Genomic DNA, 72,089 nt, shown 5'->3' with positions numbered 1-72,089 from the left:
AATTCCATGATCTAAAAACTCTCCAAAAGGAGAACTTGCTACTTAAGGACACCTTGAAGAAATTCGAGGTTGGTAGCAAGTCTTTGAACATGATCATTACAAATAAGGGTCACGTTCTTAAAAGAAGTAGAATCGGATTTGTGAGAAGTCCTCACCAAAATCTAACCACCTTCATTAAAGGTCCTATCTTACATGTTCGGCACCAAAGCAATTGTAACTTTTGTTGTAAATATAGACATAAAACTTATAAATGTCCATTCAAGAAAATTAGTCTGAACAAACTAATTTGGGTTCCTAAAGGAACCATGATCAATTCTATGCAATATGATGAACAAGTTAAATCAGTTTTTAAGACACCCAAAAGAAAATGGGTACCTAAAAATAATCCCTTCTTGTAGAAACATACACCATCACAAGCTAGGAGCAAGAGATGGTATCTAGATAGTGGATGATCAAGACATATGACTGGAGATCCATCTCATTTCTCTATGCTCACTAGCAAAGAAGAAGGGTACGTCACCTTCGGAGACAACAACCAAGGCAAAATCATTGGCAAGGGAACCATAGGTAACAAATTAAAATTTTCTATTGATGATGTCTTACTAGTTGATGGATTGAAACATAATCTCTTGAGTGTTAGTCAATTATGCGATAAAGGTTATATCATTAGATTTGAATCAAATGTGTGTATTATTGAAAAATCAAACCATAACATAACTATGATTGCATTAAAACAAAATAATATCTACACCATCAACCTTAATGAACTAAGTAATGAAATGTGCTTCTCCGATTTAAATGATGATGCTTGGCTTTGGCATATGAGACTAGGCCATGCAAGTATGAAACTAATATCTAAGATCTCATCTAGAGAATTAGTGCGAGGAATTCCAAATATAAAGTTTATTAAGGACAAAGTATACGATGCATGTCAACTAGGTAAACAAATAAAAACTAGTTTCAAACCAAAAACTCAAATTAGCACCACTAAACCATTACAATTGATTCATTTGGACTTATTTGGACCAATTGACACGACAAGTTTAGGAGGAAGAAAATATGCGTTTGTAATTGTGGATGACTATACTAGATACACTTGGACCTATTTCTTAGCTCACAAAAGTGATTGTTTCAAGTGTTTCTCTAAATTTTGTAAACTCACTCAAAATGAAAAGGGTTTCATGATTTCATCAATTCGGAGTGATCACGGTGGCGAATTTCAAAACCGTGACTTTTAAAATTTTTGTGAAGTTAATGGAACAATCACAACTTCTCCACTCCGAGGAATCCCCAACAAAATGGAGTAGTTGAAAGAAAAAATAGAAACCTACAAGAAATGGCAAGAACGATGTTAAATGAACATAGTCTACCCAAGTATGATATTTCAAATATGAAAGATGACAAAGATATCAATTCATCATTCTATGGCAAGATATCAATTGTAAAATAGCAAGTTAAGCTCTAGATATCTTATCATAATGAAAGAAATTTATCAAGCAAAAATTTCAAGTATATATGATGAAATACATTGCATACATTTGTCATCAATTTACCACATTTTACTATTATTTCTCCCCCTTTGTCATTAACAAAAAGGAGAACAATTCAACAATGTAAGTACGGTAAAAAAAAAATTTAAGTAAATTTCACACTCAAAAGTTCTCATCATTAAATGCTATCAAAATTAAAGCAATAGATTCTATCAACTTCTCCCCCTTTGTCATCAAAACTTTGCGTGAAAAGAGGAAGGAAGGTAAGGAGGGAATCTATTAAGAACTAAATTTATGAAATGATTTGAATCAAGTAAAAAATGATAAATAAATTTTCGTTAAAACATGCTTTTATTTTGACAAAGAGAAGGGATTCATGAAAAAGGATCAAGATATCCATACGAAATCAAATGCCCAATCTTGTAAATAATTATCACACACGAAAATTCATCTTTTAAGGATTAAGATATCCATTGGAATTCATAAAATTCATCTTTTATAAGAAGAATAAGGAAGAATTCATGGGAGAGGAGCATCACATGAATGAGACTTCATAAATCATGAATTCGTTTTTCAAAAAAATCATTAAGTGATAGAGCAAGGATATGAAGTAAACTTGATATTAAGGAAGATAGAAACAAAATAAATTCATGAAAGCTCCATTCATAAAATACATTAACAGAAAGATAATTCATGCATTCGGACAAATTAACATTCCTAATTCTATTCTAATAAAATCAAATTGTTCTTCACTTAAAGGCTTTATAAAAATATTAGCTAATTGATGTTTCGTATCAATAAACTCTAAGATTACATCATGATTGTTAACATGATCTCATATAAAGTGATGCCTAATATCAATATATTTAGTTCTAGAGTGTTGAATGAGATTTTTTGTTAAACATATTGCATTTGTGTTATCACATTTTATTGGAATGTTTTTAAGATGAATCTTATAATCATCTAAAGTATTTTTCATACACACAACTTGTGCACCACATGCACTAACTGCAATGTACTCAGCTACAGTTATAGATAGTGCAACCGAGTTTTATTTCTTGGAAGACCAAGAAATAAGTGCGTGTCCTAAAAATTGACATGTTCCGGATGTGCTTTTTCTATCTAATCTACATCCAACAAAATCCGCATCAGCATAAGCAATTAGTTCAAAGTTCTCAGATTTTGTATACTATAATCCTATATTAGTGGTACCTTTAAGATATCTAAGAATTCTCTTAACTTCTTTAAGATGAGATATCTTAGGATTAGATTGAAACCTAGAATAAAGTCCTACACTAAACATGATATCTGATCTAGTTGCGGTGAGGTATAGTAAACTTCCTATCATACCCCTTTAAGCTTTTTGATCAAAGCTTTCTCCACTTTCATCAATGTCTAACTTAGTGAAGGTACTCATAAGAGTATTGATAGCCTTTGAGCTATCCATATTAAACCTTTTTAGCAAATCTAAAGCATATTTTATTTTATTAAGAAAAATATCATTACTTAATTATTTGATTTGTAAGCCTAAAAAGAAAGTTAATTCCCTCATCAAACTCATTTAAAATTCAAGACTTATACTTTTAGCAAATGATTCACATAGAGATTCATTCGTAGAACCGAAAATAATATCATCAACATAAATTTGAATAATAAAAAATTATTTTTAAAATTTTTGATAAACAATGTAGTATCGACCTTACCTTTAGAGAAATTATTTTCGAAAAGAAATGAGCTAAGTCTCTCATACTAAGCCCTTGGGACTTGTTTCATTCTATAGAGAGCTTTAGTTAATTTAAACACATGATTAGGGAGATTATCATTCTCAAATCTGGTAGGTTGTTCAACATAAACTTCTTTGGAAATAAAGCCATTAAGAAAAGCACTTTTAATATCTATTTGAAATAACTTAAAATTGTTACAACTAGCATAGGAAAGGGCATCCTTATGACTTCTAATCGTGCTATGGGAGTGAAGATTTCTTCATAATCAATACTTTCTTCTTGGTTGAAACCCTTGGCCACTAATCTAGCCTTGTTTCGAACCACGATACCAAATTCATCTTGCTTGTTTCTAAAGACACATTTAGTACCAATAACTAAATGGTCATTTGATATAGGAACAAGCTTTTACACCTCATTTCTCTCAAATTGATTTAAATCTTCTTGCATTGCGATGACCTATGAATCATCTTTCAAGTCCTCATCAATGCATTTAGGTTTAATTTGGGGGAGAAAAGCGATATTGGCACAAAAATTCTTAAGAGAAGAATGAGTTTGAACCCCTTTTGATGTGTCTCCTATGATTAGCTCCTTAGGATGAGCATCTATATACTTTCATTCCTTAGGTAAGGATATTTCGGAAGAAGATGCATCCAAGTTGCTAGATGGAGAAGGGGTTTCATTTAAATTTAAAGCATCAAAATTAACATCATCATCAAAATCATTTTTCTTGACTTTAGAAACTTCATTGAAAACAATATGAATAGACTCTTCTATAATCAAAGTTCTTTTGTTAAAGATACGAAATGCTTTAAAAATATAAGAATAGCCAAGAAAAATCCCTTTATCAGATTTTACATCAAATTTTCCTAAGGCATCTTTTTCATTGAAGATAAAACACTTACACCTAAAAACTTTAAAATATGAAACATTGGGTTTTTTGTTGTTTCACAACTCATAAGGAGTTTTGGAGAGTAATGGTCTTACTAGAACTCTATTCATGACATAGCATGTCGTATTTATGGCTTCGGCCCAAAAATATTTGGGTAGGTTGTGTTCGTTTAACATGGTTCTAGCCATTTCTTGTATGTTTTTATTTTTTCTTTCTACTACTCCATTTTGTTGAGGATTTCTTAGAGTAGAGAAATTATGGTTGTATCCATTAGATTCACAAAATTATTGGAAATCACGATTTTGAAATTTACCAAGATCACTTCGAATTGATGAAATCATAAAACCCTTTTCATTTTCAATAAGTTTACAAAACTTAGAGAAATACCTATGTTAGGATCAAGAGCACTAAGAGGAGGGGGGGGGGGGGGGGTGGTTTGAATTAGTGCAGCGGAAAACTTTTGACGATTAAAACTGCGTTCGTATGTTGAAATCCGATTCCGACCTAAAAGTAGTTTCGTGCAGATAATAACTTTGAAAGCTTACGGAAACACATTTGAAGTAAAGTAAGGAAGGTAGTTTGCAGTTAAGATAGAAATCAGAATGTAAGCGCAAACGGAAATATGATGTTCGTACGATAAAACCGATTTTCGTCTTAACACCGATTCGAAAAATACTTAACTATGAAACATGTTCGTAAATGAGCAGAAGGTAGTAGGCTATTGAGGAGGTTTGTAGTAAAGATAAGATGCTCAAAGTAAATGCAAACCGAGATTTAGAGTGGTTCGATCAATCTTGACCTACATCCACTTTTGGCTTCCTCCACCAATGGGGTCACCGACGTCCACTAGAGGCCTTCCTTCAATAGGCGAAGGCCAACCACCCTTTTACAGTTTCACTCCTTTTGATGGGCTTAGGAGACAACCCTTATAAACTTTTCTCTCCTCTCTTGAAAGATCAAAACTTGGAAAAAGAGGGAGGAGAACTTCTAGCCTTTACAACACTTTTGAGCTCTAAAAATCATAGAGTAAGATTGGATTTTCGGTGACCTTTCATGCAGGAAAGGGTGGGGTATATATAGGCCCCAAACTGGTTTGAATTTGGAGCTCAAAAATGTCATCTCCCGGATTTTTTGGGTCCTGACGGTACTACCGTTGGACTAGGGCGGTACAACCACCTGGCAGCTCGGAGACTGAGCCTCTGTGCAATGCCACCACCTGACAGGGGCGGTTGTGTTAGGATCAAGAGCACTAAGAGGGGGGGGGGGGTGAATTAGTGCAGCGGAAATCTTTCGACGATAAAAAACGTTCGAACGATAAAAACAATTTCGGAGTGAAAGTCGATTATAAGATTACTTTAACTTAAGATCAAGCGAGATGACGTTAAAGTCAATCTATGAAGGCAGTTTGCAGTTATGATGAAAACCAGAATATAAGCACAAACTGAAATATGACGTTCGTACGAAGAAACTGATTTACGTCTAAATATTGATTCGTAAATCACTTGACTAGGTGAGATGCAACTTAAGCAAGGATATAAAGGTAGTTTGCAGTTAAGATAGAAATCAAAATGTAAACGCAAACTGAAATATGATGATCGTACGAAAAAATAGATTTACGTCTAAATGCTGATTCGGAAAGTGCAAAGCTTGAAACCCGATCGTATATGCGCAGAAAGCAGTAAGCTTTAGAGGGGGTTTGCAGTAAAGATAATATGCTCAAAGTAAATGCAAACCGAGATTTAGAGTGGTTCGGTCAATCTTGACCTACTCCACTTTTGGCTTCCTCCAACGACGAGGTCACCGACGTCAACTAGAGGCCTTCCTTTAATAGTCGAAGGCCAACCACCCTTTTACAGTTTCACTCCTTTTGACGGGCTTAGGAGACAACCCTTACGGAATTTTCTCTCCTCTCTTTACAGCTCATAACTTGGAAGAAAAGAGGGAGAAGAACTTTTGGCCTTTACAATAATTTTGAGCTCTAAAAATCACAGAACAAGATCAAGATTTCGGTGTGTATTATGTATCCTTTCAGTGATGAATGGGTGGGGTATTTATAGGCCCCAACCTAGTTCAAATTTGGAGCTCAAAACTATCAATTCCCGGATTTCTGGGATCAGGCGGTTGCACCTCCTGCCAGGGCTCGAAGACTGAGCTCAGGTGGTGCAACCTCTTGACTGAGGTGGTTGCACCACTCAGCCAGTGCTCGGAGACCGAGCCCAGGCGGTGCCACCTCCTGTCAGGGGAGATTGCACTGCAAGCATGACATTAATACTCATATATTTCTCCCCCTTTGTCATCAACAAAAAGCATGGTAATTGTGATACCAGGAGAACAATATAAGTAAATTTTGAGATTAAGTGTGATAGTCGTTCATGCCTTTACTCGGTTTATGTTATTTTCAATAGTCAGTGATAGGAAATCAATTGTACAAGAATGATATGTAGATCACTTTGAATACTTCTTTCTTTTTATTTGTTATAATCTTTTTGCATGAATGAGGAAGGCCATTTGTGATACCAGCTATTTGTGAGTTTACTTTGAGTGAAGTTAAAACCGATGAGAGATTAAATCATGCTTCAGGTATCAAGATATGTGTGAGAAACAACTCTTTGCAAGTAAAACACAATCATCCATAATTCAAGATGGAATTCATAAGCAGGAATCATTTCATCAAATCCATTTCAGAAAAATATTTTTCACATATAAGTGTTTGAGAAAATTTGATTTTTATGATACCAATTGTTAAGCGAATCTAAACATGAAATGAACACTTTTATGCATTCGAACAAGACTATGCTACAGATTTTCAAATACAATCATGAAGACAAAACATGCTAATTGTTATGGAAATTTTTATATTCAGCACATAATTTCCAACATGTTATTTTGGCATGTAATGGCAATCAAGTGATTTGATCAGTCCGAAAAATAATTTTAACTAGTTTATGTATTCGGACACATCAACATTCCTAATTCTCTTCTTATGAAATCAAATTGTTCTTCACTTAGAGGTTTTGTAAAAATGTTAGCTAATTGATGTTTAGTATCAATGAACTCTATGATTACATCATGATTAGTAACATGATCTCGTATAAAGTGATGTCTAATATCAATATATTTTGTTCTTGAGTGTTGTATAGGATTCTTTGTTAAACATATTGCACTTGTGTTATCACATTTAATAGGAATATTTTTAAGATGAATTTTATAATTTTCTAAGGTGTTTTTCATCCATACAACTTGTGCACAGCATGCACTTGCTCCAATATATTCAGTTTCAGTTGTTGATAGTGCAACCGAGTTTTGTTTCTTAGATGACCAGGAAACAAGGGCATGTCCTAAAAATTGACATGTTCCTGATGTGCTCTTTCTATCTAGTCTACAGCCAGCAAAATCCGCATTAGCATAAGCAATTAACTCAAGATTCTTTGATTTTGGGTACCATAATCCTAGATTTGTGGTACCATTAAGATATCTAAGTATTCTTTTAACTGCTTTGAGATGAGATATCTTAGGGTTTGATTGAAATCTGGTAGAAAGTCCTACACTGAACATGATATCTGGTCTAGCTGTAGTGAGGTGAAGTAAACTTCCTATCATACCGCTATAAGTTTTTTGATCGAAACTTTCTCCACTTTCATCAATTTCAAACTTAGTGGAGGTGCTCATAGAAGTGTTAATAGCTTTTGAGTTATTCATATTAAACTTATTCAGCAAATTCATAGCATATTTAGTTTGACTAATAAAGATGCCATTACTTAGTTGTTTGATTTGAAAGCCTAAGAAGAATGTTAATTCTCCCATTAAACTCATTTCGAATTCAAGACTCATAGTTTTAGCAAAAGATTCACAAAGAGATTCATTCGTAGAACCAAAGATAATATCATCAACATAAATCTGAACAATGAGAAAATTATTTTCAAAATTCTTGATGAATAATGTAGTATCAACCTTGCCTTTTGTGAAATTATTTTCAATAAGAAAAGAACTAAGTCTCTCATACCAAGCCCTCAGAGCTTGTTTTAAACCATAGAGAGCTTTAGTTAATCTAAACACATGATTAGGGAGGCTATTATTTTCAAATCCAGGAGGTTGTTCAACATACACTTCTTCGAAAATAAAGCCATTAAGAAAAGCACTTTTAACATCCTTTTGAAACAACTTAAAATTATTACTACTAGCGTAGGCAAGGAGCATCCTTATGGCTTCTAATCGAGCCACAGGAGTGAAGGTTTCTTCGTAATCGATACCTTCTTCTTGGTTGAAACCTTTAGCCACTAATCTAGTCTTGTTTCTAACCACGATACCATATTCATCTTGCTTGTTTCTAAAAACCCATTCAGTACCTATAACTAAATGGTCATTTGGCCTAGGAACAAGCTTCCACACCTCATTTCTCTCAAATTGATTTAATTCATCTTGCATTGCGATAATCCATGAATCATCTTTCATGGCTTCGTCAACACATTTGGGTTCAATTTGGGAGAGAAAAGCGGCATTAGAACAAAAATTTTTAAGAGAAGAACGTGTTTGAACCCCCTTTGATGTGTCTCCTAAGATTAGCTCCTTAGGATGAGCATCTACATACTTCCAATCCTTGGGTAAGGATGTTTCGTAAGTGGATGCAACCAAGTTGCTAGTTGGAGACGGGGTTTCATTTAAATTCAAGGAATCAAAATTAACATCATCATCAAAATCGTTTTTCCTGATTTCGGAAATCTCATTGAAGACAACATGAATGGATTCTTCAATAATTAAAGTTCTTTTATTGAAGATACGAAAAGCTTTAGAAACCAAAGAATAAGCAAGAAAGATTCCTTCATCGGATTTAGCATCAAATTTTCCTAAGTTATCTTTTTCATTCAAGATAAAACACTCACACCCAAAGACTTTAAAATATGAAACATTGGGTTTTTTGTTGTTCCATAACTCATAGGGAGTTTTGGTGAGTAAGGGTCTTACTAGAACTCTATTCAAAATATAGCATGCAGTATTTACGGCTTCGGCCCAAAAATATTTGGGTAGGTTATGTTCATTCAACATGGTTCTTGCCATTTCTTGTAGATTTCGATTTTTTCTTTCTACTACTCCATTTTGTTGAGGATTTCTAGGAGTAGAGAAATTATGGTTGTATCCATTGAGTTCACAAAATTCTTGGAAATCATGGTTTTGAAATTCACCACCATGATCACTTCTAATTGACGAAATCATAGAACCCTTCTCATTCTGAACAAGTTTACAAAACTTGGTAAAATATCTAAAGCATTCATTTTTCTGTTTTAAGAAGTAAGTCCATGTGTATCTGCTATAGTCATCCACAATGACGAAGGCGTATTTGCTACCTCCTAGGCTTGATGTAAAGATTGGTCCGAACAAGTCCATATGGATCAATTGTAAGGGCCTAGAGGTGCTTATTTGATTCTTAGATTTGAAACTACCCTTAATTTATTTACCTAATTGGCAAGCATCACATACATTATCTTTCATGAACTTGATATGAGGAATACCTCTTACAAGTTCTTTAGATGATATTTGAGTGATTAGTTTCATGCTAGCATGACCTAATCTTCTATGCCATAGCCAAGCATCCTCAATTAAAACCGAAAAACACATTTCATTACACAAATCATTGATATCAATAGTGTATATGTTATTTTGTTTTAGTGCAATCATAGACGTGTTTTTGTGTGGTTTTTCAATGATGCAAGCATTAGACTCGAATTTGACAATATATCATTCATCACATAATTGACTAATGCTCAAGAGGTTATGTTTTAAACCATCAACTAACAAAACATCTTCGATAAAGAAGTTGGATTTGTTACCTATAGTTCCTTTGCCAATGATTTTACCCTTATTGTTGTCTCCAAAGGTGACATAGCCTTCGTCTATGCTAGTGATCTTAGAGAATTGAGATGGATCTCCATTTATATGCCTTGAGCATCCACTATCAAGGTACCATTTCTTGCTCCTAGCTTGCGATGGTATAGGTTTCTACAAGAAAGGATGATTTTTAGGTACCCATTTGCTTTTGGGTGCCTCAAAACTAGATCTACATTGTTTATCATGTTGCATAGAATTTATCATAGTTCCTTTAGGAACCCAAATTAATTTGTTTGGACTAATTTTCTTGAATGGACAATAATGCGTTTTGTGTCCAAGTTTGCAACAAAAGTTGCATTTGCTTTGGTGTCAAACATGTAAGATGGGGCCTTTTATGAAGGTGGTTGGATTTTGGTAAGGACTTCTCACAAATCCGATTCCACTTCTTTTGGGAATGTGACCCTTGTTTGCAAGGATCATGTTCAATGACTTGCTACTAACCTCGAATTTCTTTAAGGTGTCCTTAAGTAGCAAGTTTTCCTTTTGAAGAGTTTCTAGATCATGGCATTTTATGCATGAACTTAAACTATCATGATATTCAGTTTTTAACTTATCAAAATTACAAGTAAGACTATCATGCTCCTTTTTTAGCAATTTATATTTTCTACTAATAATCTTGCATTCATCAAATAAGTCATGGAAGGCATTTAATAATTCATCAAATGATAAATCTGCATCTATTAAATTTGTTACCTCCTCTCTGATGGCCATTAAGGCGTAATGAGCAACTTGCTCGGTGTTGGACTCCTCTTCTTCGGACGCGCTCGAGTCATCCCATGTGACTTTGAGCGCCTTCTTCTTTGATGTTCTCTTTTTGACTTGGGGACAATCACTCTTGTAGTGTCCCAATTTTTTGCACTCATAGCAAATAACTTGGTCCTTCTTGGGTTCAATTTTATTTTCTGTTCCATTCTTAAACTTGTTTCTTTTAATGAATTTTTTTAATTTTCTTGTTAGAAGTGCCAAGTCATCATTACAGTCCTCATTACTTGAGCTTTCTCTCAAGTGGTCTTCTGAAGTTCTAAGTGCCATATCCTTCCTGTTCTTTGGAAGGATGTCTTTTTGCTCTTCATGAGCTTTGCAAGTCATCTCGTAGGTCATTAATGACCCGATTAGTTTTTCAAGAGGGAAGTTGTTTAGATCTTTCGCCTCTTGAATAGCAGTGACTTTCGGATCCCAACTCTTAGGAAGGGATCTTAGAATCTTATTTACGAGCTCAAAATCTGAAAAACTTTTTCCGAGTCCTTTTAGACCGTTGACGACATCTGTGAAACGGGTAAACATATCACCAATAGTCTCACTCGGTTTCATTCTGAAAAGTTTGAAAGAATATAACAAAAGATTGATTTTTGACTCTTTCACTCTACTTGTGCCTTCGTGAGTCACTTCGAGTGTGTGCCAAATATCAAATGCGGTTTCACAAACCGAAACACGGTTGAACTCGTTTTTAGCAAGCGCACAAAATAAGGCATTCATAGCCTTTGCATTAAGAGCTAAAGCCTTCTTCTCCAATTCATTCCAATCGATCATTGGAAGAGAAGACTTCGAAAATCCATTTTCGACAAGATTCCAAAGTTCAAAATCTATAGAAATAAGAAAGATCCTCATTCGGGTCTTCCAATAGGTGTAGTCCGTCCCATTGAATATGGGTGGACATGTAATAGAGTGGCCCTCTTGGTTTTTGGCGTATGCCATCTCTCTTGGGTTTTAATCCATTTGAGAGTTAACCCTGCTCTGATACCAATTGTTAGGATCAAGAGCACTAAGAGGGGGGAGGGGGGGGTGAATTAGTGCAGTGGAAATCTTTCGACGATAAAAAACGTTCGAACGATAAAAACAATTTCGGTGTGAAAGCCGATTCTAAGATTACTTTAACTTCAGATCAAGCGAGATGACGTTAAAGTCAATCTATGAAGGTAGTTTGCAGTTATGATGAAAACCATAATATAAGCGCAAACTGAAATATGACGTTCGTACGAAGAAACTGATTTACGTCTAAATGCTAATTCGTAAATCACTTGATTAGGCGAGATGCAGCTTAAGCAAGGATATAAAGGCAGTTTGTAGTTAAGATAGAAATCAAAACGTAAACGCAAACTGATATATGATGATCGTACGAAAAAACAGATTTACGTCTAAACGCTGATTCAGAAAGTGCAAAGCTTGAAACTCGATCGTATATGCGCAGAAAGTAGTAAGGTTTAGAGGAGGTTTACAATAAAGATAATATGCTCAAAGTAAATGCAAACCAAGATTTAGAGTGGTTCGGTCAATCTTGACCTACTCCACTTTTGGCTTCCTCCACCGACGAGGTCACCGACGTCAACTAGAGGCCTTTCTTCAATAGGCGAAGGCCAACCACCCTTTTACAGTTTCACTCCTTTTGACGGGCTTAGGAGACAACCCTTACAGAATTTTCTCTCCTCTCTTTATAGCTCAGAACTTGGAAGAAAAGAGGGAGAAGAACTTTTGGCCTTTACAATAATTTTGAGCTCTAAAAATCACAGAACAAGATCAAGATTTCGGTGTGTATTATGTATCCTTTCAGTGATGAATGGGTGGGGTATTTATAGGCCCCAACCCAGTTCAAATTTGGAGCTCAAAACTATCAATTCCCAAAATTCTGGGATCAGGCGGTTGCACCTCCTGACTGGAGCGGTTGCACCGCTTGGCAGAGCTCGAAGACTGAGCCTCTAGGCAGTGCTACCTCCTGTCAGGGGTGGTTGCACCTCCTGCCAGAGCTCGAAGACTGAGCTCAGGCGGTGCAACCTCCTGACTGAGGTGGTTGCACCGCTCAACCAGTGCTCGGAGACCGAGCCCAAGCGATGCCACCTCCTGTCATGGGAGGTTGCACCGCCCAGTCTCGCTCGGAGACTAAGCCCAAGCGGTGCCACCGCCTGGCTGGAGCGGTTGCACCTCCTAGTCTCGCTCAGAGACTGAGCCCAGGCACTGCAACCTCCTGCCTTGGGCGGTTCAACCGCCTGGCAGAAACCAGGGTCCGAATGGGTTGATCCATTCGGCCCAAATTGGGTTTTTCAAGGGCCCAATTGCCCCAAGATTAAGTTAATGGGATCACCTCCCATTTCCAACTTAATCATTATGCTAACTACGATATTCCCTAAGACATTTACTGCAACTTGCTCCGGTGCGTCAATCGCTTCTTCCAGCGAGCTTCCGGCGAACTTCCGTCGATCATCCGATGAACCCTCGGTGATGCTCCTGCGGACTTCCGGCAAACTCCTAGACTTGAGACGATCCACTTGGCGAGTTCTGACGAGCTTCTTTGGCAAGCTCATGGACTTCTCGGATTTGTTCCTACAGAACCTCCGACGACTGTCCGAACTTCCGTCGAACTCTTGAACTCCCAACATGATCATTGTCTTGACTCCGTCACAACTCCTACTGCATGTCTTACTTTCATCGTAGTTAATCCTGCACACTTATCTCAACATATAGATTAGATAACAAATGACAATTGACTTCATCATCAAAATCTGAGATTCAATAGGTTGCACTACCCAGTCTCACTCGGAGACTGAGCCCTGACGGTGCCACCGCTTGGCAGAGCTCGGAGACTGAGCTCAGGCGCTTCCACCACCTGTTAGGGGTGGTTGCACCGCCCAGTCTCGCTTGGAGACTGAGCCCAAGTGGTGCCACCGCCTGCCTAGGGCGGTTGCACCGCCCAGCTTTCTTGGGAGACCCTCTCTTGGGCGGTGCCACCGCCGACCCTAGCGGTGCCACCGCCTAGCAGGAATTCTGGTCCGAATGGGTTGATCTATTCGGCCCAATTTGGGTCTGTCAAGGGCCTAATTGCCCCCAGATTAAGTTAATGGGATCACCTCCCATTTCTAACTTAATCTATATTCTAACTACAATAATTCTTAGGACATTTACTACAGCTTGCTACGGTGCGTCAATCGATTCTTTCGGGGAGCTTCCGACGAACATCCGACGAACCTCTGGCGATGCTCCGACAGACTTCCGGCAAACTCCTGGACTTGCGATGATTCACTTGGCGAGTTCCGACGAGCTTCTTTTGGCAAGCTCCTGGACTTCTCGGATTTGTTCCCGCAGAACCTCCGACGACCGTCCAAACTTCCGTCGAACTCTTGAACTCCCAACGTGATCATAGTCTTGACTCCGGCGCAACTTCTACTGCATGTCTTAATTTCATCGTAGTTAAATCTGCACACTTATCTCAACATATGAATTAGATAACAAATGACAAATGACTTCATCATCAAAATCCGAGATTTAACAATCTCCCCCTTTTTGATGATGACAATCAATTGATAACGGAGTTAACCTTAACACCCCCTATCTATATGCCACACTTGAGATAAGTCATTCTTGAATTCAAGGCCTTTGAATTCAATAGACTTATTGATAATTTAAGAACTCTTAACCTTATCAATTACTCCCATCATGATTCCTATCATGATGTATCTTACTGAAAAATGATGTCAAGACTTGACATCCATTCTCAAGTTTTACATTTCAAATATGAATGATGGTAGCAGTTCAACATAAGATATCAACATATAAATTTACAATTGAAGCTTTTGATATCTTAACATAAAGCAAACATTTCAAGTGTTTAGCAATCGTAGCATTTCATCACATGGTAAGATATCAACACGTAAAATTATGATGCAAACATGGCATAATGCAAATATGGCAATCATAGTTATCATCAATTCACATATTTTTGATGATGCAAGCATGACATAATCATAACATCAATACTCATAGCATCAATTCATATACCTCTTCCCCTTTGTCATCAACAAAAAGGAGAATAATATAAGCAAATTTTAAGCATAAGTGCGGTATTTATTCATGCCATAACTAGGTTCATGTCATTTTCCAACAATGAGTGATAGGATACCAATTATGCAAACATCTCAAGAAAAACATGACATGGAGATAGCTTTTAATACTTCTTCCTTTTCATTTGTTATTATCTTTTTGCATAAAGGAAGAAGGCTATTTGTGATACCAGCTATTTGTGAGTTTACTTAGAATGAAGTTAAAATCGATGAGAGATTAAATCATCCTCCATTTTTACAAGGATCAAGATATGTATGTGAAACAAATCCTTGCAAGTAAAAATACTAATATCCATATTTCAAGAAGGAATTTACAAGCAGGAATCATTTTATCAAATCCATTTCTCAAAAAAAATATTTTTCACATGATAAGTGTATGAGAGATGTTTTTGCTAGTTGATTCCATATGTCAAAAATCAATGATGAGAATCATACTCGATATAACATATGCTTATTAAGTTTGGAAAAGGATAATGTATCGAGAAAATCCGATTGTTAGGATACCACTAGTTAAGAGAATCCGAAAATGAAATTAACACTTTCATGCATTCGGACAAGACTATACTATAGATTTTCAAATACAATCATGAAGACAAAACATGCTCATTGTTATGGAAATTTTTGTATCCAAAAAACATAATTTCCAACATGTAATTTTAGGCATGTAATGGCAATCAAGTGATTTGATCATTCAATCGATAAAGTCCGAAAAATGATTTTAACAAGTTTATGCATTCGGACACATTAACATTCCTAATTCTCTTCTAATGAAATCAAATTATTCTTCGCTTAGAGGTTTTATAAAAATATCAGCTAGTTGATACTTAGTATCAATGAACTCTATGATTACATCATGATTAGTGACATAATCTCTTATGAAGTGATATCTAATATCAATATATTTTGTTCTTAAGTGTTGAATGAGATTCTTTGTTAAACATATTGCACTTGTGTTATCACATTTAATGGGAATGTTTTTAAGATGGACTTTATAATCTTCTAAGGTGTTTTTCATCCACACAACTTGTGCACAGCATACACTAGCTGCATTATACTCAGCTTTGGTTGTTGATAGTGCAACCGAGTTTTGTTTGTTAGATGACCGGGAAACAAGGGAATGTCCCAAAAATTGACATGATCTTGATATGCTTTTTCTATCTAATCTACACCCAGCAAAATCCGCATCAGCATACACAATTAACTCAAAATTCTTGGATTTTGGATACCATAATCCTAGATTTGTGGTACCTTTAAGATATCTAAGTATTCTTTTAATTGCTTTAAAATGAGATATCTTAGGGTTCGATTGAAACCTAGCACTAAGTCCTACACTGAACATTATATCTGGTCTAGTTGTAGTGAGGTAAAGTAAACTTCCTATCATACCCCTATAAGTTTTTTTATCGAAGCTTTCTTCACATTCATCAACTTCTAGCTTAGGGGAGGTGCTTATAGGAGTGTTAATAGCTTTTGAGCTATTCATATTAAATCTTTTTAGCAGATCTAAGGCATATTTAGTTTAACTAATAAAGATCTCATTGCTTAGTTGCTTAATTTGTAAACCTAAGAAAAAGGTTAATTCTTCTATCAAACTCATTTCAAATTCGAGACTTATGGTTTCAGCAAAAGATTCACAAAGAGATTCATTCGTAGAACCGAAGATAATATCATCAACATAAATCTGAACAATGAGAAAATTATTTTTAAAATTTTTGATAAACAATGTAGTATCGACCTTGCCTTTTGTGAAATTATTTTCAATAAGAAAAGTACTAAGTCTATCATACCAAGCCCTTGGGGCTTGTTTTAAACCATAGAGAGCTTTAGTTAATTTAAATACATGATTAGGGAGGCTATTATTTTCAAATCCGGGAGGTTGTTCAACATAAACTTCTTTAAAAATAAAGCCATTAAGAAAGGCGCTTTTAAAATCCATTTGAAACGACTTAAAATTATTATTACTAGCATAGGCAAGGATAATCCTTATGGCTTTTAATCTAGCCACAGGAGCGAAGGTTTCTTCGTAATCGATACCTTCTTCTTGGTTGAAACCTTTGGCCACTAATCTAGCCTTGTTTCTAACCACGATACCAGATTCATCTTGCTTGTTTCTAAAGACCCATTTAGTACCAATAACTAAATGGTCATTTGGCCTAAGAACAAGCTTCCACACCTCATTTCTCTCAAATTGATTTAACTCATCTTGCATTGCGATAATCCATGAATCATTTTTCATGACTTTGTTAATACATTTAGGTTCAATTTGGGAGAGAAAAGTGGCGTTGACACAAAAATTTTTAAGAGAAGAACGTGTTTGAACCCCCTTAGATGTGTCTCCTAGGATTAGCTTCTTAGGATGAGCATCTACATACTTCGAATCCTTGGGTATGGGTATTTTAGAAGTGGATGCATCCAAGTTGCTAGTTGGAAAAGGGGTTTCATTTAAATTCAAAGAATCGAAATTTACATCATCATTAAAATCATTTTTCTTGATTTTGGAAATCTCATTGAAAACAATATGAATGGATTCTTCTATAATTAAAGTTCTTTTATTGAAGATACGAAAAACTTTAGAAACCGAAGAATAACCAAGAAAAATTCCTTCATCGGATTTAGCATCAAATTTTTCTAAGGCATCTTTTTCATTCAAGATAAAACTCTTACACCCAAAAATTTTAAAATATAAAATATTGGGTTTTTTATTATTCCACAACTCATAGGGAGTTTTGGTGAGTAAGGGTCTTACTAGAACTCTAGTTAAAATATAGCATGCAGTGTTTACGGCTTCGGCCCAAAAGTATTTGGGTAGGCTATGTTCATTCAATATGGTTCTTGCCATTTCTTATAAATTTATATTCTTTCTTTCTACTACTCCATTTTGTTGAGGATTTCTCGGAGTAGAAAAGTTATGGTTGTATCTATTAGATTCACCGAATTCTTGAAAATCACGGTTTTGAAATTCACCACCATGATCTCTTTGAATTGATGAAATCATAAAACCCTTTTCATTTTGAACAAGTTTACAAAACTTGGTGAAATATCTAATGCATTCGTTTTTGTGTTTCAAGAAATAAGTCCATGTGTATCTACTATAGTCATCTACAATGACGAAGGCGTATTTGCTACCTCCTAGGCTTGATGTAGAGATTGGTCCAAACAAGTCCATATGGATCAATTGTAAGGGCCTAGAGGTGCTTATTTGATTCTTAGATTTGAAACTACCCTTAATTTGTTTTCTTAATTGATAAGTATTACACACATTATCTTTGATGAACTTGATACGAGGAATTCCTCGTACAAGTTCTTTGGATGATATTTGAGTGATTAGTTTCATGCTAGCATGACCTAATCTCTTTTGCCAAAGCCAAGCATCCTCATTCAAAACCGAGAAACATATTTTATTGCAAAGATCATTGATGTCAATGGTGTATACGTTATTCTGTTTTCATGCAATCATAGATGTGTTTTTGTGTTATTTTTCAATAATGCAAGCATTAGATTCGAATTTGACGATATATCCTTTATCACATAATTCACTAATGCTCAAGAGGTTATGTTTTATCACATAATTGACTAACAAAACATCTTCAATAAAGAAGTTGGATTTATTACCTATGGTTCCTTTGCCAATGATTTTACCCTTGTTGTTGTCTCCGAAGGTGACATAGCCTTCGTCTATGCTAGTAAACTTAGAGAATTAAGATGGATCCCCGGTCATATGCCTTGAGCATCCACTATCAAGGTACCATCTCTTGCTCCTAGCTTGTGATGGTGTATGTCTCTACAAGAAAGGATAATTTTTAGGTACCCATTTGCTTTTGGGTGCCTCAAAAAATGATCTACGTTATTTATCATGTTGCATAGAGTTTATCATGGTTCCTTTAGGAACCCAAATTAATTTGTTCGGACTAATTTTCTTGAATGGACACTGATGCGTTTTGTGTCCATATTTACAACAAAAGTTGTATTTGCTTTGGTGTCGAATATGTAAGATGAGGCCTTTTATAAAGGTGGTTGGATTTTGGTGAGGACTTCTCACAAATCCGATTCTACTTCTTTTGGGAACTTGACCCTTGTTTGTAAGGATCACATTCAAAGACTTGCTACCAACCTCGAATTTCTTTAAGGTGTCCTTAAGTAGCAAGTTTTCCGTTTGGAGAGTTTCTTGATCATGACATTTTTCACATTGAGCTAAACTATCATGATATTTAGTTTTTAATTTATCAAAATTGCTAACAAGACTATCTTGCTTTTTTTTTAACAATTTATATTTTCTAGTAATTATTTTATATTCATCAAATAAGTCATGGAAGGCATTTAATAATTCATCAAATGATAAATCTGCATCAATTAAATTTGTTACCTCTTCTCTGATAGCCAAGGCGTAATGAGCAATTTGCTCGATGTTGGACTCCTCTTCTTCGGACGCGCTTGAGTCATCCCACATTGCTTTGAGCGCCTTCTTCTTTGATGTTCTCTTCTTGGCTTGGGGACAATCACTTTTGTAATGTCCCAACTTTTTACATTCGTAGCAAATAACTTAGTCCTTTTGGGGTTCAAGTTTATTTTTTGTGTCACTTTTAAACTTGTTTCTCTTAATGAATTTTTTGAATTTTCTTGTTAGAAGTGCCAAGTCATCGTCACAATCCTCATCACTTGAGTTTTCTCTCAAGTGGTCATCTAAAGTTCTAAGTGCCATATCCTTCCTGTTCTTTGGAAGGATGTCTTCTTGCTCTTCATGAGCCTTGCAAGTCATTAAATAGGTCATTAATGATCCGATTAGTTCTTCAAGAGGGAAGTTGTTTAAATCTTTTGCCTCTTGAATAGCTGTGACTTTATGATCCCAACTATTAGGAAGGGATCTTAGAATCTTATTTCCGAGCTCAAAATCTGAAAAACTTTTGCCGAGTCCTTTTAGACCATTAACGACATCCGTGAAATGGGTGTACATATCGCCAATAGTCTCGCTCGGTTTCATTCGGAAAAGTTCAAAAGAATGTATCAAAAGATTGATTTTTGACTCTTTCACTCTACTTGTGCTTTCGTGAGTCACTTCGAGTGTATGCCAAATATCAAATGCGGTTTCACAAATCGAAACAAGATTGAACTCATTTTTATCAAGCACACAGAATAAGGCATTCATAGCCTTTGCATTAAGAGTGAAAGTCTTCTTCTCCAATTCATTCCAATCGATCATTGGAAGAGAAGACTTCGAAAATCCATTTTCGACAAGATTCCAAAGTTTCAAATCCATTGAAATAAGGAAGTTCCTCACTCGAGTCTTCCAATAGGTGTAGTCCATCCCATTAAACATGGGTGGACGTGAAATAGAGTGGCCCTCTTGGTTTCCGGCGTATGCCATCTCTCTTGGGTTTTAATCCATTTGAGAGTTAACCCCGCTCTGATACCAATTGTTAGGATAAAGAGCACTAAGAGGGGGGGGGGGATTGAATTAGTGCAGTGAAAAACTTTCGACGATTAAAATTGCGTTCGTATGTTGTAATCCGATTCCGACATAAAAGTCGTTTCATGCAGATAATATAAGGAAGGTAGTTTGCAGTTAAGATAGAAATCAGAATATAAGCGCAAACTGAAATATGATATTCGTATGATAAAACCGATTTCTGTCTTAACGCCGATTCAGAAAACACTTAACTATGAAACACGTTCGTAAATGAGCCGAAGGCAGTAAGCTATTGAGGAGGTTTATAGTAAAGATAACATGCTCAAAGTAAATGCAAATCGATTAGAGTGCTTCGGTCAATCTTGACCTGCATCCACTTTTGGCTTCCTCCACCAACGAGGTCACCGACGTCCACTAGAGGCCTTCCTTCAATAGGCGAAGGCCAACCACCCTTTTACAGTTTCACTCCTTTTGACGGGCTTAGGAGACAACCCTTACAAACTTTTCTCTCCTCTCTTGAAAGATCAAAACTTGGAAAAAGAGGGAGGAGAACTTCTAGCCTTTATAACACTTTTGAGCTATAAAAATCACATAGTAAGATTGGATTTTCGGTGCCCTTTCATGCAGGAAAGGGTGGGGTATATATAGGCCCCAAACTGGTTTGAATTTGGAGCTCAAAAATGTCATCTCCCGGATTTCCGGGGTCCTGGCAATACTACCGCCTGACTGGGGCGGTACAACCGCCTAGCAACTCGGAGACTGAGCCTCTAGGCGGTGCCACCGCTTGACAGGGGCGGTTGCACCGCCCAGTCTTGCTCGGAGACTGAGCCCTAGCAGTGCCACCACCTGACTAGGGCGGTTGCACCGCTTGGCAGAGCTCGGAGACCGAGCTCAAGCGGTTCCACCGCTTGTCAAGGGCGGTTGCACCGCCCAGTCTCGCTCGGAGACTAAGCCCAGGCGATGCCATCGCCTGCCTAGGGCGGTTGCACCGCCCAGCTTTCCTGGGAGACCCTCTCCTGGGCGGTGCCACCGTCGACCCTAGCGGTGCCACCGCTTAGTAGGAATTCTGGTCCGAATGTGTTGATCCATTCGGCCCAATTTGGGTTTGTCAAGGGCCCAATTGCCCCCAAATTAAGTTAATGGGATCACCTCTCATTCCTAACTTAATCTACATGCTAACTATGACAATTCTTAAGATATTTACTACACCTTGCTACGGTGCTTCAATCGCTTCTTCCGGCGAGCTTCCGGCGAACATCCGACAAACCTCCGGCGATGCTCCGACGGACTTCCGGCAAACTCCTAGACTTGCAACGATCCACTTGGCGAGTTACAACGAGCTTCTTTTGGCAAGCTCTTGGACTTCTCGGATTTGTTCCCGTAGAACCACCGACGACTGTCCGGACTTCCGACGAACTCTCAAACTCCCAATGTAATCATAGTCTTGACTCCAGCCCAACTCCTACTGCATGTCTTACTTTCATCGTAGTTAATCCTGCACACTTATCTCAACATATGAATTAGATAACAAATGACAATTGACTTCATTATCAAAATTCGAGATTCAACAACCTAAAGCAATTACTTTTGTGTGCCAAAAAGTAAGCCCATGTGTATCTACTATAATCATCCATGATGACAAATGTGTATTTGCTACCTCATAGGCTTGATGTAGGCAATTGGTCCGAATAAGTCCAGACGAATTAATTGCAATAGCCTAGAGGTGCTTATTTGGTTCTTTGGTTTGAAACTACTTTTTATTTGCTTTCCTAGTTGACATGCATCACACACATTGTCTTTAATGAACTTAATATGAGGAATTTCTCTTACAAGTACTTTAGATAAGATTTGAGATATTAGTTTCATGCTAGCATGACCTAATCTCCTATGCCAAAGCTAAGCAACATCATTCAAAACCGAAAACCATATTTCATTACAAAGATCATTAATGTTGATAGTATATACATTATTTTGTTTTAGGGCAATCATAGATGTGTTTTTATTTGATTTTTCTATGATACAAGTATTAGATTTAAATCTAACAATATATCATTTTGTTGAATCTCAGATTTTGATGATAAAATCAATTGATGGGTTAATTGATATAATCTATATTATTGAGTTAAGTGTGTAGGATTAACTACGATAACCAGAAAACACAAAGCAAGAATACCAGAGTCAAGTTCGATGGACATTTAAGAGACCAAAGAATCGTCGGAGATGCTGCCGGAACCAACCGAGAAGAAATCGGGGACCTGTGGGAATTTTCGGAAGTTCGCCGAAGAGACCATCGGAGGTTCACGAAGATCACCGAGAAGACTCGGCTACTCATTAAAGTCATCACAAGATCGGGAGCTTGCTAGGAGTCTGTCGGAAGAAGTTCGTCGGAAAGCTCGTCGGAACAAGACTCGACGTTCGCGGTTGAAAACTTGCTTAGGATATTTTTAGTTATGTAGTTCACATGTAATTAGGATTAGGATTAAGAGATAATCCTATATCCTGGTTAGGGGTCAACTGGGCCCAAAATTAGACTTGGTTTGGGCTAAATTTAAAGCCCAACCAATGAACCGAAGGGTCTGGCGGTGACACCGCCCAGCACCCGAGAGCCAGGTAGTGGCACCGCCTAGCACCCGAGAGCTGGGTGGTGGCACCGCTTGGCTGGGCGGTGGCACCGCCAGTCCACTATCAGTGTTAGACCTTGACAGGCGGTGGCACCGCCAGCATCGGGAACCAAAGAGAATTCAAATTTTGGAGCCCAAATTTGAATCCTCTTGAGGCCTATAAATACCCCTCTAATCCCAGCTCAGATTACAACTTTTTGAGAAGCAATTGATTGAGAGAAAGGTCTTAGAAAAGTCTTAGCAAGTCTTGTTTTCAATTTGCTAGTGTTCACCTCCTTCGTTCTTGCTGAAAATCTGTAAGAGAGTGAACCGCTTGTAAAAAGTTGTAAGAGGGGTATTTACCCTTCCCCTTCAAGAGATTTGCTAGTGGAAGGCGGGAGCCTCATCGAAGAGGGGCCTCGCAAGTGGATGTAGGTTATTTGACCGAACCACTTTAAAATCGACGTGATCTCTGTTTTGCATTTCATTATTGCTATTTACATTACTGCAAACCTTCTTACGTGCTTTATTTCCTCATTACCTTTGCTGCATACCTTTATGAACACGCGTTCAAGTTAAGCTTTTCAAGTTCGGCTTTTATCGTACGAAAGATTTGTCAAAACCGACGTTTTAATCCGCTGCACTAATTCACCCCCCCTCCCTCTTAGTGCCACTCCGATCCTAACAATTGGTATCAGAGCTAGGCTCACTCTCATATTTGGTTTGATACCCAAGAGAGATGGCTTACTCCGGCATACATGAGGGTCATTCTATCACACGTCCAACCCTTGTTTAATGGGTCGGATTATACTTATTGGAAGACTCGTATGAGGATCTTCCTCATTTCCATTGATTTCGAGCTTTGGACTGTTGTCGAAAACGGATTTCAAAAATCTTCTCTTCCGACGAGCGAATGGAATGAATCGGAGAAGAAGGTTTTTGCTTTAAAAGCAAAGGCTATGAATGCCTTGTTTTTGTTGAATCTCGTATTTTGATGATGAAACTACTTGATATATGTTTATGATTTAATATGCGTTTTGAGTGACGCAGGGTGCTTCGATCAGGATGAGACAATTAAAGCAGGAACATCATGTTGTGCCGGAGGAACATGTCAGAAGATTGGACGTCGGGCCGGTGGATCGGTCGACATATCGATAGAAGGCTTCGGGCCGTGGACTCGGGCATCGGGCCAAGAAGAGCGGGTATTATGCCAAGGATATCAGAGTTGCGGAGTCAACTGGCCGATTGGGCAATAGGCTGCAGGTAAGGACGATGCGCCGAAGAATCGAACGAAGCGTCGAGTGACCAATGACATGCCGGACAACTTGGTTAATTGCTTAGGATTAATTGTCTCGATCGAAGTTTTGTTTACATGTACAGGATTAACTACGATGAAAGTAAGACATGCAGCAGGAGTTGCGCTGGAGTCATGACAATGATCACGTTGGGAGTTCGAGAGTTCTACGGAAGTTCGGACGGTCATCGGAGGTTCTGCGGGAACAAATCCGAGAAGTCCAGGAGCTTGCCAAAGAAGCTCGTCGGAACTCGCCAAGTGGATCGTCGCAAGTCCAGGAGTTTGCCAAAAATCCGCAGGAAGATCACCGAGGGTTCGTCGGATGATCGACGGAAGTTCGCCGGAAACTCGCCGAAAGAAGCGATTGACGCACCGGAGCAAGCTGCAGAATATGTCTTAGGAAATAATCGTAGTTAGCACATTGATTAAGTTAGAAATGGGAGGTAATCCCATTAACTTAATCTTGGGGCAATCGGGCCCCTAAAAGACCCAAATTGGGCCGAATGAATCAACTCATTCGGACCTGAAATAGTGCTAGGAGGTAGCACCGCCCAGGCTATGTCTCCTAGCGAGACTGGGAGGTGCAACCGCCCTAGCCAAGAGGTGGCACCGCCCCGGGCTCAGTCTCCGAGCAAGACTGGGCGGTGCAACCTCTTCTGTCAAGAGGTAGCACCGCGAGAGCTCAAGTTTCGAGCTCTGCCAGGCGGTGCTACCTCCCCAGTCAGGCGGTGCAACCGCCTAAGCTCAATCTTTGAGCTCTGGCAGAGAGGTGCAACCGCCCCTGATAGAGGTGGCACCGCCCAGAGGCTCAGCCTTCAAGCTCTGCCAGGCAGTGCAACCTCTCCAGTCAGGAGGTGCAACCGCCTGATCTCGGAATTCCAGGATTTGATCGTTTTGAGCTCCAAATTTGAACTGGGTTGGGGCCTATAAATACCCCACCCATTCAGCACTGAAAAGATACAGACCTACACCGAATTCTTGATCTTTTCTGTGATTCTAAGAGCTCAAATTTGTGTAAAGTCCAAAAGTTCTCCTCTTTCTGTTCCTCAAGTCTTGAGTTGTAAAGAGAGGAGAGAAAGGTTCTATAAGGGTTGTCTCCTGAGCCCATCAAAAGGAGTGAAACTATAAAAGGGCAGTTGGCCTTCGCCTATTGAAGGAAGGCCTCTAGTTGATGTCGGTGACCTCGTCGGTGGAGGAAGCCAAAAGTGGAGTAGGTCAAGACTGACCGAACCACTCTAAATCTCTGGTTTGCTTTTATTTTGAGCACTTTATCATTACTGCAAACCTCCTACATAGCTACTGCTCTCTGCGCTTTTACGAACAAGTTTCTAAGTTCTAATCTTTCCGAATCTGCATTCAGACGTAAATCGGTGTTTTCGTACGATCTTTACATTGCAGTTTACATTTACGTTTTGATTATATTTATAACTGCAAACTGTCTTCTGCGCTTTTACGAACGAGTTTCTTTGCAGTTTATGTTTACGTTTTGATTCCATTTATAACTGCAAACTGCCTTCTGCACTTTTACGAACGAGTGTCTAAGTTCAGATCTTTCCAAATCTGCGTTTAGACGTAAACTACGTTTTGACGTAAAACTGTGTTTAGACGCAAACTGCACTTAGACACAAACTGCGCTTAGACGCAATCTGCGCTTAGACGCAAACTACACTTAGACGCAATCTGAGCTTAGACGCAAACTGCGCTTAGATGCAAACTGCGCTTAGATGCAATCTGCATTTAGACACAAACTGCATTTAGACGCAAACTGCGTAAACTGCGCTTAGACGCAAACTGTGTTTAGACATAAACTGCACTTAATCATAAGTAATCTTAGAATCGGCTTTTGCATCAAAATAGTTTTTATCGAACGAACGCAGCTTTCATTTTTAATCGCTGAAAGATTTCCGCTGCACTAATTCACCCCCCCCCCCCCCCCCCCTCTTAGTGCTCTCGATCCTAACAATTGGTATCAGAGCGGGGTATTTCTCATTTCGGATTTACACCCGAGAGAAATGGCTCTTCAAGAGGGCTTTTCGGTCTTTCGTCCATCGTTCTTTAACGGATTGGACTACACTTATTGGAAAACTCGAATGAGAGTTTTCTTGATTTCTCTAAATCTGGATTTATGGAATATCATTGAAAACGGTTTTCAACTTCCCTCTAAACCGATGAACGAATGGTCGGATTTAAAGAAGAAGTATTTTTTTTTAAACGCAAAGGCTATGAATGCCTTATTTTGCGCTTTGGACAAAAATGAGTTCAATCGGGTTTCTTTGTGCGAAACGGCTTTCGATATTTGGCGCACTCTTGAAATCACGCACGAGGGAACTAGTAGAGTCAAAGACTCGAAAGTTAATATTTTACTGCATGATTTCGAGCTTTTTCATATGAAACCAAGCGAAACCGTTGTTGACATGTACACCCGTTTTACGGATGTCGTCAATGGTTTAAAATCACTTGGTAAAAGCTTTTCGGATTTTGAACTCGTTAACAAAGTTTTGCGCTCACTTTCTAAAACTTGGGATTCAAAAGTAACTGCTATTCAAGAATCGAAAAACTTGAACCAATTTCCACTTGAAGAACTAATTGATTCATTGATTACATATGAAATGATGTGCAATGCACGTGAAGAACTTGAGAACCACCTTCCAAAGAACAGGAAGGATTTGGGACATAGAACATTTGAAGACCACTCGAGCATAAGCTTAAGTGATGGTGAACTTAAACTACAAATGAAACAAAAATTAAAATGTAAAAAGAACGAAACTACTTACTTTGAACGCAAGAAGAAGAACAAAAACTGGGATGAATCGAGCTCCTCCGAAGACGAGGAGAAAATCAACAAAGGCGAGGTGGCAAACTACGCCTTTACGCCTTTCGACGCTGAGGTAATCAAAATGCCTTTAATTTACTTTGAAATTACATGATGCTTTTCATAAAGCATTTCTCTTTTTTTAATTTTCTTGAAAATTGCATGTTTAATAATTTTATAATGAAAATACAAACAATTAGGAATCATGCTTATCATTCTAGTAATTTTGAAAATAATCATGAAAATTGCATGTTTATGATAAACAAAATGATTTTGATTAAAAATACCTTATGAAATCATGCTATATGTGGTTGAGAAGTAATAATGTATATCATGTTGATTTTCATTGTTATTTCTCGATTTTGAGTATATGAAATCATGTTTAATTTGAAGTTATGATTAATGAGTATATATTTTTGAAATTATGTATGATGATTCTTGATTATCGATTTTCATGTAATAACAGTGGCTTTAAAAAAATTGATGCATGTTTTCATAAATGAAAAGGCATGCTAACATGAAATCGACCACTTAAAATGAAACACTTAAAAAGGGAAAAATATATTATCAATGAAATCATGAATCTATTTATGTTATAAATTTTGTGAGCCATAAAAATGATTTTGATGATTCAAATTTGAAATGAGTTTTATTAAAATCATGATCTTGATTTTTCTCTTGAATGATTGTGACTTGTATTCCTTGATATGATTTTTATGCAATTCTTTGTATTTATGAAATATTTATCTCATCACCCAATTATTTATTTTTCAATATTCCTCAAGTGATGATATGAATGCATGAGATATTCATGAATTTATTTTGATGTATGCAAATGAGAAGCTTCGATCATGCATGGTAGAATGCAATGTGACAAATTAATACCATGATGATTTAAAATATTTATGATTTGGAATGATGCATATGCTTTTTTTATGATGTGTATCATGAATGCTTTAAATGATAAATGTTTGGAATCATGATTAAAATGAAGTGATAAATACTTAAAAAATATTGATTTAATGTTCGGTATCATGAATACTTCATTATCATACATTAAAATAGTGATAAATATTTTGAAAATAAATGATTGTATCATGTTAGATGATTTTATATATTCTGCATGATAAGCTATAAGTGGTGATTGAAACAATGATTAAAATAATATAAATAATGATTTGGAATCATGCATATAATAATGAGTTTATATGTTTTGAAAATGTGCATGTTTTAATTTGAAAATATAATGATGCACAAATGAGATTGATACTAACCTTTGTCATGATTTAAAAATTGATGTAAAGGGTTTTTTCCTTCTTTTTGACAATGACAAAAGGGGAGATAGCTAGCTTGCATAATTCAAGAAGAAAGCAAAAATTGCACTTCTCAAAAGAGAAGAAATTGCTATCTTGAACATCACCAAGAAGTGCTATCTTGCAAATCTCAAGACACACAAATGCAATCTTGCAAAATTTGTAATTTTGCACATCATTAAAATTTATGATGCTTTGGTGATTATGCATGTTCTAAAATGTTATAAAATTCACTAGCTTGCATGATGTAGAACTTAGCTATATTGAACATCACCAAGGAACGCTATCTTGCCTATCTCAAGAAGCAAAAAGTTAACTTGCACATCTAGCAAAACTTATATTTCAAGAAGCAAGAGTTGCTTTCTTGAACATCTCAAAATTGCTAGCTTGCGGGCCTTAAAATGTAGAAATTTTTTGCTAGCTTGTATATGGTAAACTTGCTATCATACTACCATGATGATGAGCATGCCTTATCTTCATGATTATATTTGAAAAACTATGGCAAAAATATGTCCGAATGATTAAACGTGTTAAAATTATTTTTCGGACTTTTTTGATTGAATGATCAAATCACTTGATTGCCATAATGATTTTACACAATTACTTGCAATGATAACATGTTGGAAATTATATGCTTGAATACAAATATTTCTATGATAATAAGCATGTTTTACCTTCATGATTGTAATTGAATATCTCTGGTAACAATAGATATTATGTTTTTCATGCAATGAGTTAAAACTTACATCACAAACACTTGATTGTGGTACTTCTCCTTTTTGTTGATGACAAAGGGGGAGAAGTATGTTGATGACATCACATGTTATGCATAAGTTTATGATGACATGTTGCTTGGATTTTTGAATCCAAGAGTTTCTATCAATATGGCATATTGATAGGGGGAGTTTGTTTAAACTCTGGGAGTTAAGGTTAACTCCATTTATGATGACATGTTGCTTAGATTTTTGAATCTAAGAGTTTCTATCAATATGGCATATTGATAGGGGGAGTTTGTTTAAACTCCGGGAGTTAAGATTAGCTCCGTCATCAAGTAGTTGTCATCATCAAAAAGGGGGAGATTGTTGAATCTCGTATTTTGATGATGAAACTACTTGATATATGTTTATGATTTAATCTGCGTTTTGAGTGACGTAGGGTGCGTCGATCAGGATGAGACAATTAAAGTAGGAACATCATGTTGTGCCGGAGGAACATGTTAGAAGATTGGACGTCGGGCCGGTGGATCGGTCGACGTATCGACAGAAGGCTTCGGGCCGTGGACTCAGGCATCGGGCCAAGAAGAGCGGGTATTGTGCCAAGGATATCGGAGTTGCGGAGTCAACTGGCCGATTGGGCAATAGGCTGTAGGAAAGGACGATGCACCGAAGAATCGGACGAAGCGTCGAGGGACCAATGACATGCCGGACAACTTGGTTAATTGCTTAGGAGTAATTGTCTCGATCAAAGTTTTATTTATATGTGCAAGATTAACTACGATGAAAGTAAGACATGCAGCAGGAGTTGCGCCGGAGTCATGACAATGATCACGTTGGGAGTTCGAGAGTTCTACGGAAGTTCGGACGGTTGTCGGAGGTTCAGCGGGAACAAATCCGAGAAGTCCAGGAGCTTGCCAAAGAAGCTCGTCGGAACTCGCCAAGTGGATCGTCGCAAGTCCAGGAGTTTGCCGGAAATCCGCAGGAGGATCACCGAGGGTTCGTCGGATGATCGACGGAAGTTCGTCGGAAACTCACCGAAAGAAGCGATTGACGCACCGGAGCAAGCTACAGAATATGTCTTAGGAAATAATCGTAGTTAGCACATTGATTAAGTTAGAAATGGGAGGTGATCCCATTAACTTAATCTTGGAGCAATCGGGCCCCTGAAAGACCCAAATTGGGCCGAATGAATCAACTCATTCGGACCTGAAATAGTGCTAAGAGGTAGCACCGCCAGGATAGGAGGTAGCACCGCCCAGGCTATGTCTCCTAGCAAGACTGGGAGGTGCAACCGCCCCAGCCAAGAGGTGGCACCACCCCGGGCTCAGTCTCCAAGCAAGACGGGGCGGTGCAACCTCTTCTGTCAAGAGGTAGCACCGCGAGAGCTCAAGTTTGGAGCTCTGCCAGGCGGTGCAACCTCCCCAGTCAGGCGGTGCAATCGCCTGAGCTCGGTCTTCGAGCTCTGGCAGAGAGGTGCAACCGCCCCTGACAGAGGTGGCACCGCCCAGAGGCTCAGTCTTCGAGCTCTGCCAGGCGGTGCAACCTCTCCAGTCAGGAGGTGCAACCGCCTGATCTCGGAATTCCGGGATTTGATCGTTTTGAGCTCCAAATTTGAACTGGGTTGGGGCCTATAAATACCCCACCCATTCAGCACTGAAAAGATACAGACCTACATCGAATTCTTGATCTTTTCTGTGATTCTAAGAGCTCAAATTTGTGTAAAGTCCAAAAGTTCTCCTCTTTCTGTTCTTCAAGTCTTGAGTTGTAAAGAGAGGAGAGAAAGGTTCTGTAAGGGTTGTCTCCTGAGCCCGTCAAAAGGAGTGAAACTGTAAAAGGGCAGTTGGCCTTCGCCTATTGAAGAAAGGCCTCTAGTTGACGTCGGTGACCTCGTCGGTGGAGGAAGCCAAAAGTGGAGTAGGTCAAGACTGACCGAACCACTCTAAATCTCTGGTTTGCTTTTATTTTGTGCACTTTATCATTACTGCAAACCTCCTACATAGCTACTACTCTCTGCGCTTTTACGAACAAGTTTCTAAGTTCTAATCTTTCTGAATCTGCATTCCGACGTAAATCGGTGTTTTCGTACGATCTTTACATTGCAGTTTACATTTACGTTTTGATTCTATTTATAATTGCAAACTGTCTTCTACGCTTTTACGAACGAGTTTCTTTGCAGTTTACGTTTACGTTTTGATTCCATTTATAACTGCAAACTGCCTTCTGCGCTTTTACGAACGAGTGTCTAAGTTCATATCTTTTCAAATCTGCGTTTTGACGTAAAACTGTGTTTAGACGCAAACTGCACTTAGACGCAAACTGCGCTTAGACGCAAACTGCGCTTAGACGCAATCTGAGCTTAGACGCAAACTGCGCTTAGATGCAAACTGCGCTTAGACGCAATATGCATTTAGACGCAAACTACATTTAGACGCAAACTGCGTAAACTGCGCTTAGACGCAAACTGTGTTTAGACATAAACTGCACTTAATCATAAGTAATCTTAGAATCGGCTTTTGCATCAAAATAGTTTTTATCGAACGAACGCAGCTTTCGTTTTTAATCGCTGAAAGATTTCCGCTGCACTAATTCACCCCCTCCCTCTTAGTGCTCTCGATCCTAACAGTTTTGTGCACTAGACAATAATGAATTTAATCGTGTTTCAATTTATGATTCGACTTTTGATATTTGGATAACTCTTGAGGTCACTCATGAAGGCACTAGCCGAGTGAAAGAGTCCAAAATCAACATCCTTGTGCACTCTTACGAACTCTTCCGAATGAAACCAAGTGAGTCCATCGGAGACATGTACACCCGATTCACGGATGTCATCGATGGACTCAAAGCTCTTGGTAAAGATTTTACTAACTTTGAACTAGTAACTAAAATCTTAAGATCCCTCCCTAAAAGTCGGGATCCAAAAGTTACGACCATTCAAGAGGCCAAAGACCTTAAAACATTCCCTCTTGAAGAACTTATTGGGTCTCTAATAACCTACGAAATGACATGTCAAGCTCATGACGAGCTCGAGAACCCCCTTCCAAAGAACAGGAAGGATATGGCACTCACATCACAAGAAGACCACTTGAAAGGAACATCAAGTGATGAGGACAGTGACAATGACATTGCACTTTTGACTCAAAATTTTAAAAAATATTTAAGAAAGAACAAATTTAAAAATAATATAAAAAATAAATTCGAACACAAGAAGGACCAAGTGATTTGCTATGAGTACAAAAAACTGGGACACTACAAGAACGATTATCCTCAAGCCAAAAAGAGAACATCAAAGAAGAATGCGTTCAAGGCAACGTGGGATGATTCAAGCGCGTCCGAAGAAGAGGAGTCCAACACTGAGCAAGTTGCTCATTACGCCCTAATGGCCATCGGAGAAGAGGTAACGGATTTAATTGATGCAGATTTACCTTATCATGAATTATTAAATGCCTTCCATGAGTTATTTGATGAATGTAAGACAATTAGTAGAAAATACAAATTGCTAAAAAAGGAGCATGATAGTCTCACTTGTGATATCGATAAATTAAAAACTGAATATCATGATAGTTTAGCTCCATATATAAAATGCCATGATCTAGAATCTCTCCAAAAGGAGAACTTGCTACTTAAGGACACCTTGAAGAAATTCGTGGTTGGTAGTATCTCTTTGAACATGATCCTTACAAATAAGGGTCACGTTCCTAAAAGAAGTGGAATCGGATTCGTGAGAAGTCCTCACCAAAATCCAACCACCTTCATTAAAAGCCCCGTCTTACATGTTCGGCACCAAAGCAATTGCAACTTTTGTTGCAAATATGGACATAAAACTTACAAATGTCCATTCAAGAAAATTAGTCCGAACGAACTAATTTGGGTTCCTAAAGGAACTATGATCAATTCTATGCAATATGATGAACAAGTTAAATCAATTTTTAAGGCACCCAAAAGAAAATGGGTACCTAAAAATAATCCCTTCTTGTAGAAACATACACCATCATAAGCTAGGAGCAAAAGATGGTATCTAGATAGTGGATGCTCAAGACATATGACTGGAGATCCATCTCATTTCTCTATGCTCACTAGCAGAGAAGAAGGGTACGTCACCTTCGGAGACAACAACCAAGGCAAAATCATTGGCAAGGGAACCATAGGTAACAAATTAAAATTTTCTATTAATGATGTCTTACTAGTTGATGGATTGAAACATAATCTCTTGAGTGTTAGTCAATTATGCGATAAAGGTTATATCGTTAGATTTGAATCAAATGTGTGTATTATTGAAAAACCAAACCATAACATAACTATGATTGCATTAAAACAAAATAATGTCTACACCATCAACCTTGATGAACTAAGTAATGAAATGTGCTTTCGCGCTTTAAATGATGGTGCTTGGCTTTGGCATAGGAGACTAGGCCATGCAAGCATAAAACTAATATCTAAGATCTCATCTAGAGAATTAGTACGAGGAATTCCAAATATAAAGTTTATTAAGGACAAAGTATGCCACGCATGTCAACTAGGTAAACAAATAAAAACTAGTTTCAAACCAAAAACTCAAATTAGCACCACTAGACCATTACAATTGATTCATTTGGACTTATTTGGACCAATTGACATGACAAGTCTAGGGGGAAGCAAATATGTGTTTGTAATTGTGGATGACTATACTAGATATACTTGGACCTATTTCTTAGCTCACAAAAGTGATTGTTTCAAGTGTTTCTCTAAATTTTTTAAACTCACTCAAAATGAAAAAGGTTTCATGATTTCATCAATTCGGAGTGATCACGGTGGCGAATTTCAAAACCGTGACTTTCAAAATTTTTGTGAAGTTAATGGATACAATCACAATTTCTCCACTCCGAGGAATCCCCAACAAAATGGAATAGTTGAAAGAAAAAATAGAAACCTACAAGAAATGGCAAGAACGATGTTAAATGAACATAGTTTACCTAAATATTTTTGGGCCGAAGCCGTAAATACGGCTTGCTACATCATGAATAGAGTCCTAATAAAACCATCCCTATCAAAAACTCCCTATGAATTATGGAATAACAAAAAACCAAATATTTCCTATTTTAAAGTTTTCAGTTGTAAATGCTTTATTTTGAATGAAAGGGATGCCTTAGGAAAATTTGATGCTAAATCCGATGAAGGCATCTTTCTTGGTTACTCTTTCGTTTCTAAGGCTTTTCGGGTTTTTAACAAAAGAACCTTAGTAATAGAAGAGTCTATTCATGTAGTTTTTAGTGAAATTTCTAATTTAAAGAAAAATGATTTTGATGATGATCTTGGTTTTGATAATTTGAATTTAAATGAACCCCCTCCTCAAAATAGCAACTTGGATGCACCTTCTTCCAAAATTTCCTTACCCAAGGAATGAAAGTATATAGATACTCATCCAAAGGAGCTAATTATAGGAGATACATCAAAAGGGGTTCAAACTCGTTCCTCTTTCAAGAATTTTTATGCTAACGCCGCCTTCCTTTCTCAAATCGAACCTAGATGCATTGACGAGGCCATAAAAGATGATTTTTGGGTTATTGCAATGCAAGAGGAATTGAATCAATTTGATAGGAATAAGATATGGAAGCTTGTTCCTAGACCTAGTGACCATTTAGTCATTGGTACTAAATGGGTATTTAGAAACAAGCAAGACGAAAATGATATCGTGGTTAGAAATAAGGCTAGATTAGTGGCCAAAGGTTTCAACCAAGAAGAAGGTATCGATTACGAAGAAACCTTCGCTCCCGTGGCTCGATTAGAAGCCATAAGGATGCTCCTTGCCTATGCTAGTATTAATAATTTTAAACTGTTTCAAATTGATGTCAAAAGTGCTTTCTCGAATGGTTTTATTTCCGAAGAAGTATATGTCGAACAACCTCCCGGATTTGAAAATTCTCTTCTTCCTAATCATGTATTCAAATTGACTAAGGCTCTCTATCGCTTGAAACAAGCTCCTATAGCTTGGTATGAAAGGCTTAGTTCCTTTCTTATTTTAAATAATTTTACCAAAGGCAAGGTTGATACTACATTGTTTATCAAACATTTTGAAAATAATTTTCTTATTAAGCAAATTTATATTGACAATATTATTTTTGGCTCTTCGGATGAATCACTATGTGAATCATTTGCCAAAAGTATAAGTCATGAATTTGAAATGAGTTTAATGGGTGAATTAACTTTCTTTTTAGGATTACAAATCAACAACTTAGTGATGGTATATTTCTTAACCAATCTAAATATACATTAGAATTGTTAAAACGATTTAACATGGATAATTCAAAAGCAACAAACACCCCGATGAGTACTTCGACTAAGTTAGATTTGGATGAAAATAGTGAAAATTTCAATCAAAAAACATATAGGGGAATGATAGGTAGTCTACTCTACCTCACCGCGACTAGACCGGATATTATGTTTAGTGTAGGACTTTACGCTAGGTTTCAATCTAATCCTAAATTATCTCATCTTAAGAGTGTTAAAAGAATATTTAGGTATCTTAAAGGAACTCCAAATCTAGGATTGTGGTATCCAAAATCTGAAAAATTCGATTTAATAGCTTATGCAGATGCCGATTTTGGCAGATGCAGGATAGACAGAAAAAGTACATCCGGAACATGCCAATTTTTAGAACATGCACTTGTTTCTTAGACTTCTAAGAAACAAAATTCAATTGCACTATCTAGGCAGAAGCCGAATACATTGCTGCAAGTGCATGCTGTGCACAAGTTGTTTGGATGAAAAATACATTAGAAGACTATGGAATTCGCTTCAAAAACGTTCCCATAAAATGTGATAATACTAGTGCCATATGTCTTACTAAAAATCCAATTCAGCATTCTAGAACTAAGCACATCGACGTTAGGCATCATTTCATACGCGATCATGTGCTAACAATAATGTTGTCCTAGAATTCATTGACACAAAGCATCAATTAGCAGATATATTTACAAAAGCTTTGAATGAAGACCAATTTGAATTCATTAGAAGGGAATTAGGTATGTTAATTTGTCCCTAAGAATAAACTTGTTTGAATGAATTTTCTGTAAAGTTTTTCATCCTCTCTCCATTCCTCGGTGAATTTGATCCTTCTTTTTTGATTCTAAATGACATGTTAAATTACCTTATCCTATCTTGAGTCAAACACTGCTCCCATCTGATCAAGATTAATAATTTTATGATATTTTGTGAATCTTGAAATTGATTTTGATGGCTTGATTATGAGTTTCAAGTTGACGATTTGAATTTGAATGAGTTTGTATTCGAATTATGATATTGACTTATTGGAGTTACTACTTGAAATTTTTTTTTAATCACAATCTCTTCTTTGTACACCTACAATTTTTGTTATTTATAGAAAGAAGAGATTTGATAAAATGGATGAATGCTGAATTTTCCTTTAATATGAACTCTGCGTAAATATTTTAGCATACTTAATTTTGAATGATGAATTTTTGTATGATCAATGCTGAATTCCTGATGTTATAATCGCAAATTATGTTCTTCAAGTCTCATTCCCTTTTTGTTGATGATAAAGGGGGAGAAGTGATGACTAAGTGATGACTTATACCATTTCGATAGCATGACTTAATGAAAATGTCTTATGCGCATCGATAACATGACTTATATGAATTACAAAAGCTTGTGTGATATGAATGTCTTATATGCCTTGCAAAATCTTTGAGAATATCACAAGATTGATTGATCATATTGAAAGCATGCCTTACATTTATATCATGAAATTCATGTTGAAAATCTTTATCTCCTGTCGTAGTAAAAATTGTCTCTTATCATTCGACTTGAAAATGATTTTCATCGAAGTTTCGTATTTACTTATGCTTAATGAGAATAACGATAAGTTCTACGGTTAGAACTTATCGGTTTATGCTTGAATTCAATGGAATGGAATTCAAATGTTTTTATCTTCTCATAACATGGCATATAGATAGGGGGAGTTATGTTTAACTCCGTCATCAATTGATTGTCATCATAAAAAAGGGGGAGATTGTTGAATCTCGAATTTTGATGATAAAATCAATTGATGGGTTAATTGATTGTTAGGACTCTAGCTATGAGAGTCCTAATTGAGAGGGACATTCTTGTAAAACCTACCTAAGCCGACCCCTATTAAAGAGGTGAAGTGGCCAGCAAGGGTTAGGAGGTTATTTCTTAGAGAAGAATAAGGAGTTGTAAAGGAATAGAAGTATTGAGTAGGAGTCCTATTAGGAGTTGGTTAGAAGTAGGAGTCTTAAGTAAGAGTCCTATTAGGAGTTAGGGTTTAGAAGCACTATAAATAATCATGTATTGCACCTCTTTTCATAAGCAATAGATGAATCTTTTCTACAGCCTTTGAGCAGCAACTTGGAGGGAGGAACCCCTATAGAGTTCCAAGGAGGCCGATCCTCTAAAGAGATCAACCCCAAGTTTAGAATCTACAAGGGTTCTAACATTGATCTAATCTATATTATTGAGTTAAGTGTGCAGGATTAACTACGATAACCATAAAACACAAAGCAAGAATACCGGAGTCAAGTTCGATGGACGTTTAAGAGACCGAAGAATCGTCGGAGATGCTGTCGGAACCAACCGAGAAGAAATCGGGAACCTATCGGAATTTTTAAAAATTCATCGAAAAGACCATCGGAGGTTCACGGAGATCACCAAGAAGGCTCGGCTACTCATTAAAGTCATCACAAGATCGAGAGCTTGCTAAGAGTTTGTCGGAAGAAGTTCGTCGGAAAGCTCGCTGGAACAAGACTCGACGTTCGCGATTGAAAACTTGCTTAGGATGTTTTTAGTTATGTAGTTCACATGTAATTAGGATTAGGATTAAGAGATAATCCTATATCCTAGTTAGGGGCCAATTGGGCCCAAATTTAGACTTGGTTTGGGCTAAATTTAAAGCCCAACCAGTGAACCGAAGGGTCTGGCAGTGGCACCGCCCAGCACCCGAGAGCTAGGTAGTGGCACCGCCCAGCACCCAAGAGCTGGGCAGTGGCACCACTTGGCTGGGCGGTGGCACCGCCAGTCCACTATCAATGTCAGACCTTGATAGGCGGTGGCACCGCCAGCATCGGGAACCAAAGAGAATTCAAATTTTGGAGCCCAAATTTGAATCCACTTGAGGCCTATAAATACCCCTCTAATCTCAACTGAGATTATAACTTTTTGAGAAGCAATTGATTGAGAGAAAGGTCTTAGAAAAGTCTTAGCAATTCTTGTTTTCAATTTGCTAGTGTTCACCTCCTTCTTTCTTGTTGAAAATCTGTAAGAGAGTGAACCGCTTGTAAAAAGTTGTAAGAGGGGTATTTACCCTTCCCATTCAAGAGATTTGCTAGTGGAAGGTGGGAGCCTCATCGAAGAGGGGCCTCGCAAGTGGATGTAGGTCATTTGATCTAACCACTTTAAAATTGATGTGATCTCTAGTTTGCATTTCATTATTGCTATTTACATTACTACAAACCTTCTTACATGCTTTATTTCCTCATTACCTTTGCTGCATACCTTTACAAACATGCATTCAAGTTAAGCTTTTCAAGTTCGATTTTTATCGTACGAAAGATTTGTCAAAACCGATGTTTTAATCTTCTGCACTAATTCACCCCCCCCCCCCCTCTTAGTGCCGCTCCGATCCTAACACCTTTATCACATAATTGACTAATGCTCAAAAGGTTATGCTTTAAGCCATCAACCAACAATATATCTTTAATAAAAAGGTTGGATTTGTTACCTATGGTTCCTTTGCCAATGATTTTACCCTTGTTGTTATCTCCGAAGGTGACATATCCTTCGTCTAGGCTAGTGAGCTTAGTGAATTGAGATGGATCTCTAGTCATATGCCTTGAGCATCCACTATCAATGTACCATCTCTTGCTTCTAGCTTGTGATGGTATATATTTCTACAAAGAATGATGATTTTTAGGTACCCATTTGACCTTCGGTGCCTCAAAAATCGATCGGCTTAAATTATCATTTTGCATGGAGTTCTTTATGGTTCCTTTAGGAACCCAAATCAATTTATGTGGACTACATTTCTTAAATAGATACTGATAAGCTACATGCCCAAATTTGTAACAAAAGTTATATTTGTTTCGGGGTGAAACATGCAAAGTAGGGCCTTTAACAAAGGTGGTTGGATTTTGGTGAGAGCTACTCACAAATCTGATTCCGTCTTTTCTATGAACGTGACCCTTGTTAGCAAGGATCATGTTCAAGGACTTGCTACCAACTTCAAATTTTTTAAAGGTTTCTTTGAGTAGCAAGTTTTCCTTTTGAAGTATTTCTAGTTCATCATATTTCATACATGGCGCTAAACTATAATTGTGCTCAACTTTTAATCTATCAAAATCACTAACAAGAGAAGCATGCTCTTTTTTCAATAATTTATATTTTTTTTAATTAATTTTTATTTATCAAATAAATCATGAAAAGTATTTAATAGTTCATCAAATGATTAATTTGCATCAAATGAACAACTCACCTCATCTCTAAAAGCCATTAGCGTACAGTGAGCAACTTGCTCGGTGTTGATTGGCTCCTCTTCTTCGGATGCACTTGAGTCATCCTATGTTGCTTTAAGAGCCTTTTTCTTCTTTGGTTGCTTCTTCTTGGCTAGGGGACATTCGCTCTTGTAATGTCCTGGCTTCTTGTATTCGTAACATATTACTTGTTCTTTTTACGGTTCAAATTTATTTTTTGTGTCATATCTAAATCTATTCATTTTTATGAATTTTTTAAACTTTTTTGTTAAGAGAGCAAAGTCATCATCAAGGTCCTCATCACTTGAACTTTCTTTCAAGTGGTCTTCTTAGGTTTTTAGTACCATATCCTTCCTATTCTTTGGAAGGTTATTCTCAAGCTCTTCATGAGCATTGCAAATCATCTCATAGGTCATTAGTGACTCGATTAGTTCTTCAAGAGGAAAGTTATTTAGGTCTTTGGCCTCTTGAATAACGATAACTTTAGGGTCCCAACTCTTTGGAAGGGATCTTAATATTTTATTAACAAGTTCAAAATCTGAGAAACTTTTACCAAGTCCTTTTAGACCATTAACGATATCCGTAAATCGAGTGTACGTGTCTCCAATGGTCTCACTCGGTTTCATCCGAAATAACTCATAAGTATGTACTAAAAGATTAATTTTTACTCCTTTACTTTACTATTGCCTTCATGAGTTACTTCGAGTGTGTGCCAAATTTCAAAAGTCATTTCATAAATCGACACTTGATTATCTCAGATGCTCTGTCAAGCGGTTGTACCACCCTAGTCAGGAGGTAGTATCGCCAGGACCCCGAAAATCTGGGAAAATATAATTTTGAGCTCCAAATTCAAACTAGTTTGGGGCCTATATATACCCCATCCTTTCCTGCATGAAAAGGCACTGAACATCTAATCTTACTCTGTGATTTTTAGAGCTCAAAAGTGTTGTAAAGAATATAAGTTCTCCTCCCTCTTTTCTTCCAAGTTTTGATCTTTCAAGAGAGGAGAGAAAAGTTTGTAAGGGTTGTCTCCTAAGCCCGTCAAAAGGAGTAAAACTATAAAAGGGTGATTGGCCTTCGCCTATTGAAGGAAGGCCTCTAATGGACATCGGTGACCTCATCGGAGGAGGAAGCCTGGTCATCGGAGGAGGAAGCCAAAAGTGGATGTAGGTCAAGATTGACCGAACCACTCTAAATCTCAATTTGCATTTACTTTATGTTCTCTATCTTAACTGCAAACTGCCTCCATAGCTTTACTTTAACTACACTTCGCCTAATCTAAGTTAAAGCAACTTCCGAATCGGCTTTCATACCGAAATCGCTTTTATCATACGAATGTCGTATTTCGGTTTGTAATTACATTATGTTCTCTATCTTAAGTGCAAACTGCCTCTATATCTTTACTTTAACTGCATCTCGCTTGATCACAAGTTAAAGTGATTTCCAAATCGGCTTTCTTACCGAAATCATTTTTATTGTACGAACGTCATTTTAAATCATCGAAAGTTTTCCACTGCACTAATTCACCCCTCCCCCCTCTTAGTACTCTTGATCCTAACAATTGGTATCAGAGCGGGGTTCACTCTCAAATAGATTAAAACCTAAGAGAGATAGCATACGTCGGAAACCAAGAGAGCCACTCTATTACATGTCCACCCATGTTCAATGGGACGGACTACACCTATTGGAAGACCCGAATGAGGATCTTCCTTATTTCAATAGATTTTGAACTTTGGAATCTTGTCAAAAATAGATTTTCGAAGTCTTCTCTTCCAATGATCGATTGGAATGAATTGGAGAAGAAGACTTTCGCTCTTAATGCAAAAGCTATGAATGCCTTATTTTGTGCGCTTGATAAAAATGAGTTCAATCGTGTTTCGGTTTGTGAAACTATGTTTGATATTTGACATACACTCGAAGTGACTCACGAAGGCACAAGTAGAGTAAAAGAGTCAAAAATCAATCTTTTGATACATTCTTTTGAACTTTTCCGAATGAAATAGAGCGAGACTATTGGTGACATGTACACCCGTTTCACGGATGTCGCCAATGGTCTAAAAGGACTCGGTAAAAGTTTTTCGAATTTTGAGCTCGTAAATAAGATTCTAAGATCCCTTCTTAAGAGTTGGGACCCTAAAGTCACTACTATTTAAGAGGCTAAAGATTTAAACAACTTCCATCTTGAAGAACTAATTGGGTTATTAATAACCTATGAAATAACTTGCAAGGCTCATAAAGAGCAAGAAGACATCCTTCCAAAGAATAGGAAGGATATGGCACTTAGAACTTTAGATGACCACTTGAGAGAAAACTCAAGTGATGAGGACTGTGACGATGACTTGGCACTTCTAACAAGGAAATTCAAAAAATTCATTAAGAAAAACAAGTTTAAAAATGACACAAAAAATAAATTTGAACCCAAAAAGGACTAAGTTATTTGCTACGAGTGCAAAAAGCTGGGACACTACAAAAGTGATTGTCCTTAAGCCAAGAAAAGAACATCAAAGAAGAAGGCGCTCAAAGTAATGTGGGATGACTTGAGCGTTTCCAAAGAAGAGGAGTCCAATACCAAGCAAGTTGCTCATTACGCCTTAATGAACATTGGAGAGAAGGTAACAAATTTAATTGATGCAGATTTATCATTTGATGAATTATTAAATGCCTTCCATGACTTATTTAATGAATGCAAAAAAATTAGTAGAAAATATAAATTGTTAAAAAAGGAGCATGAGAGTCTTATTAGAAATTTTGATAAATTAAAAATGAATATCATGATATTTTAGCTCCATGTATAAAATGCCATGATATAGAAACTCTCCAAAAAGAGAACTTGCTACTTAAGGACACCTTGAAGAAATTCGAGGTTGGTAGCAAGTCTTTGAACATGATCCTTACAAATAAGGGTCACGTTCCCAAAAAAAGTGAAATCAGATTTGTGAGAAGTCCTTACCAAAATCCAACCACCTTCATAAAAGGCCCTATCTTATATGTTCGGCACCAAAGCAAATGCAACTTTTGTTGCAAATATGGACATAAAACGTATCATTGTCCATTCAAGAAAATTAGCCCGAACAAACTGATTTGGGTTCCTAAAGGAACCATGATAAACTCTATGCAACATAATAAACAATATAGATCCGTGTTTGAGGCATCTAAAAGTAAATGGGTACCTAAAAATTATCCTTTCTTATAGAGACATATACCATCACAAGCTTGGAGCAAGAGATAGTGCCTTGATAGTGGATGCTCAAGGCATATGACCATAGATCCATCTCAATTCTCTAAGCTCACTAGCATAGACGAAGGCTATGTCACCTTCGGAGACAACAACAAGGGTAAAATCATTGGCAAAAGAACCATAGGTAACAAATCCAACTTCTTTATTGAAGATGTTTTGTTAGTCAATTATGTGATAAAACATAACCTCTTGAGCATTAGTGAATTATGTGATAAAGGATATATCGTCAAATTCGAATCTAATGCTTGCATTATTGAAAAATAACACAAAAACACATCTATGATTGCATGAAAACAGAATAACGTATACACCATTGACATCAATGATCTTTGCAATGAAATGTGTTTCTCGGTTTTGAATGAGGATGCTTGGCTTTGGCATAGGAGATTAGGTCATGCTAGCATGAAACTAATCACTCAAATATCATCCAAAGAACTTGTACGAGGAATTCCTCATATCAAGTTCATCAAAGATAATGTGTGTGATGCTTGTCAATTAGGAAAATAAATTAAGGGTAGTTTCAAATCTAAGAATCAAATAAGCACCTCTAGGCCCTTACAATTGATCCATATGGACTTGTTCGGACCAATCTCTACATCAAGCCTAGGAGGTAGCAAATACGCCTTCGTCATTATAGATGACTATAGTAGATACACATGGACTTATTTCTTGAAACACAAAAATGAATGCTTTAGATATTTCACCAAGTTTTATAAACTTATTCAAAATGAAAAGGGTTTTATGATTTCATCAATTCGAAGTGATCATGGTGGTGAATTTCAAAACCGTGATTTTCAAGAATTTTATAAATCTAATGGATACAACCACAACTTCTCTACTCCAAGAAATCCTCAACAAAATAGAGTAGTAGAAAGAAAGAATAGAAATTTACAAGAAATGACAAGAACCATATTGAATGAACATAGCCTACCCAAATATTTTTGGGCCAAAGCCATAAACACTACATGCTATATTTTGAATAGAATTCTAGTAAGACCCTTACTCACCAAAACTCCCTATGAGTTGTGGAACAATAAAAAATCCAATGTTTCATATTTTAGAGTTTTTGGGTGTAAGTGTTTTATCTTGAATGAAAAAGATGCCTTAGGAAAATTTGATGCTAAATCCGATGAAGGAATTTTTCTTGGTTTTTCTTCGGTTCCTAAAGCTTTTCGTATCATCAATAAAAGAACTTTAATTATAGAAGAATCCATTCATGTTGTTTTCAATGAGATTTCCGAAATCAAGAAAAATGATTTTGATGATGATGTTAATTTCGATTCTTTGAATTTAAATGAAACCCCTTCTCCAACTAGCAACTTGGATGCATCCACTTCCGAAACATCCTTACTCAAGGATTGGAAGTATATAGATGCTCATACTAAGGAGCTAATCCTAAGAGACATATCTAAGGGGGTTCAAACATGTTCTTCTCTTAAAAATTTTTGTGCCAATGCCGCTTTTCTCTCCCAAATTGAACCTAAATGTATTGACGAAGCCATGAAAGATGATTCATGGATTATCACAATGCAAGATGAGTTAAATCAATTTGAGAGAAATGAGGTGTGGAAGCTTGTTCCTAGACCAAATGACCATTTAGTTATTGGTACTAAATGGGTCTTTGGAAACAAGCAATATGAATATGGTATCGTGGTTAGAAATATGGCTAGATTAGTGGCCAAAGGTTTCAACCAAGAAGAAGGTATCGATTACGAAGAAACCTTCGCTCGTGTGGCTAGATTAGAAGCCATAAGGATGCTCCTTGCCTACGCTAGTAATAATAATTTTAAGTTGTTTCAAATGGATGTTAAAAGCGCTTTTCTTAATGGCTTTATTTCTGAAGAAGTTTATGTTGAACAACCTCCCAGATTTGAAAATAATAGCCTCCCTAATCATGTATTTAAATTAACTAAAGCTCTCTATGGTTTAAAACAAGCCCCAAGGGCTTGGTATGATAGACTTAGTACTTTTCTTATTGAAAATAATTTCACAAAAGACAAGGTCGATACTACATTATTTATCAAGAATTTTGAAATTAATTTTCTCATTGTTTATATTTATGTTGATGATATTATCTTCGGTTCTACGAATGAATCTCATTGTGAATCTTTTGCTAAAACCATGAGTTTCGAATTTGAAATGAGTTTGATGGGAGAATTAACATTTTTCTTAGGCTTACAAATTAAGCAACTAAGCAATGACATCTTTATTAGTCAAACTAAATATGCTTTAGATCTACTAAAAAGATTTAATATGGATAGCTCAAAAGCTATTAACACTCCTATGAGCACCTCCACTAAGTTAGAAGTTGATAAAAGTGGAGAAATCTTCGATCAAAAAATTTATAGGGGTATGATAGGAAGTTTACTTTACCTCACTACAACTAGACCAGATATCATGTTTAGTGTAGGACTTTGTGCTAGGTTTCAATCGAACCCTAAGATATCTAATCTCAAAGCGGTTAAAAGAATACTTAGATATCTTAAAGGTACCACAAATATAGGATTATGGTATCCAAAATCCGAAAATTTTGAGTTAATTGCTTATGCTGATGCGGATTTTGCTAGGTGTAGACTAGATAGAAAAAGCACATTAGGAACATGTCAATTTTTGGGACATTCCCTTGTTTCCTGGTCATCTAAGAAATAAAACTCGATTGCATTATCAAACCGAAGCTGAGTATATTGCAGCTAGTGCATGTTGTGCACAAGTTGTGTGGATGAAAAACACCTTAGAAGATTATAAAGTCCATCTTAAAAACATTCCCATTAAATGTGATAACACAAGTGCAATATGTTTAACAAAGAATCTCATTCAACACTTAAGAACAAAACATATTGATATTAGACATCACTTTATATGAGATCATGTCACTAATCATGATGTAATCATAGAGTTCATTGATACTAAGCATCAACTAGCTGATATTTTTACAAAATCTCTAAGTGAAGAATAATTTGATTTTATTAGAAGAGAATTAGGAATGTTAATATATCAAAATGCATAAACTTATTAAGATTATTTTTCAAACTTTTATTTTTATTTAATAATCAAATCACTTAATTGCCATGATGATTTTACACAATTACATACCTTAATTACATGTTGGAAGTTATGTGTTTTGGATACAAAAATTTTCATGATAATAAGCATGTTTTATCTTTTTTGTCCGAATGCATAAAAGTGTTAAATTTCATTTTTGGATCTTCTTGATCCTAACAATCGGATTTTCTCGATACATTATTCTCTTCCGGACTTAATAAATATATGTCATATCAAGTTTTGGATTCACATCATTGATTTTTGCAATATGGAATCAACTAGCAAATGCATCTTTCATAGACTTATCATGTGAAAAATATCTTTCGAGAAATGGATTTGTCGATTCCTTCTTATATCTCTTGAGAAATAGTTTTACGTGCAAGGATTTGATTCACACACATATCTTGATTCTTGTAAAAATAAAGCGTGCTTTAATATCTTTTCAATTTTAACTTCATTCGAGTATGTTCACAAATGACTTTCCTCCTTCATGCAAAAAGATAATAACAAATAAAGAGGAAGAAGTAATGAAAGTCATCTCCATGTCATGTTTTCCTTGAGATGTTGATATAATTGGTATCCTATCACTCATTATTGAAAAAATGACATAAACCTAGTTAAAATTTGCTAATATCGTTCTCCTTTTTGTTGATGACAAAGGGGGAGAAATATATGAATTGATACTATGAGTGTCATATTTGAATGAGAAATATATGAATTGATGCTATGAGTGCCATATTTGAATTTAATGCTATATAAATTGATGCTATGAGTGCCATATTTGAATTTGAATTATGTTAAGGTATCAAAAGCTTGCATCGAAATATATGATAAATTGGTGATAGAATTACTATGTTATTGACGTATTTTCACTATGTTAAAATATCTAGAGCATACATGCAATTCTACAAATTGATATCTTGTCATGTGATGAAACGCTATAATTGTTAAACACTTGAAACGTTTGTATTATGTTAAGATATCAAGAACTTACATCGCAGTTTTACATGTTGATATCTTACAATATGATGAATTGCTACGATTGCTATCTTTCACATTTGAAATATAAAACCTCAAAATGGATGTCAAGCCTTGACATCATTTTTAGAGAAATACATCATGAAAGGAATCATGATTGGAGTATTGATAAGGATAAATGATCTTAACTTATCAATATATCTCTTGAATTTAAAGGCTTTGAATTCAAGAATGACTTATCTCAAGTATGGCATATAGATAGAGGGAGTTAAGGTTAACTCCGTTATCAATTGATTGTCATCATCAAAAAGGGGGAGATTGTTGAATCTCGGATTTTGATGATGAAGTCAATTGTCATTTGTTATCTAATCCATATGTTGAGATAAGTGTGCAGGATTAACTACGATGGAAGTAAGACAAGCAGCAGGAGTTACGCTGGAGTCAAGACCATGATCACGTTGGGGGTTCGAGAGTTCGACGGAAGTCCGGATGGTCATCGGAGGTTCTACGGGAACAAATCCGAGAAGTCCAGGAGCTTGCCAAAGAAGCTCGTCGGAACTCGCCAAGTGGATCGTTGCAACTCCAGGAGTTTGCCAGAAGTCCGCCGGAGCATCTCCGAAGGTTCGTCAGATGTTCGCCGGAAGCTTGCCGGAAGAAGCGATTGATGTACCGGAGCAAGTTGCAGTAAATGTCTTAAGAAATATCATAGTTAGCATGTAGATTAAGTTAGGAATGGGAGGTGATCCTATTAACTTAATCTAGGGGCAATTGGGCCCTTGATAGACCCAAATTGGGCTGAATGGATCAACCTATTTGGACTAAAATTTCTGCTAGGCGGTGGCACCGCCCAGGAGATGGTCTCCCAGGAAAGTTGGGCGGTGCACCCGCCCAGGTTAGGCAGTGGCACCGCCTGGACTCAGTCTCCGAGCGAGACTGGGCGGTGCAACCGCCCTAGTCAGGCGGTGGCACTGCCTGGGCTCAGTCTCCGAGTGAGACTGGACGATGCAACCGCTGCTGTCAGGCGGTGGCACCGCCAGAGCTCGGTCTCCGAGCTCTGTCAGGTGGTTGTATTGCCCCAGTCAAGAGGTAGTACCGCCAGGACCTCGAAAATCTGGGTAAAGACATTTTTGAGCTCCAAATTCAAACCAGTTTGGGGCTTATATATACCCCACCCTTTCCTGCATGAAAGGGCACCGAAAATCTAATCTTACTCTATGATTTTTAGAGCTCAAAAGTGTTGTAAAGGCTAGAAGTTCTCCTCCCTTTTTTCTTCCAAGTTTTGTCTTTTAAGAGAGGAGAGAAAAGTTTGCAAGGGTTGTCTCCTAAGCCCATCAAAAGGAGTGAAACTATAAAAGGGTGGTTGGCCTTCGCCTATTGAAGGAAGGCCTCTAGTGGATGTCGGTGACCTCATCAGAGGAGGTAGCCAAAAGTTGATGTAGGTCAAGATTGACCGAACCACTCTAAATCTCGGTTTGCATTTACTCTATGTTCTCTATCTTACTGCAAACTATCTCCATAGATTTACTTTAACTGCACTTCACCTAATCTAAGTTAAAGCAACTTCCAAATCGGCTTTCATACCGAAATCGCTTTTATCATACGAACATCGTATTTCGATTTGCAATTATATTATGTTCTCTATCTTAACTGCAAACTGCCTCTATATCTTTACTTTAACAACATCTCACTTGATCACCAGTTAAAGTGATTTCTAAATCAGCTTTCTTACCGAAATCGTTTTTATCGTATAAACCTCATTTTAAATCGTCGAAAGTTTTCCGCTGCACTAACTCACCCCCCCCACCTCCTCTTAGTGCCCTTGATCCTAACATTAGGATCAAGGTCGGCACTAAGAAGGGGTGGGGGTGGGGGGGTGTGGGGGCGTTAATTAGTGCGGCGGTAAGATAACGACAGTTTAAAAAGACTTCATACAATAAAACTATTTCTAATATAAAACCATTTTTGGAAACTTGAAAGTGAGTTCATAAAAGTATTGAAGGTAGTAAGCACTTAAAGAGGTTTGTAGTAAAGATAAGATGCTCAAAGTAAATGCAAACCGAGATTTTACAGTGGTTCATCAATCGTGACCTACATCCACTTTCGGGGTCCTCCTCCGACGAGGTCACCGATGTTCACTAGAGGTCTTCCTTCAATAGGCGAAAACCAATTCCTTCTTACACCCTCTTTTCCTTTTCATGGGTTTAGGAGACAACCCTTATAAGCACTCATACTCCTCTTACAGAATTCTAAACTTAAAGTGGAGGAGGGAATTTCTAAAGTGATTTCTACAGTGTTTCTTTCCTTTTTTGCTCTCTGTGCTTGTGTGCTTTAACCATGGATGAGAGGGGTATTTATAGGCTTCAAGTTGATTCAAACTTGGTGTAATATCCCCATTTTTGAAAATTTAGTAAATGCTTATTTGTAAATATGAGGATTATTTAATAATTTTTTATATTAAATAATATTATATTAAAGTTTATGGCTAAGGACCTAAGAGTAAATATTAAATGTTTGAGATGATTTATAGAATATTCAGAATTGAGTAAATAAAAATAAAATAAAATAAAATGGAGGACATGTGTCATTAACAAGGATGAGCCACTTAGCATTTATTCTAAAGTTGACACCTAAACCCCCATGCATGCTTGCCACCTCACTATTTTAGCATGAGCCAAACCTAAGTAATTTAAGGCACCATTAAAAAGAAAGTTTTCAGCCAACGTTAGTTTGAGGAGAAGAAGAAGAGAAGAAGAAGAGAAGAAGAAGAAGAAGAAGAAGAAGAAGAAGAAGAAGAGGAAACTTTGTTTGAGGTTTTTGCATCAACTCCCTATATTTGGGAATCAAACTCATCTAAGGCAAGTGTTCTAATCTCTTCCTACAGAATTCCTAATCTTTATTTTCCCTTTTAATTCTTCATAATGCAAAAGATTTCAGCTTAGTACCAAACCGTTCTTTCCTTTTGATACAAATCCATGAATCTGAAATTTTTCGGTAATCTGACCTCTATTCAATATTTCGGTCATAACATTTTGTAATAAACTCTGATTTAGACAAACCTATTCCATTTGAAAGTAGACTCAAATATCTTTATTTTGACACTAAGATTGAATGATTCGGAGTTTAAATGCCTACTAAGACTTCTATTTCAATTAACCCTATAGATTCTGCAAAATAGGGACTGAAATTTCTGACCTTCTGTTACTAAATTGCTCATAACTCTCTAGAGAAAATTCTGAACTAAGCAAAACTTAGTTCTTCGAAAACTAGATTCATATATCTTTCTTTTGACACCTAGTTGGAAATTTTGAAATATGTTTGCCTTCTGAAACTTCTGTTTAAATCGATCCTATCAAGTCTGCAAAACAGGGATGATCATTTCTGACCTTCCTTTACTCTATTTGTTGTAACATCCTGTTGAGAACTCAAAAAATTATAAATCTGAGTTCATCGGAAAATAGATTGATATGGCTTTCTAATGACACCTATTTTGTATAAATTGGAGCATAATTGGTCATCCAAATAGTTCATATAATGTTCCTATCAAATTTTGCCAGAATCGAGCTTTGGTCGATTTCAGCTTTCTTTGTTTCTTCTCTTTGGAAATCGATTTCGGCAAAAACTCTTACTTCAGTTAAGCTTTACATTATTACCTTTAATTCCTGTATACTTTTGTCCTTTATTTATTTGTACATCTGCAGCTATCATCTAAAGATCATGTTTGCATCGTAATGATTCGGCACATGCATCCCATTGTTCCGCATTTGCTTTCGATATGTGCCTCTTCCAGTTTAATTTCATTGGACATTGAATTCACCTAACCTTCTTATTTCAATTGAGCTATATGTGATTTCTTGAAATCCTTGTATGCTCTTGCTTTTGTTTTCTTTCAAATCTGAATACATTTATGAAAGATTATGTTTGTGTCGTATTGACTCGAAAGGCATATGTATATTTTGTTGTTCCGCATGTGCTTCTGATATGTGCCAATGTTATTGTTCATACTACCCTTTTTGTACTCTGGTGTCTTGTGGGATATTGTGAACCTTTGCCAGAAATGGTAAAGGGAGTTATGCTTAGAGCCCGCGATTGCTCTGCCGGCCCCATTGACTTCACTTAGACGTGGGTGGATGGAGCTCCCAGACGTGGGAGACTTATGCTTGGTGGTCATCCAGAAATGGATGAATCACATTATGTATTGGTCCCACAGCGCCATCTATGTTTATTGATATGATATCCAAAGCTTTGTTTATGAGTTCATATTATGCTTTGGATAAAAATGGAATGCATGCTACATCAAAAATGACATACAAGCTTGTGTTTATTACTCGGTTCACTTGTTATACCTTGAAGTGTTTCGTATGTCATTGTTATGCTCTCAAACACTCTTATGCCTTTGATATGTACCTAAATGCCTCATGTGCCATTTGATACATGCCTAAATGTTTCTTTTGCCAATGAAATGCTCCAATTTCCTTTCTCCTATTGTTATGTCTAATGCCTATTTTTGAATGAGGTAAACCTTTGTGATTTTATATCAAATGAGATGACTTCAAATGAACATTTGTATTTCTACTTTGTATCTTGGTACTGAACCTGCTTGAACTTCTCTTATCGCCATGGATATGTTAGACACTTGCTGAGCTCTTTATGCTCACCTCGTTGCTATATAAAATTTTCAGGGTAGCTTGCCACGCACTGAAAGCTAGAATTGGGTTAAAGCAGTTAAAGGCTAGAAGATTTTTGAGCTAATCTTTGTTGGATGATGGTTTTTGTTGTATAGTAAACTTTACTTCTGATGTAATGTTAAGGATCTATTGATACTTATGTGTTGTAAAATGTTAAAGGACCGCTCATGTGTATGGAATGATGAGTTTAAGATATGTAAGGATAAGAACTCATGGTAAATAATTATCTTTTTGTGATTGTATATACTTCTATGATTATGGATTTGTGTTGTGGTTGATGTTTAGTTGAGTTGCCTTTAGATTTCTCGAATCTTTGAGTGAAGTGGATAATGATTTATGTAACGTTCAGGTTTATGAATTGTGAATATTGATTTTGAATGATTCTTAGTATCCTCAAATTGTTAGTATGGATCCTGGATTGAATTGATGATGAATTATAATATAATTGATTTTAGACAGGGTCACACCTCCTGAATGTGATAATTCGGGGGGGGCGTGACAGAGTGGTATCAGAGCATGGTTTGAGGCTTTCTAAGAATTTTGACAAGCTAGATGTGTAATAAATTTTGAGGTTTAGTGATTTCTATTTAGAGACTGATCAAAAGTTTTCTTTTGTTATTTTTAGGAAGCAAGGATGACGAGGTCATCTGGTTCTCCTGTTGCATCTACTTCTGATCAATTGAGTGGAATTATGAAAACTCTAGAGTCGATGACACAAGAAATGCAACAACAAGTCCGACAAGGAAGAAATGATGAAGTTGGAAATTCAAACCAGACTGGGTTGGGAATTGAACAGTTTAAAAAGCTTAGTCCTCCCAGTTTTAGTGGTGAGCCTAATCCAATGGTAGCAGAACAATGGATGATGCGGATGGAGAAAATATTTGATGTTTTAAATTGCCCAGATGATAAGAAGGTTCCTCTTGCTACCTTCATGCTAGAAGGAGAGGCTGAGCACTGGTGGCGAACCATGAAGAGGATTTCTGAAGCTCGACGGGAGCCAATCACTTGGAAGGTATTTACAGAAAAGTTCAATGATAAATATTTTCCAGATTGTATCAGAGAGCAGAAAGAATTGGAGTTCCTGAATCTCATCCAGGGAAATTTGACAGTAGCCAAATATGAGTCTAAATTCATCGAGCTCTCTAGATTTGCCACACATATGATTGATGATGAATGTAGGAAAGTAAGAAGATTTGAAAGAGGATTAAGGCCGGCAATAAGAAGCCGGATATCAGCTTTGAAACTCCAAGTATACACTGATGTAGTAGAAAGAGCTTTCATACTTGAAAAAGACTTGGCGGAGATCCAAGAAATCAGGGACAAGAATAGCAAGGATAAGTTTGTTGGTAAAAGTAAGAGAGGAAATGAAGCAGAAAGAAGTAACAAGAAGGTAAAGATACCTAGATTTGAGGAAGGAACTCCATCGCAAAGAACTCTATCGTGTACAAAATGTGGACGTAATCATGAAATAAGTGAGTATTTTTGGGTGACCGGAGCCTGTTTTGCTTGTGGAAAGTTAGATCATAAAGTCAGAGACTGCCCACTAAACAAGAAGAAATGAAGAAAGTTTATCCTCACCTTTTCGCTGAATGAGGTATGATAAATTTAGAGGACTAAATTTTCTTTTAAGGAGGGGAGAGTGTAATATCCCCATTTTTGAAAATTTAGTAAATGCTTATTTGTAAATATGAGGATTATTTAATAATTTTTTATATTAAATAATATTATATTAAAGTTTATGGCTAAGGACCTAAGAGTAAATATTAAATGTTTGAGATGATTTATAGAATATTCAGAATTGAGTAAATAAAAATAAAATAAAATAAAATGGAGGACATGTGTCATTAACAAGGATGAGCCACTTAGCATTTATTCTAAAGTTGACACCTAAACCCCCATGCATGCTTGCCACCTCACTATTTTAGCATGAGCCAAACCTAAGTAATTTAAGGCACCATTAAAAAGAAAGTTTTCAGCCAACGTTAGTTTGAGGAGAAGAAGAAGAGAAGAAGAAGAGAAGAAGAAGAAGAAGAAGAAGAAGAAGAAGAAGAGGAAACTTTGTTTGAGGTTTTTGCATCAACTCCCTATATTTGGGAATCAAACTCATCTAAGGCAAGTGTTCTAATCTCTTCCTACAGAATTCCTAATCTTTATTTTCCCTTTTAATTCTTCATAATGCAAAAGATTTCAGCTTAGTACCAAACCGTTCTTTCCTTTTGATACAAATCCATGAATCTGAAATTTTTCGGTAATCTGACCTCTATTCAATGTTTCGGTCATAAAATTTTGTAATAAACTCTGATTTAGACAAACCTATTCCATTTGAAAGTAGACTCAAATATCTTTATTTTGACACTAAGATTGAATGATTTGGAGTTTAAATGCCTACTAAGACTTCTATTTCAATTAACCCTATAGATTCTGCAAAATAGGGACTGAAATTTCTGATCTTCTGTTACTAAATTGCTCATAACTCTCTAGAGAAAATTCTGAACTAAGCAAAACTTAGTTCTTCGAAAACTAGATTCGTATATCTTTCTTTTGACACCTAGTTGGAAATTTTGAAATATGTTTGCCTTCTGAAACTTCTGTTTAAATCGATCCTATCAAGTCTGCAAAACAGGGATGATCATTTCTGACCTTCCTTTACTCTATTTGTTGTAACATCCTGTTGAGAACTCAAAAAATTATAAATCTGAGTTCATCGGAAAATAGATTGATACGGCTTTCTAATGACACATATTTTGTATAAATTGGAGCATAATTGGTCATCCAAATCGTTCATATAATGTTCCTATCAAATTTTGCCAGAATCGAGCTTTGGTCGATTTCAGCTTTCTTTGTTTCTTCTCTTTGGAAATCGATTTCGGCAAAAACTCTTACTTCAGTTAAGCTTTACATTATTACCTTTAATTCCTGTATACTTTTGTCCTTTATTTATTTGTACATCTGCAGCTATCATCTAAAGATCATGTTTGTATCGTAATGATTCGGCACATGCATCCCATTGTTCCGCATTTGCTTTCGATATGTGCCTCTTCCAGTTTAATTTCATTGGACATTGAATTCACCTAACCTTCTTATTTCAATTGAGCTATATGTGATTTCTTGAAATCCTTGTATGCTCTTGCTTTTGTTTTCTTTCAAATCTGAATACATTTATGAAAGATTATGTTTGTGTCGTATTGACTCGAAAGGCATATGTATATTTTGTTGTTCCGCATGTGCTTCTGATATGTGCCAATGTTATTGTTCATACTACCCTTTTTGTACTCTGGTGTCTTGTGGGATATTGTGAACCTTTGCCAGAAATGGTAAAGGGAGTTATGCTTAGAGCCCGCGATTGCTCTGCCGGCCCCATTGACTTCACTCAGACGTGGGTGGATGGAGCTCCCAGACGTGGGAGACTTATGCTTGGTGGTCATCCAGAAATGGATGAATCACATTATGTATTGGTCCCACAGCGCCATCTATGTTTATTGATATGATATCCAAAGCTTTGTTTATGAGTTCATATTATGCTTTGGATAAAAATGGAATGCATGCTACATCAAAAATGACATACAAGCTTGTGTTTATTACTCGGTTCACTTGTTATACCTTGAAGTGTTTCGTATGTCATTGTTATGCTCTTAAACACTCTTATGCCTTTGATATGTACCTAAATGCCTCATGTGCCATTTGATACATGCCTAAATGTTTCTTTTGCCAATGAAATGCTCCAATTTCCTTTCTCCTATTGTTATGTCTAATGCCTGTTTTTGAACGAGGTAAACCTTTGTGATTTTATATCAAATGAGATGACTTCAAATGAACATTTGTATTTCTACTTTGTATCTTGGTACTGAACCTGCTTGAACTTCTCCTATCGCCATGGATATGTTAGACACTTGCTGAGCTCTTTATGCTCACCCCGTTGCTATATAAAATTTTCAGGGTAGCTTGCCACGCACTGAAAGCTAGAATTGGGTTAAAGCAGTGAAAGGCTAGAAGATTTTTGAGCTAATCTTTGTTGGATGATGGTTTTTGTTGTATAGTAAACTTTACTTCTGATGTAATGTTAAGGATCTATTGATACTTATGTGTTGTAAAATGTTAAAGGACCGCTCATGTGTATGGAATGATGAGTTTAAGATATGTAAGGATAAGAACTCATGGTAAATAATTATCTTTTTGTGATTGTATATACTTCTATGATTATGGATTTGTGTTGTGGTTGATGTTTAGTTGAGTTGCCTTTAGATTTCTCGAATCTTTGAGTGAAGTGGATAATGATTTATGTAACGTTCAGGTTTATGAATTGTGAATATTGATTTTGAATGATTCTTAGTATCCTCAAATTGTTAGTTTGGATCCTGGATTGAATTGATGATGAATTATAATATAATTGATTTTAGACAGGGTCACACCTCCTGAATGTGATAATTCGGGGGGGGGGGGGGGGGGGGGCGTGACACTTGGAGCCTAAAAACATCTCATCCCGGGTTCCTCGGGCACGGGCGGTACCATTGCCTGCGTTGGGCGGTACCACCGCCCAGTGTCAATTTGGCTGACACTGCCTTGGGCGGTACCACCGCCTAGGTCTGGCAGTACCACCACCAGGGGGGCATACCCAGACTGGCGGTACCACCGCCTGGCACCCTTCCAAGGGTGGTACAATCGCCTAGACTAGCGATACCACCGCTTGACACAGTCTCAAAGACTATGCCATGACGGTGAGACTCCTTGGGGCACTGTTTGGGCTTCTTATTGGGCCCAACATAGTTCTTACATGGGCCTAGCTAGCCCATAATTAGGTTGGCCCAATCCAAGCCCAATTACGTGCTAACTACGATTCCTAAGACATATTCTAAGCTAAACAAAGTCTGTAAGTCTATTCTTCCGGCGATCTTCCGGCGAACTTCTGACGATCTCTGGGCAATGTTCCGGTGGACTCCCGGCAAGCTCCTGGACTTCACGACGATCTTCTTGGTGAGTTCCGATGAGCTTCTCTGGCAAGCTCCAAGACTTCTTGGTTGGTTCCTCTAGAACTTCCGACGAACGTCCGGACTTCCGATGAACTCTCGAACTCCCAACGTGATCGCGTCCTTGACTCCGGGACTTTATTTTGCTTCATGCCTTGCTATCATAGTTAATCCTGCACATGTAAAACATACTTTGATCAAGACAACTAATACTAAGCATTAATCAAGTTGTCCAGCATGTCATTGGTCTCTCGATGCTTCGTCCGATTCTTTGGCGCTTCATCCTCTCCTACGGCCTATTGCCCAATCGGTCAGTTGACTCCGCAACTCCGATATCTTTGGCGCAATGTCTGCTCTTCTTGGTCCGATGCCCGAATGCACAGCCTGAAGCTTTCTATCGATACGTCGATCGATCCACCGGCCCGATGTCCAATCTTTTGACATGTTCGTCCAGCTCAACATGATTTTTCCTACTTTAATTGTCTCATCCTGATCGAAGCATCCTACATCACTCAAAACATAGATTAAAAATATAAATACATATTGATTGGTTTCATCATCAAAATCCGAGATTCAACAATCTCCCCCTTTTTTATGATGACAACCAATCGACGATGGAGTTAACCTTAACTCTCGGAGTTTAAACAAACTCCCCCTATCAATATGCCATATTGATAGAAACTCTTGGATTCAAAAATCCAAGCAACATGTCATGATCAAATCATGACATACCAACAACATACTTCTCCCCCTTTGTCATCAACAAAAAGGAGAAGTACAATTCTCATGTGTTTAAAAATAAATTCAAATCATTGCATGATTAACATAAAATCCAGTTTTATCATCATGTAATTTTGCTATCATCATAGATATGCAAGGTAGTAAGATAGCAAGTTCTACAACATCAAGCTAGCAAATTTTATAATATTTTAGAACATGCAAGCTAGCAGTTTTGAGATGTTCAAGAAAGCAACTCTTGCTTCTTGAAATATGCAAATTTGTCAAGTTTTGCTAGATGTGCAAGTTAGCATTTTTTGCCTCTTGAGATAAGCAAGATAGCACATTTGCTTCTTTTGAGATAGTAACTTTTTGCTTCTCTTTAGTGTGGCTAACAATTCTAGCAATTTTTACATCATGCAAGGTAGCAAATTTTTGTGATGTTCAAGATGTCAAGTTCTTCTTCTTTCAATATGTAAGCTAGCAAATATTTGCTTCCTTTGCAATGTTTGAGCTAGCAATTTTGCTTCCTTTGTAAAGTGCATGTTTCTAAATTTTGCAAGATGAGCTAGCGATATTTCTCCCCCTTTGTCAATATCAAAAAGAAGGGAAGACCCTTTGCATCAATTTCTAAATCATGACAAAGGTAAAATATTAATCCTTTTTTAATATACTTTTGCATCATCGTAGTTTTAAATTAAAACATGCACATTCCAAAACTTTACATATTGTCCTTACACCATGCATGATACTAAAAAATCAATCATCACTATGGGTATATCATACATGATATTCAAGCATTCATGATACATCATTTTGGCAACATGATTATAGCTTTTCAAATGATGGTATCTAAATGTCAAAATTCATTACATCCTATCATGAATGATCATTAACTTCTCATTTGTATTTCATGCATAATTTCATTTCATCACATTCAAAATATCAAGAGAATTTTGGTATGAAAAATCTTAATTCATAGAAAAATATCATGTATTGAATATCGAGAAATCAAGATGATGATATAGATATTCCTATGGCAAAAAGATGTCACGTAAATGATCACAATTCATGTATAATATCTCTCAATTCTTTATGAATCATAAAAATTATAATTTCAAAAAAAATCATGATTCATTTCGATAAATTTCAATAAGAAGATACAAGAACACAAAGTAGGAGATCTTGATTCATGAATGATTTCAAGTTATAACTCATGAGAAATCAAGATTATGATTTCGATAAAAACCATTAAATTCAAATCATCATAATCATCAAAATCTCAACATTACATTCAAGAGATTCAAAATGGCATAAATAATTTTATTGGTCTCTTAGTGAAAAATCGATAAGATAGAGAAAAAGGATATTTTTAAAGAAAAATGCTTTCCTCCTTTTGTTTCAACTCATTGATTGATTTCATACATGCTTGTTTTTTTCTTTTATGCCAAATCCATGCATCATTCATTAATGTCGAAAAAGATTTTTCAAAAGATCATCATCATGCATAATTTTGAAATATAAATTTATTAAGCATGATCATTATGCATTACTTCAAATCAAACATGATTTCATTTAATCAAAATCAAGAAATAATATGAAAATCAACATGATATATATTATTACTTCTTAACCACATATAGCATGATTTCAAAAGGCATTTTTAATCAAAATAATTTTTTTTATTAAACATATAATTTTTATTATCATTTTCGAAATTACTATTATGATCATAATTTTTGTATTTTCATTAAATTATGTAATTTAAAAAAATAATAATTTTTCTAACTAAAAAAGAAAATACATCATGGAAAGCATCATGTAATTTCAAAGTAAACTAAAGGTGTTTTGATAACCTCAACGTCGAAAGCCGTTAAGGCGTAGTTAGCCATCTTGCCTTTCTTAATTTTCTCCTCTTCTTCGGAGGAGCTCGATTCATCCCAATTTTTGTTCTTCTTTTTACGTTCAAAGTAAGTAGTTCTGTTCTTTTTGCTTTTTAATTTTTGTTTCATGAACTTTTTAAGTTTCATTTGTGGTTTAAGTTCACCAACACATGAGCTTGTGCTCGAGTGGTCTTCAATTGTTCTATGTCCCAAATCCTTCCTATTCTTTGGAAGGTGGTTTTGTTCATCATATTCATCAAGTACATTATGCACCATTTTATACGTCATCAATGTACTGATAAGTTCTTTAAGTGGAAAAATATTTAAATCTTTTGTTTCTTGTAAAGCCGTTACTTTTGAATCCCACTTCTTAGAAAGATAATGCAAAATCTTGTTCACAAGTTAAAAATCCGAAAAACTTCTACCAAGTGCTTTTAAACCATTGACGACATCCGTAAAATCGGTGTACATGTCAACAATGGTTTCTCTTGGTTTCATTCGAAAAAGTTCAAAATCATGTATTAAAAAATTTACTTTAGAATCTTTTACACTACTTGTACCTTTGTGTGTGATTTCAGGAGTGTGCCATATGTCAAAAGTTGCTTCGTACAAGGAAACCCGATTGAATTCATTTTTATCTAAGGTGCAAAACAAGGCATTCATAGCCTTTGCATTTAGAGAAAACGTCTTCTTCTCTAAATCATTCGAATGGTTCATTAGAAGAGAAGACATTTCAAATCTATTTTCGATAATGTGCCATAAATCAAGATTCAATGAAAGCAAAAAAACTCTCATTTGAGTTTTCTAATAAGTGTAGCCCGTCCCATTGAAGAACGGAGGACGAATGAGAGATTGACCCTCTTGAAAGCTGAAATGAGCTATTTCTCTTGGGTGTTAAACCAACTGAGAAATAACGAGGCTCTGATACCAATTGTTAGGATCAGGGTCAGCACTAAAAGGGGGGGTGAGTCAGTGCAGCAGTAAGATAATGATGGTTTAAAAAGACTTCATATGATAAAACTATTTCCAACGTAAAACCATTTTAAAAAACTTAACATAAAAGCGAGTTCGTAAAAGTATTGAAGGGAGTAAGCACTTAAAGAGGTTTGCAGTAAAGATAAGATGCTCAAAGTAAATACAAGCCGAGATTTTAGAGTGGTTCGGTTAATCATGACCTATATCCACTTTCGGCTTCCTCCTCCGATGAGATCACCGACGTCCACTAGAGGTCTTCCTTCAATAGGCGAAGACCAACTCCTTTTTATGCCCCTCTTCTCCTTTTCATGGGTTTAGGAGACAACCCTTACAAGCACTCACACTCCTCTTACAGAATTCTAAACTTAAGAGTGGATGAGGGAATTTCTAAAGTGATTTCTACAGTGTTTCTTTCCTTTTTTGCTCTCTGTGCTTATGTGCTTTAACCAGGGATGAGAGGGGTATTTATAGGCTTCAAGTTGATTCAAACTTGGAGCCTAAAAACATCTCATCCCGGGTTCCCCGGGCATGGGCGGTACCACCGCCTATGCTAGGCGGTACCACCGCCTAGTGTTAGTCTGGCTGACACTGTCATGGGTAGTACCACCGCCCAAGTCTGTCAATACCACCACCTTGGGGGCAGTGCTGGGCGGTACCACTGCCCAAACTAGCGGTACCACCACCTAGCACCCTGCTAGGGGTGGTACAATCGCCTAGACTGGTGGAACCACTGCCTGACACAGTCTCAAAGACTGTGCCATGATAGTGAGACTCCTTGGGGCACTGTTTGGGCTTCTTATTGGGCCCAACATAGTTCTTACATGGGCCTAACCGGTTCGTAATTGGGTTGGCCCAATCCAAGCCCAATTACGTGCTAACTATGATTCCTAAGACATATTCTAAGCCAAACAAAGTCTGTAAGTCTATTCTTCCGGCGAGCTTCCGGTGATCTTCCAACGAACTTTCGACGATCTCTCGGTAATGTTCCGGCGGACTCCCAGCAAGCTCCTAGACTTCATGATGATCTTCTTGGCGAGTTCCGATGAGCTTCTTTGGCAAGCTCTGAGACTTCTCGGTTGGTTTCTCTAGAACTTTGGACGAACGTCCGGACTTCCGTTGAACTCTCAAACTCCCAACGTGATCGCGTCCTTGACTCCGGGACTTCATTTTGCTTCATGCCTTGTTATCATAGTTAATCCTGCATATATAAAACAAACTTCGATCTAGACAATTAATACTAAGCATTCATCAAGTTGTCCGGCATGTCATTGGTCTCTCGATGCTTCGTCCGATTCTTCGGCGCATCATCCTCTTCTACAATCTATTTCCCAATCGGTCAGTTGACTCCGCTACTCCGATATCCTTGGCACAATGTTCGCTCTTCTTGGCCCGATGCCCGAATCCATGGCCCGAAGCCTTCTATCGATACGTCGACAGATCCATCGGCCCGACATCTAATCTTCTGAAATGTTCCTCTGGCCCAATATGATTTTTCTTGCTTTAATTGTCTCATCCTGATCGAAGCATCCTACATCACTCAAAATATAGATTAAAACATAAACACATATTGATTGGTTTTATCATCAAAATCTGAGATTCAACATGATCAACACAAAGGCAAAAGAAAATTTTCAATAGGAGATTGGGTCTTCCTATGGCTCCAGCCATACAAGCAAACATCAACCCAGACCAGAGCATCTATGAAGCTTTCACCTCGGTTCTATAGACCCTACCAAATTTTGGAGCGCATCGGAGTGGTACCATATAGATTGGACTTACCTCTGTCACGCCCCCTCAAATAATATCGATGATTTTAAAATTTTCAACACAAACCAATCCAGGATCCAAACACACATTTGAGGACACTAAAAAATATTCTATCAAATTCACATCTATAAAACCTATGCAGTTTATAATCATATATCACATCACTCGATAATTCACATTTATGGCAACCCAAGCCAACTTGACAAACATGAACAACATTTATAAATCCACAAGCTAAATAAATTATACAATTAGAACTCCAACTATTCACCACAAGTTCATATCATCATAAATTAGACTTAACATTCCAAAATTCCAAATAAGATTGATCGTCTAACACTTTTACAAGATATATCCATTTCGATTCATCGACAACATTTCATTAGATACAAAATATGTTATACAACAATAACATAATAACCAACAAGACTTGCCCATAGTTCTGAATAGCTCTCCATTGCCTCAGCCCAATTCAAACATCTCAAAGAGTGACAAGCTAACCTGAAAGATTTTATATAACAACGGAGTGAGCTAAAAACAGCTCAGCAAGTGACAAAGCATATTCAGAACAAAAAGAACGATTTCAAACAAGTAGGGTATCATAATGCAAGACAGAATACAAGAATTCTCAAGATATCATATCATTAGATACAAAATCATAAGTGACATGTCATTCAAAACATATTTGGTTCATAACAGATGGAGCATAGAGTAATTGGAGCATATCAATAGCGTATGAAATGTTCCGGAGCATATTAACAACATATGGAACATTTCGAAGCATAACAATAGCAAATGAAACATTTCAAAGCATATCAAAGGCGTATGAAATATTTCGGAGCATATCAATAACAAATGGGACATTTCGAAACATATCAATGGCATATGGACCATTTCGGAGCATATCAAAGAACGAATACGAAACAGAAGCTCAAACGTCGAATCGAAGTTGCATTCATTTCATTCTTATCCAAAGCATGTATAGAAACACATAACCAAAGCTCTGCATATCATATCAAACATACAGAAGGTGAAGTGGGACCATAACACAATATGGTACATCCATTTCTGAATGACCACCAAACATAAGTCTCCCACATCTGGGAGGTCTCCCACGTTTGGGAGCTCCATCCACCCACGTTTGAGTGAAGTCATAGGGGCCGGCAGAGCATCTCAGGCTCTATGCATAACTCCCTTCACCATTTCTGGCAAAGGTTCACAATATCCCACAAACACCAGAGTACAAAAGGATAGTATGAACAATGAATAGCACATATCGGAAGCACATGCGGAACAATAAAACGTACATGTGCCTTTACGAGTCAATACGAAGTACGCAATAATCTTTCACAATTGTATTCAGATTTGAAAGGAAATAAAAGCAAGAGCATTCAAGGATTCCAAGCAATCACATATAACTCAATTCAAATAAGAAGGTTAGATGAATTCAATGTCCAAAGGAATGAAACTGGATTAGGCACATATCAAAAGCAAATGCGGAACAATGGGATATACATGTGCCTATATGAGTCAATACGATATAGCATAAACGTTACACAATAGTTTTCAAGAATGCAAATAATTTTAAGGACAAGAGCATACAAGAATTCAAAGCAGTAATATAAAGCTCAATTGAATAAGAAAGCTAAAGGATATCAATTTCCAAAAGAATGAAACCAGAATATGCGAAATCGACCAAAGCTCGATTTCTGGTAGAATTCAAAAGGCACATTGAATAAATGATTCAAACTATCAATCGTGCTCCAATATACTCAAGAAAGCTATTGTGGAAAGATATTTCAATCTATTGTTAGATAAAACAAGTCTCGTATGAATCGAAGTTTCCAACAAAGAGTTATAGGCAGCTCGGTATCAAAAGGTCAGAATCTCAGAAGTTGCACAGATTCAAATCATTACGTCTAAACAGGAGATATATCAAATGCAAGGCTAGAACAATTTAAAGTTCCTTATATTCAAAGCAAATGTAGAGATAAAATTGCAGTAAGGAAAGATCAGGACACTTGCAATAAGAAAGATTAGAAAGCTTACAATAGGAAGGATCGGAACACTTGCAAGAGAAAAGATTAGAAAGCTTGCAATAGAAAGGATCAGAACACTTGCACTAGGAAGATCATAATACTTGCAATAAGAAAAATTAGAACAATTACAGGAGAACGATCGGGAAACTTGCCTTTTGAAGGTTTTGATCCAAAGATTCGAAGAAGGTGTACGCTCGAATCCTTTTTCTACTTTTCCTCCGTCCCCTCCCTGTTTCATTTTATGCACTTGTTTTCTTTCTTTCTTTACATCTACACCACGTGTCGAACATCGAGGCACAGTCACCTGCTCTCTCTTACTCTCATTCCTTCCTTTTTCTTTCCCAAACGCAGCTGCCACAGCCACCGCCACTGCTGCTGCCACAGTCGCAGCCCCTTCCACTGCACTACCTTCCTTCCTCCCTTCTCTTGTTCCTACTTTTTATTTCCCAAACACAGTTGCCGCAAACGCAGCTGCCACCACCGCAGTCGCAATCATAGCCATAGCCCCCTTTTTTTTTCCCTTTCCTTTCTTTCTCTTTCCCAAAAGCAGCTACTGTAGCCACCACTACTGCCGCAGCTACCGCAGCCAACGTCGCAGCCGCAGCCGGAGTCACAGCCACGGCCGCAGCCACCACACCCACAACCTCTTCTTCCTCCCCTGCTCTGTTTCCTCTCCTCTTTCAGCTACAGCTGCCACTGCCGCATCTGCCTCCCCTTCTCCTCTTCCTCTCTTCTTCCCTTTTCCTTTCTCTTCTTCTTCCTTTCCTTCTCTTCTTTCCTAGCTGCACTGCTGCAGTCGCAGCCTCAGCCACAGCTGTAGCCTCTTCTTCCTCCCCTGCTCATCTTTCTCTCCTTCTTCTCTTCCAACTGCAGCTGCCATCGCCGCAGCCGCAGCCCCTTCTTCCCCTTCTCTTCTTCCTCTCCTTCCCTTCTTCCTTCCTCTTCCTCTTTCCCTGCCACAGCTGCAGCTGCCATAGCCACAGCCGCAACTACTTCTTTCCCTTCTCCTCTTCTTTCTCCTTCCTTTCTTCTTCTTCTCTTCTTCTCCTTCCTCCCCTTCTCTTCCAGTTGCAGCTACCACCGCCGCAGCTGCAGCTCCTCCTTTCCCTTCTCTTCTTCTCCTCTTCTTCTTCCTCCTCCTCCCCAGCGTCACACACACCCTCTCCTCTGTTTCCTCTGCAGGAAACAGAGTTATCAGAACCTCTTCTCCTGCTTCCTCTTCTTCTTCTCTTCCTCTTCTTCTTCTTCTCCTCTTCGAACGCCCCACACCTCTCCTCTGTTTCCACCTGCGGAAACAAAGGTGTTGCAGCCCTAGTTGCTGCCACCTCTCGCTCCTCTCCCTCTTCCCTCTCTTTTCCCTCTTCTTCTCCTTCTTCCTTCTCCTTCCTTTCTTCTTCTTCTCTTCTTCCTCACCTTCTCTTCCAGCTCCAGCTGCCACCACCGCAGCCGCAGCTTCTCCTTTCCCTTCTCTTCTTCTCCTCTTCTTCTTCCCTCCTCCTCCCCGGCGTCACACACACCCTCTCCTCTGTTTCCTGCAGAGGAAACAGAGGTATCACAACCTCTTCTTCTTCTCTTCTCCTTCTTCTCCTCTTCGAACGCCCCACACCTCTCCTCTGTTTCCACCTGCAGGAAACAAAGGTGCTGCAGCCCTAGCTGCTACCACCTCTCGCTCCTCTCCCTCTTCCCTCTCCTCTTTCTTCTTATATTCTTCTCTTCTCCCTCTTCTTCCTCTCTTCTTTTCCCTCTTCTTCTCTTCTCCCTCTACTTCTCTTCTTCTTCTCCCCACGCCCCACCGCTCCTCAGAGAGAGTGGGAGGCGGTGGGATAAAACCAAAATTTTCGGTTTTCTTTATTTTTTTCTTTTTGCAACTTACAGTTTAGTCCTTGAAATTTTTATATTTACATATAGGTCCTCTAATTTATATATAAATCCTTATTAATAAATTTTCAAAAGTGAGGGATATTACATTACCCGCTTGCTCCCGAATCTATCCAATCTTCCATGTGTCGTCTTTAAAGCTCAAGTTGGGACAAAACGAGATAGCCTAAAGTCATCTACCAAATATGACTACCTAAGGAGAACTCCAGACCTAGCCGAGTGTCATTACTGATCGACGGATCATGACTCGATGACGATGATCCACTACTGAAGTACTAATATAATAGGCGAACCTACCAGCAGAAGATGCCACTTGGGAGAACTATGACGACTTGAAGATCAAATTCCTAGAATTCATCGATCGTCAACCTCGAGGACAAGACTGATTTGAAGAGGGCGGTTCTATTAGGACTCTAGCTAGAAGAGTCCTAATTGAATTTTATTGAAAGGTGTATTCACGTAAAATCTACCTAGCCGACCCCTATTAAAGATGTGAAGAGACTGGCTAAGGTTAGGGTTAATTGGGAGGAGTCTTATTAGGAGTTGGTTAGAAGTAAGAGTCTTTAGTATGAGTCCTATTATGAGTTAGGGTTTAGAAGCCCTATAAATAGTCATGTATTCATCCTCTTTCGACAAGCAATAAATGAATCTTCTTAGCAGCCTTTGAGCAGCAACTTGGAGGAAGGAATCCTTATAGAGTTCTAAAGAGGCCGATCACATAAAGAGATCAACCCCAAGCTTAGAATCCACTAGGATTCTACCAGCTCCTCGTCGTTAGATGCGCTCAAATCATCCCAAGTAGCTTTTAGCGCTTTCTTCTTCTTCAGTTGCTTCTTCTTCACTTGAGGACATTCACTTTTAAAGTGCCCCAACTTCTTGCATTTGTAGCAAATTATTTGATCATTTTTAAGTTCATTTTTATTTTTAATGTCATGTTTAATTTTGTTCTTTTTTTAAAATATTTTATATTTTCTTATTAGAAGTGCCAAGTTGTCAGCATCATCATCATCATCACTTGAGTTTTCTCTCAAGTACTCTTCTTGAGTTCTAAGTGTCAAATCCTTCCAGTTCTTTGAATGTTGTTCTCAAGTTCTTCATGTGTATTGTATGTTATTTCATAGGTCATCAAAGACTTGATAAGTTCTTCGAGCAAAAAGTTGTTCAAGTCCTTAGCTTCTTGAATTACAACTACTTTAGGATCCCAACTCTTTGAAAGGGATCTTAATATCTTGTTAACAAGTTCAAAATTATGAAAACTTTTATCAAATGCTTTTAGACTATTGACGACATCCGTAAACCAGGTGTACATGTCTCCAATGGTCTCGCTTGGTTTCATGCGAAACAATTCATAACTATGAACCAAAAGATTAATTTTTGACTCCTTAACCGTACTCATGCCTTCATGTGTGATTTCAAGTATATGCCAAATATCATAAGCCATTTTGCAAATAGAAACTCGATTGAATTCATTTTTATCCAAAGCACAAAATAAAGCATCCATAGCTTTGGCATTTAAAGAGAAAGTCTTCTTCTCTAAATCATTCCAATCATTCATTAGAAGAGAAGACTTTTGAAATCCATTTTCAATGATAATCTATAACTCAAAATCTATAGAAATCAAGAAAATCCCCATTCTAGTTTTCCAATATATGTAATCCATTCCATTGTGTTACGATCAAGAGGTCGCACTAAGAGGGGCGGTGAATTAGTGTAGTGGAAAAATCACGTCTTCAAAAACTTTCATACGATAACATCTGTTTACGTTGAAAACGATTTCAGAAACTTAACTTAAAAGCATATGGAAGTATAGTGACTAAGTAAAGTAGTTTGTAGTATATAAATGAAAACAATAGAAATGCAAACCAGATTTTAGAGTGGTTCGGTCAACGTGACCTACATCCACTTTTGGCTTCCTCCTCCGATGAGGTCACTGGTGTCCACAAGAGGTCTTCCTTCAATAGGCGAAGACCAACCACCTTTTACACCCCTCTTCTCCTTTCTATGGGTTTAGAAGACAACCCTTACAAGCACTCACACTCCTCTTATAAAAGTCTAAACTTAGAGTGGAGGGAATTTCTAAAGAGATTGCAACAGCGTTTTCTCACTTTTGAATACTCTATGCTTGTGTGCTTTAACCAGGGATGAGAGGGGTATTTATAGGCTTCAAGTTGATTCAAACTTGGAGCCTAAAACCTTTTCATCTCGGGTTCCCCAGGCTTGGGCGGTACTACCGCTTACGTTGGGCTGTACCACCGCCTAGTGTCAATCGACACTGACACTATCTTGTGCGGTATCATCGCCCAGGTCTAGTGGTACCACCACCTGGAGGGTAATGTTGGGCAGTACCACTGCCCAGACTGGCGGTACCATCGCCTGGCACCCTGCTAGGGGTGGTACAACCACCGCCTGACATAATCTCGAAGACTGTGCCATGATGATGAGACTTCTTGGGGCACTGTTTGGGCCTCTTATTGGGCCCAACACAGTCCTTACATGGGCTTAGCTAACCCCTAATTGGGTTGGCCCAAATCTAAACCCAGTTATGTGCTAACTATGAAATCTAAAACATAATCGAAGCTAAACAAGTCCGTAAGTCTATTCTTTCGATGAGCTTCCGGCGATCTGCCGGCGAACTGTTAGGACTCTAGCTATGAAAGTCCTAATTGAGAGGGACATTCATATAAAAACTACCTAAGCCGACCCCTATTAAAGAGATGAAGAGGCCGGCTAGGGTTAGGAGGTTTTTTCTTAGAGAAGAATTAGGAGTTGTAAAGGAATAGGAGTCTTGAGTAGGAGTCCTATTAGGAGTTGGTTAGAAGTAAGAGTCTTAAGTAGGAGTCATATTAGGAGTTAGGGTTTAGAAGCCCTATAAATAGCCATGTATTCCTCCTCTTTTCTTAAGCAATAGATGAATCTTTTCTGCAGCCTTTGAGCAGTAACTTGGAGGGAGGAACCCCTATAGAGTTCCAAGGAGGCCGATCCCCTAAAGAGATCAATCCCAAGTTTAGAATCTGCAAGGGTTCTAACACCTGGTATCAGAGCAGCGTTCTTGGCATCTTGCTGCCCTTCCATAGCCATCCATCAGCCCTCCATAGTTGCCCAAAACAATTCCCACAATTGCTTATAATATCGTCGCCAAATTCTGCCATCATCTCGACCACTACGGATCATCCTTTGATCTCCCCGTGAATTGCAACAGGTTCTGGTTTTCTACCTTACTACTGCTGCAATTTAGTTATCCCTATCCGAAAATCCAAAAAATAATAATAATAATTGTTCCTATATTGCTGTCATATAAACTAAGATATTACTATCAATTCCCTCCTCAAATCTCTCAAATTTTTGGTGGAGATTTCATCGAGAAACCACTATTTCTTCGATGACAATTCTGCTCTTACAAGACAACACAATTCTGCAGCAAACTTTAACTGATTTCTATCAAACCTTTACTGCCATCCACTATAGATCGAAAACTTTCATCCACAGCCCTAAAACTCCACTAAACCACACCCTCAAACTGCACCCAAAAAAGCCACAAAACAAACCTAAACCGCAGCCTACATCTACCAATCTACCAATCCACCAATCCTTTCAACCATCACTTCTCTCAACCTATACATGCCTTTAACCCGTCAACAAAAGAGAGATCTTAACATCACAGATTTAGAGTCATATACTATGGCATCTGAGGAGGTAATCAATGCTAAATTTGAAGCCTTTGAGGCACGAATGGAGGATAAGATTCAGACTCTCCTTACCGAATTCAGTTTGGGCCGACCACCAAGCCCGAAGAAATCACATCAAGGAGAGAGCTCTAACTAATCACATCATGCCCAAAGAGATGACTTCCAAGAGAGGGGAGGCTCTATGACCGACCCCAACTATTCGCGCAGTGGACTTCCCTAGATGGGAAGAAGGAGACCCAATTGGTTGAATCTCGTGCGCGGAGCGATATTTTCAGTACCATAAAACTGTGGATGCATCCATGGTAGAAATTGCAGCTATACATCTTGAAAGGGATGCCATACAGTGGTTTGACTGGTTTGAACACACTTATGGAGTCCTTTCATGGTGACAATTCAAAGGACTGCTGAATCGCTTTGGACCAACTTATTACGAGAACATTGACGGACAACTAGCAAAGATCCGACAAACCTCCACCATTCAGGAGTACCAAACCAGGTTTGAAAGGTTATCTAATCAAACTCATAATTGGTCTGAAAAATAGATATTGGGGACCTTTATTGAGGGCTTAAAGCCGGAGATCCGGGGAGAAGTTAAGGCGTGACAATCATACACGCTTATGGCAGCCATCTCTTTCGCACGACTTTAAGAGGAGCGATTGAACCATAAAGCCCAGAGGACTAGGATCACTCCTCGACCTACAATACTAAAGCCCTCAGTCCCCCCTACTATCAACCGAGTCCCTGCACCGAAAAGGTTAACAAGAGAAGAACTTCGGGAGCGATCTACGAAGGGGTTATGTTGGCAATACGATGAGCCGTGGAGCCACGAGCATCGTTGTAGAAAAGGGAGACTTCTTATGATTGAACTAGTAGAAGAAGAGGTCATTGAACATCCAGAAGAGAACCTTGAATATGAAATAGAAGATATGGAAGAAGAGCCACAACCAACCGACATTACGGTACATGCACTAGCCGGCTACTCAAACCCCCAAACGATGAAAGTTGGAGGCCTTCTCAAACAACAGCTGATTACTGTTCTCATCGACACGGATAGTACTAATAACTTCCTAAATAGTAAGGTTGCAGCTCGGATGGCACTGTATATTGAAGGTTGCAAATAAGTTCGATGTAAAGGTGGCCGATGGCAGAATCCTAAAGTGCGACCAAAGATGCCCGTAGGTGAAACTATTACTGTAAGACCAAGAAATTATCACCGATTTCTTCCTCCTACCACTTGAGGACTATGAGGTAGTGCTTGGTATAGAATGGCTGACTACACTAGGTGATGTCTCTTGGAACTTTTCTAAATTAATTATGAAATTCTACTGTAAGGGCAAACAGATCATCCTATGCGGGAAGCGCGGAAGCAACGTTACCACTATTTCGACCTAACGAATGGAGAAAGTTTTACACAAGGTAAATGGTGGCTTTTTGATGCACCTCCAGCAGCAACTAGAGGGGAAGAAAATAGAAATTGAAGATCAAAATCTTGCCCAATTGCTTACTGAATTTGCCGACATTTTTGTTGAACCATGCGGTCTTCCTCCTTCTCGACAACATGACCATCGAATTCCAAACTTTCCGAGCAAGCCACCAGTGAACACTTGACCGTACCGATATCCTCACCTCCAAAAAGATAAAATTGAAAAGATCGTACAGGAGATGCTTGAAACAAGGGTGATTCGGCCAAGTTGCAGCCCCTATTCCTCACCAATGCTACTTGTACGCAAGAAGGACGGAACTTGACGGATGTGCATCGACTACCGAGCTTTAAATGGCATCACCGTCAAGGATAAGTACCCAATACCAGTGGTGGATGAACTTCTTGATGAATTAAAAGGAGCTCGAGTCTTCATGAAGTTGGACCTCCGATCCGGTTACCACCAAATTCGGGTATGTGAAGATGACATTCCAAAAACTACATTCCGCACACATGATGGTCATTATGAATTCTTGGTAAAATGCCTTTTGGACTCACTAATTCTCCTTCAACCTTTCAAAGTCTCATGAACAATATTTTTCGGAGCTTTCTTTACAAATTTGTGCTGGTATTTTTCGATGATATTCTCATTTACAGCCCTTCTCTTGAGACTCACTTTCAGCATTTACGGATTGTTCTGACGATCCTTCGGGAGAATACTCTTTTTGTTAAGCAACCAAAGTGTAGCTTTCTCCAGCAAAAAGTAGGGTACCTTGGGTACATAATATCATAAGAAGGAGTGGCGATAGACCCAACAAAAATTGAGACAATTGCAGCTGGCCGAAACCTACAAACGTGAAATTACTACGCGGGTTCCTTGGACTAACAGGCTACTACCGAAAATTTGTTAAGGACTATGGGAAGATTAGTGCACTACTCACTTCTCTACTAAAAAAAGATGCTTTCCAATGGTCGGACAAAACCTCTGTTGCCTTCAACAAACTTAAGGTAGCCATGACAACGACACCGGTGCGCTACCAGATTTTAGCCGACCCTTCATCATTGAGACCGACGCATCTGGAGTCAGAATTGGAGTCGTTCTCATGCAAGATGGTCGACCACTCACATACACTAGCAAGGCATTATCTCTTTCCCATCAAAACATGTCAGTATATGATAAAGAGATGCTCGCCATTGTACACGCAGTAATGAGGTGGAGACCCTACCTGATCGGCCGACGATTTCAAATTAAAACCGACCATAGAAGCCTCAAGTATTTTTTGGAGCAAAAGATATCATTCCCTGAGCAACAAAAATGGGTAACCAAACTTCTTGGTTTTGATTATGAAATTATTTATAAAAAGGGGAAAGAAAACGTTGTTGCA

Source organism: Musa acuminata, chromosome BXJ2-6 (genome assembly GCF_036884655.1).
Source record: "Musa acuminata AAA Group cultivar baxijiao chromosome BXJ2-6, Cavendish_Baxijiao_AAA, whole genome shotgun sequence".
Taxonomy (NCBI): Eukaryota; Viridiplantae; Streptophyta; class Magnoliopsida; order Zingiberales; family Musaceae; genus Musa; species Musa acuminata.
The sequence above is the reverse complement of the archived record's forward strand: the minus strand, read 5'-3'. Positions refer to the sequence as shown.